General features: G+C 45.4%; 5 protein-coding genes across 5 annotated transcripts in view; 2 read left to right on the plus strand and 3 right to left on the minus strand.

Annotated features, from left to right (window-relative positions):
* Positions 1-5,132: 5,132 nt before the first annotated feature.
* LOC119455581 (haloacid dehalogenase-like hydrolase domain-containing protein 2) lies at positions 5,133-10,344 on the minus strand. Its single transcript, XM_037716983.2, is given in 8 exon segments — positions 5,133-5,345; positions 5,424-5,487; positions 7,563-7,779; positions 7,884-7,968; positions 9,820-9,922; positions 9,924-9,986; positions 9,988-10,030; positions 10,113-10,344. Coding segments are annotated over 8 exon segments (843 nt in total). The 5' UTR covers positions 10,277-10,344; the 3' UTR covers positions 5,133-5,241.
* Positions 10,345-13,857: 3,513 nt separating this feature from the next.
* Positions 13,858-38,110, minus strand: LOC119455582 (BUD13 homolog). Its single transcript, XM_037716984.2, has 6 exons — positions 37,939-38,110; positions 37,557-37,729; positions 36,180-37,408; positions 27,448-27,560; positions 24,328-24,512; positions 13,858-14,095 (listed from the first exon to the last, which is right to left on the minus strand). The coding sequence occupies exons 1-6, from the start codon at positions 38,061-38,063 to the stop codon at positions 13,920-13,922; spliced, it is 2,001 nt and encodes a 666-aa protein (XP_037572912.1). The 5' UTR covers positions 38,064-38,110; the 3' UTR covers positions 13,858-13,919.
* A 281-nt stretch (positions 38,111-38,391) lies between these two features.
* Positions 38,392-49,802, plus strand: LOC119455583 (zinc finger protein 830-like). The gene is made up of 9 exons (XM_037716985.2): positions 38,392-38,540; positions 38,652-38,751; positions 38,888-38,984; positions 39,076-39,106; positions 39,550-39,668; positions 43,661-43,812; positions 45,254-45,331; positions 46,168-46,244; positions 48,270-49,802. Exons 1-9 carry the CDS (start codon positions 38,422-38,424, stop codon positions 48,430-48,432), a joined length of 936 nt encoding a protein of 311 aa, XP_037572913.1. The 5' UTR covers positions 38,392-38,421; the 3' UTR covers positions 48,433-49,802.
* Positions 49,803-66,208: 16,406 nt separating this feature from the next.
* Positions 66,209-67,322, plus strand: LOC119455061 (uncharacterized). Its single transcript, XM_037716562.2, has 2 exons — positions 66,209-66,342; positions 66,718-67,322. Exons 1-2 carry the CDS (start codon positions 66,282-66,284, stop codon positions 67,248-67,250), a joined length of 594 nt encoding a protein of 197 aa, XP_037572490.1. The 5' UTR covers positions 66,209-66,281; the 3' UTR covers positions 67,251-67,322.
* Positions 67,323-69,590: 2,268 nt separating this feature from the next.
* LOC125946259 (uncharacterized) overlaps positions 69,591-71,226 on the minus strand; it is a 3,664-nt gene continuing 2,028 nt past the window's right edge. The window contains exon 1 of the mRNA XM_049668875.1: positions 69,591-71,226. This exon is cut by the window's right edge and continues 2,028 nt beyond it. Coding sequence (XP_049524832.1) covers positions 70,340-71,226 — 887 coding nt within the window. The 3' untranslated portion in view covers positions 69,591-70,339.

Below are 71,226 nucleotides of genomic sequence, written 5' to 3' on the forward strand. Positions count from 1 at the left end.
TTTGCGGCAAATACGGGCATCTATCGCTGAAAGTGCAGCGCCGGCGTCGACAAGGGCTAGCGACAATATTCCTTCTATTGCGATTTCAATAACGTTTTTCGGTGAACTATGAGGCCTTATACATTTTGCTGACACCGCCGTTCTTGCCTCCTGAACTGCGATATTTAGTTTTCCTGGCGCAAAGGGCTCCGCCGACGGTGCATGGGTGACACGGAGCGCCGGCGAGGAGATGGTGAACGGCGAGCGGAGAAGGCGGTCTCAGCGGCAGGAGGAGCCTGCTTGCACGTTCGGTGCAAGCAGGCTACAGTGACGTGCCACGTGTCCAGCACGGCCACAATAAAAACAAATCGGACGGTTGTCATCCGTGCACCAATGGTCTTGAGGTCGTGTACGCTGTACCACTGGTCGAGCGGGAGGGGATACAGGCGGGCGCAAAGGTGGGCAAAGTGGACCGTAGGTCTGCAGTCCAGGTCTCGCAGTGACTTCGGCGTACGTCAAGGAAGCGGCAGTCGGAGCCTGATGGAACGAAGGCGGGACGTGGTCGGCTACCTGCGCCTTGATGACATATTGCAGAGCGGGCGCCAATGGAGAACTCGACGGGCCGTGTGCAAGCGGCATCAGCGAAAGCTGACGGGCAACTTCTCCACGGACGAACTCCTTGATCTGTGCTAGTTAACAGCGAAGTGTTATCCGGGGCAACAGCCAAGCTCGAGATTGAAGTGGCCTGTGGAAGAGATTGGCGGGTGGCTACGCGTTGTTTGCGTAGTTCATCGAAGCTTTGGCAGAGACTGACGAGTTCTGACACTGTTGCCGGGTTTTTCCCCAGCAGCATCTGGAAGGCATCGTCTTCAATGCCCTTTAAGATGTGCCTGATCTTCTCGGCATCAGCCATTGCGGCGTCAACGCGGTTACAGAGGTCGACAACATCTTCTATATAACTGGTAAATGTCTCCCCGCTCTGTTGTGCACGACCACGCAAACGTTGCTCGGCGCGAAGCTTGCGAACGGCGGGGCGCCCGAATACCTCCGTTACGCTAGCGGTGAAGGCTACCCACGTCGTGAGATCACGTTCGTGGTTTCGGTGCCACACGCTGGCGACACCGCTCAAGTAAAACAACACGTAATTCCGCTTTTGAGTGTCGTCCCAGTGGTTGTGGGTGCTCACCCGGTCGTATTCAACGAGCCAGTTTTCTACGCCATGATCTTCTGTACCACTGAAGATGGGTGGGTCGCGTTGACGTAACGGGCCAGGGCAGACCAAAGTAGTCACCGAGGCAGTGGGTTGTGGCTGTGGTGGTCTTTCTTCCGGCATGATGAAGACAAGCTGTAGTGTCCGGTTGCGAAGTTCCAGATTTCCGGTCGTACCCAGCACCTCCACCAGTTGTAAAGAGGGGTTTATTTGGGTCGTAGAGCGGCAGCGAGAAACGCAGCACCAGATAGGTAGCCTTACCATCGTTACGATGGTAACGGGGCTGTTCAGCGTGCCGATCTTCTTCCTCGCACCGTATGTATTCTATACGGTACTGAAGTTCTATCACTAAATTGCTCATACCTTGTCTTACATTATTTACAAAGTTATTCCTCATAATTTTGAGAATGACAGCCCACAAACAAATGTAATGAAACAAAACAGCGAGAAGGCATGACTTTTATGCTAAATCTTCTCAGACTGAAATATTAGAAGTGCGAAATAATAAAGGAAAATCGGCCCACGCAAGAGGCCGCGTTTATACCAGAAAGATCGCCTTCGTGCATAGCATTTCCCGGTGAACATTACGGTTGCACGGGCCAGGACACTCGAACGCATGTTCGGTAGAAATAAGGAGGTTTACTACACGGACGCGTGCAAACAGGATGGCAGAACTTTCCCTGTGGTGGCCACAAACTACTATTTCCGCAACAGTCAGGACAGAGTCAGTGGCCGCAGCAGAAGCAACCGCGGTGGCTCTGGCTATACGTGACGCTGAAAATAGAGCATGTTGTGCTTTAATACTAACCGACTCGAAGTCAGCATGTCGCCTTTTCATGACAGGCACCCTGCCCAAACTCGCAATGAAAATCCTAGGAAGAAATCTCATGGAACACCGCGATATTACGTGGTGTCCGGCGCAAGCCGGAGTGACGGGCAACGAGAGGGCGGACTGCCTCGCTCGAGCATCCGAGCGATGGAACGCACTCTTGTAGAATATCCGATCACAATAAAAGATATCTTGGAGGCACAGAGACGAGGAAGGCAGCGGTATAGTTTTCGAGACCCATCCTTGGACTTAGTGCAAATGCGGGACTGGCGCCGACTACAAGCCCGTCCACATCTACTCCTACTACACCCCATACACCCCACCCGGTACCCTAACACTTATCCTTGGTGCGGGGGGCAGCCATATCTTCACCATATCACATGGTCGTGCTAGAGTCGGCCACAAGAAATCCAATCACCCCTTTGGGGCAAAACTCCAACAGTAGGCAGTGGGAGGTGTGGCTAGCCGGTGCGGGATTCTCGACCAAGCCCGGCGTTCCGCGATCGCCAGTGGGGCCCTGGACCCACCCACTGGACCTGGATGTAATTTTTAATAAAAGTTTGTACTACTACTACTACTTACGGCTACATAAGCTGCAGTTGCCGAGAAGCGAGAGAAGCAGTCGGGGATCGTTGAATGCCATTGCATTCCACTCTTAAAGGTGAAGCTTAAGCGTCCTCCAATTTTATAACTTCCTAAATTTTTTTAGCATAAAAAATATGTTTCTTGTCCCAGGCAAACTGCACCTTTGCAAAATAAGTTTTTTAAATGCGTGGTGCGCGAGACTAGCATTAGGGCCCCACATATGCAACATCAATGCATGTTTTTATTACTGCGAAGCTGTTAAGGGCTCACCTTTCGATCGTCGCGTCCGGTAATAGGAAAAAACTCTCATTGGGTGTACGCTGTGTCTGCGAGTGAAAGCGCGCGAAGGCGCGCGAAGGCGAGGGACGCGCGCTTTCACGGGGAGAAAACGCATGGCGGAGAGCAAACGCGACTTCCCAGTGGAAGGGGAACGGTGGGCGAGGAGGGCATCGAGGCACCCTAGACTGTGCGTGTGCGTTCCCGCTCTCCCACTGCGCGCATGCGCGCAGCCCTGCCGGCCTCTGCCGCCGACGCTCTCTGGGCATGGAGGAAGAAAAATGTAGGAGGGAGCATTACGTCCCATACCCAGCCTTGGCAACAGAACGCTTCGTGTAACCAGCAGTGGTGGCCCAACACGTGACCTCTTGCGTCAAGATCACGAAGAATCGAGATTTGCCGAGACGTGTAGTTGCCGGTAGTTTTTTATTCCGTGCGCGCTCGGCCGGCAGCTGCTCACATGCAGGAAGAAAAAAGATTTTTACTTGCTTTGTTTTTCCTTGTTGTATTGCGATAGCAATTATATGGACACTCAAAGCGGATTTCTGCCGTCGGCGTCGCCGTGAGGTTCCGTATGACATCAACGGCGACGAGATCGTAGCCGCGCGCCGTATGCTGTATGTGCGAGTGAAAGCGCGTCCGTCGCACGCTTTCACTCGCAGTGTCGACAACGGCGTGTAGCCGTTCGTCACGTAGCCAGCGTTTTGACAGCGGTTGTGTGCGGTCACACAAACGCACACAACTGTTGTAGACGGCGGTGGCGTCTTTCTCGGTACCCCCTTGCACGCTTTTATTGCGATAGCAATTATATGGACACTCAAAAGCAGATTTCTGCCGTCGGCGTCGCCGTGAGGTTCCGTATGACGTCAATGGAGATGAAATCGTCGCCGCGCGCCGCCGAACGCTGTATGTGCGAGTGAAAGGGCGCGAGGGACGCGCGCTTTCACGGGGAGTGAACGCACGGCGGAGAACAAACGCGCGTTCTGCGCTGTGCTCCCTTAAGGGCTGCAGAAGTAGGCGTCTCTTTCCTCCTCTACAATCACCATATATGTAGAGTAAACGTACCTTCTTCCGACGCGCGAAAGGCTGTGGGGGAGGGGGGGACGGGCAGGGAAGGGAGGCGACGTTTAGCTGCGGCACCAAGTGCCTATTTATATCAGAGGCTCCGGCAACAGTCACCAACGCCGGACGCATTTTGAGCGAACGCGGGCAAAACGCCGGCGGCGTCGACAACAGTTCTGCGTGTTGCCGGTGCTGCTGCATGTCCAAGTTTATACAGCTGATAAAGCTGCTATCATTACTCCGTATAGCTCTCTTCAAATTTGCTATCGCAATTGATGCTTCGCCTTTCAGGTGAAACTGCGACAACTTTTTTCTTATTTTATACAGCATACGGCGCGCGGCAGCGATCTAGTCGCACTTTGACTTTCTACGGAACCTCACGCCAACGGCAGAAATTGTCCTGAAGTGTCTATATAATAGCTGTCACAATAAAAAAAGTACAAGAAAAACACATTTTAAGTGCTAAAAATTAAAATAGCCATATATAGGCTCTAAATAGAGAAATGGGCATTTATAGGCACTACGGCTATGCCATTAAATCCTCCTGCGTTTTTGCGCGGTGGCTTCTGTCTACTCGATCGGTATAATTCCATGAGTATCTTTGTGCATATACGACGGTTATGTGTATTCTTCTTCTTAAGGATGTTCTTAAGTGTATAGCTTCTTCTTAAGGATGCCCTAGAGGTAAAGCAGTTTGTCTTATTTTTCAGGCACTGATTCAGCATGTGCAGACCTCTTACAGTACAAACTATAATACTAGTATAATACTACTTCAAGGCACTACAGTGTGCTTGGGATATGGCAACACTGTTGTCTAAATGGTGGCCCAAATTACACAGAACTAAATCATTTCCTGTGAAAATCTGTGCTGCTTCTGCAGATATGCGTTATGAACCAATTGATGAACGAAGGACACAAACATGAGTTTCACTCTAGCACTTCCATTGTTGAAAAAGAAGGGTCATAATATATGCACACCAAACATATTCGTAATACTGCAATTTAGAAACAGTGGAATCTCGTTGATACGATCTCACGGCAACTTGAAAATAAAATGTATCATCTGAAAATCGTATTATCCGAACATAGTCGTATATGAGGAAAAGACGTATTATCCCGAAAAATGGATTATGCAGAATCGTATCAATGAGATTCCACTATATGAGGCATTGACATAAGCAGGAAAGAAACGTGTTCCCTTTTGCACATATATATAGCAAACTTGTGTAAAAGGTGTAAAAGGACTTTATTACATAGCCAGTTTCCCTGGTATAAAGGTCTCGTAATATACAGAGCACTCCTAGATCTTTGGGTTTAGTATAATGTCCACGGCATCAACGAATGACGGGACCAAGGCCCAAGGACGGTTTTCTATCTTGAACTCATCACCAACCATGTATTTCCCTGCAATGTATCAAAATGTTAAGCACGAAAAAGACCACTGAACAGATGGCTGCAACAAACTATGAACTGAACAATTACCTGTCTGCACTAGAATACCTCGGATGCCGACTTGTTGTGCTCCATCAATGTCATCCCGAACATCCTTGAAAGCAAAGAAAAAAGCATGAGCAAAAAAATGCAGCAGACCATGATATGCAAGTACACAAATAATTTGCCAAATTTGTAAGGCAGCTAGCAAATATGTTCATTTTTTTTTTTTCATGGCAGCATGGCCTGACAATTTGTACCTGTTGCAGCAATATTGCATTATAGCATTACACCCAAAGTTGTATATGAAGAAGGCCATACCAAGCACTGACTCAATCATACATACCAGTTTTTCAGTACAACTCTGCCCACACACTTTTCTAGTAAATCATTGTGCACGCATTAACTTTGACACAATGCTAGAAAACAATGGAATACCCTCTGCAGCTTTCATAAGCTGTAAAAGTATTTTAAGAATTAATGCAATGCATGGGTGGACAGGGATTTTGCCTGATTTGTGCTGTGTGTACACAAGACATGGGAACATGTCTTGCGTACTGAAATTCACAGCACAAATCAGGCAGAATGCAATTACAATAAAAACCATCTTAGCTGAATTCCTGATCAAATTACTCTGAATTAAAAATAATAAATTAAAGAGCTCTAGTGCACACGGTAAACTTTCGCAAAGGTCAGATAGCAAGCTTTAGCTTAGAGTTCCCGCTGCCTACCCAAAGTGCAAGTTACAGCATGTGTACGATAATAACCCTCCTCTACTAAAAGTGTGTTTCAGTGTGACATATTCTCTTTATAAGAATGCCATAAACAATACATTGTTTAACCAAGTACTGGTGCAGAGGTCTATAAGAGCCTTAAGATTCACAAAAAAATATATCAGGCATGTTTGTTTCCCATAGTGTTCATGGCTTTGAGGCATAATATTGGTGTGTCAGTTGGCAACACAACAAAAAAGGAGAAAATCTTGGAATTAGAAATGTTTTCATCATCATGCTGACTGTGCTCTACTTCAAAAAAGCGGCCCATATAACATGAGTCAACAAATCATGGAGTGATGTTGCCCAAGAAATTAAATGTACAGATTCGTAGAGACAACACAGCTTACCACAGCTGCAGTAAACACCTTGAATTGGATGAGTTGGTTCTCTAAGCAAGCATACTGAATTTTTTGTTGTTTCATTTCTTTAGGGCATGTTTGTTTGCGAGAGGGTGACAGCCATGGCAGGGTGCTGGGACAACAGATCGCAACTCACCCCCCCGGGCCCCCCTCCAAGTTCGTGGTGCTGCGTGTGTTCCTGCATGTGTGTATGTGCGTGCATGTGTAGCCAAGAGCGCTGAATAATATGCCTGAAATACAACCAAGTGACTGGCCAAGAGACAGTGTGTGTGACGGTGAGAGAACTGTGTAAAAATGTTGCGTGCCCTTCCATTCTTTGTCTTGTACAGAGTAAATCAGCTATTTGCATAATTAAATGTAATCTGCATTTGCATCACCAGAGAGCAACTATGCATTAATTTTGGCTATCTTTAAAAGTTCATATTTGGTTAAAATGCAGCGCAACTGGGCTGAATACTAGAGACACAAGAACACGCTTGTCCTGTGTTTGTGACACAACATATTGGTCAGCACTTTTCCCGTGTTTTTGTTTCTCTTGTCTTCGTCTCCGTCAAACTGCATTTTTACCAAGTGTGTAATAGCCTTCAGTAGAGCATACATATGTTTGAAGTGAATCCTATACATTGTTATTTAGTAGCATCAACATAGATAAACCATGTGTTCATAAAGTATTACACATACCATGTGTGCACAGCAAAGACCAAGTTATTACAAAATCATGTCCTTTCTATGCACCATTGTATAGGCCTAATCTTATCTGATCTAATGGCACAAATTTTTAGAAATCCTAGAATTCTAACAAGTTTTTTTTTTTTTTTTTTTTTTTTTTTTTTGCAAAGGGTCAATAACTATGGCTGCATGGCCAGCTCCACAGGAAAGTTTTCACTTCAACTCCAGGAGAGATAAGGGATGAAGTGCTTTTATATCAAATGTCTTTGAGTGTGGAGACATCAAAGTTCCTTACACCAGCTCATGTGGCTGTCTAATAGGAATCAGCACAATTCACAGAACATATCTTTCAATTCACAGAAACATATCGTAAAAATCGAACATACATCACCAATCATAACAGTGTCTTCTGGTCGGGCTTGAAGTTGTCTGAGAGCAGTCAGGAAGAAAGTCTTCTCAGGTTTGCCCACAATCTGGGCTGTTTTGTCAGTGGCAAACTCTAGCGCCTTCACAAATGGTCCTGGTCCCAAGGCCAGATAATCGTTAGTGCGGTAGTAGCGTGCTTTATGGATTGCAACAAGCATGGCTCCACTTAGTACTAGCCTGAAAACAATAATCAAACATTTCAAAAGTTTACACTTTCTCTTAAGTATTTCTTATACTGCCACCGATTGCAAAATGAACAACATGAAAATGCACATAATTACCTAAATGCTTCATTCATTGGACCATAGTCGAATTTTTCTGGTGCCAATCCAATAAGTACAGCATTGGGCTCTTTCGTATCCAAACCTAGAAGAGAGAGAGACCTATGATTACTTTGTTTCATAATGTACAGTGAAAGTCCAGTCGCTAGCTTTTGAATGTGATTGTGCAAGTAACAGCAAAATTTGTATGTAGCACCCCCACAAGGTATCATGGGAATGACAATATGCCATCGTGTCTCTCTCACTGTTCCATGATGCTCATTCAGCACAACTGTTTGTTTCTTTTTCTAGTGCTATCACAGTTTTGCACAGCCCTGAACATGACTGTCAAGTTCAAAGATAGAAGAAAAAGAGCAGCCTTCCATGTTTAACTATACATAAGTGCATCCTAAACCCGTCGACATATGCGCAAAAGCATGTTTCATTCTCGCTTTTTTTTTTTTTTCACTTGGCAAGTTACAGCCTGAATTTGAACGCAAAACTCTAACGATAATTTGAGTTGCAATTAAATAAGTTGCCAGAGTAAGCTGTAGTTGAAGTCTTTGTAAATCATTCATGATTTGTAGAGAAAAGTTACGTAAATAATGCAGCTGTTGTGTAGCAAATGGTTATGTAGAGATTATATGATGTAGCGTTTATATTCATAATAAGACAGAATGTTTCTAATGGGAAGATTTAAGAATGAAAGCAAAATTAAACTGAGTGGCACACACCCATTGCCCGGTCACCCCAGAGGCACATATCCCAGCTGCCCCTGTCGAACATAATTTTAGACTCCACTATCACCACGATCAGCCCACCAAAATGATGAGCTACCCCGCTCTGGGGGTGAGGTATCATCGTCCCCCAAAGAAGCGGCAGCACTCACAGAAGAATGCTTCACATTAAAAAAACATACAGGCGTGAACCTTCGGTAATAGCAGCTCATACATCAATCAACAGCTGTGCAGTCCATCGATGTAACCTGGTCGTCTATTTCTCTTGATATCTTTACTGTTTGAGCATGCTACAGCTTGTTGTGCAGCCATCATATGCTTTTCCTCATCCTCCTTTCACAATCACCTGGACCCAACATCTGTGCTTCAAGCTTCCTTGCATTCCTTGCCTATTTTGCACTCGCAACCCCCATCAGCTAGCTGCGCACCATCTTCACAAAAGTTCTCTGCACAGTGCAACCTCCCATAATTCTTCATCGTCTGCATGATGTCCCCTCGCACGACTGCTTACGAACAATGGTTCTTCAGTGGGCATTGCGGATAGCAATGTGAACATGTGTATATCGCAATGGTTTCTCCTTGCTGAACTCTGCGGCATGTGAAATGTCAAAAGAAAGGACAATGCATTCAAGTATGTAATTGCAGCTTATTATATAACCTTCAGGCACTTTCAAATATAGCGTCGTTTCTTCGCGCTTTCGTAGCACTTATCAGCTGCCTGGCTCTACTGAGCCGAATAATTACTACTACTACTACTACTACTACTACTACTACTACTACTACTACTACTACTACTACTACTACTACCAGTGGTCTACCTCGCTTCTATATAGCAATAACGTTACGTGGTGACGACGCACACACGCTATATACAATGCTCTACTACGCATATACATTTGTCGCTGTAAAAATCCGGAGACTGTACACATGAGATTCAAATCGACGAGCAGCAATTAACGCGAGCAACGAATACCGGCACGTCGTGTTGCGAACGATAACCGCAGATCAAGTACTTCTTGGTTGGCATCAGCTGCTTACCACTCAGACAACTGGCTCAGCTCACGCTGGACGCCCACGCGTATCAAGCAATACCGAATCACCCGCTTCCAAATCAGCGATCACATTGCAAAACTGCGCGCCAGACCGGCAAGAGAACAAACACTTAACGCATTCTCGATGCACCATCTGAATAAATAAGAAATCCGGAACACTTCTCGTACCTTGAAACTCTTCCATAGCCGCCTCAGACACCATTAGGTGAGGTCTGAGGCTTCGGATCTCTACGAAGGCCCTGGCAGCAGTCAAGGACGAGAAAATCTCGTCCTAAAGAAATCTTGAAACCTAAACTAAGCAACCGCTCGTGCAGTAGCCGACGCGATTCCTTAGTCGGTGTTTGTCACAAATTTGATCTGTATTCCGGCAGCACGTAACCTGGGGAAGAAAATGAGAGTGGGTCGAAGGTATACACTCCAAACAACTTTACAGCAAACTGTGAAGCCACCGATCGACTCACCTTTCGAGAGCTTCAACAGCCCCTGGAATGATATTATCCTCAACGTGTAACGTGCCACTCAAATCGATGAGGGCCGCCTTAACGTGTTTCCCTGAACTCATTACTGAATATAATCGATGTAGCAACGAGAAACGCGGGCAAACTTTGCTGTAAAAGTGTCTCATAAAAAAAATCGAATCAGGCTATCGGGCAGCATGGAACGCAGCCATGCCAGTGGTTTCATTTTCGTATCCGCGTGGCGGACTTACAGCGCACTACCGACTAAAACAAATACTAATATTTTTTAATAAATTGTTTAAGCGTTTGTAAGCGAAATATAAGTTTGCCAAAACTTAATTTTTAACGAGTTATTTATTTTATATAAATTAAACAAAGCACAGCACGAAGTAAGCTTTTTGTCACGGTGCTTTTAGTTTCGCTCTTACCCGCTTTTCCTCTCTTCCTTTTTTTTTTTTTTTTTTTTTTTTTTTTTTTGCGCGCGCGTTTTTTACATTTTATTTCAGATCTCCTTCTTGGTTTCAGGAGAATAATTATACTGATGCCGCTCTGTCGATCGCTATTCGATTTAAAATTATTATTTCAATTAATAAACATTCACAGAGACGTGCGCAGCTCTCAAAATCGCGTGACTTCAGCTCGTCGCTGACGCGTCTCCAGTTTACGACGGCCTCGTTACAGTGTACTAGTACACTGTAACTAGTACACTCTAGCCTCGTACACGCGGGCGCGAGTACATCACAAACCTCACAAGGCGAGCGAGTTTCGAGGCGCAGACAGAGAGCAAACCGAGTCGGAGATGGGTGCATGGAGGAAATCAGCTTTTCTTTCCTCCACGTTTCCAAATGCGGCAAGGACGGCGGCAGGGCCTAGCCGTTAAACAAGAAAAGGCGCCAATTCTTTGCACTGGTACCTAGGATGCTTTGTCAATGCTGACCGACGTCGCAAAATTTAGGGCAAGGACAGAAAATTGCATGCATGCACACAGAGTATAGACTTACTCATATATATATATATATATATATATATATATATATACACACTCTCTTGCAAATGATGGATATGTTTCATGCAACAATTAAAGAGGAAGTTTGGCTTTTGCAGCTGGGTTGAACATGGTGTTGTCTATGTTTAGCCATTATATTAGCAAAATGTTATATTACATTATACAAACAAAAATATTACACATAAAACTCTCGCATCAAATAGCTACAGATTACATCATTCATATGTATCATATCGCCCTCCTGAAGATACGCCATGGCAAAAAAAAAAAAAAATGATATACGTGGCAATCTTCCAACGGTCGCTGACCGTTCTCGCACTCTTTTTTTTTTTTTTTTCTTTAAAGCAAGCCGAGGTGTGGCATGCATATTGCCCTCAGCACATCTCCATAAAGCGCTACATATGAATAGGTGTGGAAGAAGGCAAGCGGCAGCTGGGACATGCAAATGATACTCGTCAGTAGTCCGACCATGAACTGCAATAGGACTAAGCGCTTGGCAATTAAGTTGGTACCAACTCATGAATAAACTGCAGAGCACACAAGAACGACAAAAACAGGCAATCTGTGTATGTCATTTCTCATTGCCTGTGTCTCCTTTTAGTGTGTGCTGTAGAATGGCCATAAATAGTGTGACCATCTATGGCGCAGGGCGATGTTCCATAGTTTGTTCAAAAATTGCCCCAAACAAGGATAAACATTTTGCCTAAAGAATGCATTCAAAAGTCTGTCTCGGTTAATTTTCAAAATACGCTTTGAAGAATCAACATCTTTCGGAAGATGGCTGACATTGACTACAACAATGACAAGTGGCCGAAAGCCATGGAGCTGACTACACTGATTACCATGCCACGTTTTGCTAACCAAATGAAGTAATGACTTTTGGGTTGCACCGACTATGGTTACTGGTCCAAATGAGTGCTCCAGTCCAGTGTTCTGAACATGGAATGAAACATGCCACATTTTCATAGCATTAGAACACTGCTATGCATTAACTATGCCAGAAAAGTCTGCCTTCATTGTTTGCAGGCTTAATGGCTATGATTAGACCACAGCGTTTGCATTGAGTAAGAATAAGTACACTATAGTTGTGATCAAACACACAATTACAAATTCGAAATGAATTCAAAGAAGTATTAAAATTTCAGTGGGCCCTCTGACTGAACTTACTCCGACATCACTTAATCCATGCAAGTATTTCAATTATAATTTATTAAGTGCCCCCAAAACTACACAAGGATTGAACAGGCTGTGTATTTGATATTCATGATGCTGTGTATCTTGCAAAATAATACTATCAACCTAGTCGCTCTTGAGTTGTGTATTTCTTTGCATGACTGTGCTCGTCATATTTCAGTTCAGACACCATGTTGTGTGTATACCTGTCCTCATAATAACCAAATGATTAAGAGATACACTGCATAGAAATGCACTGGTTCAATTATGATCAACCAGGAATTTTTAACAAGCCCTTACACCTAACACATTTTTGCATTCCATCTCCATTAGGACGTGGCGGTTGTGGCAGGAACTGAACCCATGACCTTGTGATTAGCAGCACAAAGTCAGAGCTAGCAAACCACCACGGTGGTTGATCAAAATTTAATTGTGAGGTTTGACGTCCCAGAGCAACATTGGAGTTATTTATTTATTTGAACATATTAACATTACAAGCTATACAACAATAAACACAACAAGAACAATTCATGACCCTTAGTGCATCAGCTTGTGGCACTTAGTAAAGTACTACAGTAAAAGCTCGTTAATTTGACCCACGTTAATTAGGAAAATCGGTTAATTCGGGCACGTCCTTTCGTCCCGGCAGGCATATGCATTATTTATTGCAATGAAATTCTCGTTAGTTCGGACGTATTTGGCCGCACATCAGTTAATTCTGACCACTCTCAGAGCTCGGCGAGCGCCGCAAATGTGCGACACAAACGAGCCATAACGGCGTTAGCGTCCACCGAAACGAAGCGACGGAGTTCGCATCGCCATAGCCCCATCAGTGGAAATCATACAGGAATGACAACAATGCCAGAACGCTTTGTGCCTATTTGAGCCTTTAAAGCCTTTATTCTTGCGTTAGCCGGCGCGCATAGCACCGCGTTGGCCGCTTGCCTTCATAACTATGTACGTAGTCGCTATCCGTGATCGCGTTGATAGCGGCCGCAGTTTCGTCCGTAGCGGTTGCGCCAAAAAGTAGTTTCGTTTTGACTCGGTACGCGCGTCGGCCGCGTGCCTTCCGAATTAACGAGCTTTTACCGTATAAGGTAACAAAAACTGAAATCACTCGCCACTAAGAAGAATATTGTTGAACGTGGGTCCAAAACTGCTTGCAATCAGTCTCTCCGGAAGTTTATTCCATTCTCTCGCAGTTTGCAAAAAGAAAGAATATTCAAAACCATCTTTAAAATAAGAGACGTCGCACTGGAGGATTAATTTTGACTACCTGGTTTTTTTTATTGTGCACGCAAAGCACAGTACACGAGTGTCTTCGTATTCCACCCTCATCAGAATGCAAGCTGCCGCAGCAACGTGGTAGACTGCATGTTGTAAACCACAATTCAGTTTGGGATCATATTTAGCACTAAATAATTAAATTTGTAATAATTTAGGCTTAACTCTGCAGTCTTCAAAAGTGTGAATATGCAAGCTGACTAATCATTAGTGAAGAAAAAGAAACTTCAGTGGATACATGAGCTGTGTTCGTGGCTTGATACATGCAGGAAGCAGGAGGCAAGAGAGGACACAAAGGTTCTTTATTTAAATAACATTTTATGTAAAAACAGATGTAAAAAGGACAGCTACAAGTCCTCTACGCTCCATTTGTACGCAATTTCCTCTGTTGCCTTCTTATTATTTTTTGTATCAATCAGTTTCTTCTCAAAGCCGTTTGACCTGTCCACTCCATCCCAACGGTAGCCAGGACGAATGCCAAAGCGATTTGGCGGAGGCTCCGGCCCACTGTATGCGGGACGACCTGCACAAAGCACAAACATGAGCACTGTTTAAAAGGACGATCACAGAATAGTTTGTTTTGTGCCCCGAGTACTTAGTGTAAAGTGCAACAAGTTAGCCACATTATTTTGCACTGTCTATGGCAAGGTGAGTGCAGGTGTCATCACTTTTAACTTTTATTCGCTTTCACTCGTTAAAAGGGCAATCGAATTATCAGGTTTAACATCCCAGAGAGATAGGAGAGAGGGAAGGCAGGGAGGTTAACCATTTGCTGCCCTGCACATGGAAGGGGACAAAGAGGCAAAAAGAATGAAAAAGGAAGAGACAGCACATATAGTTGCCCACACACGTGAATGTGCGCAGCAAGTCTATAAACAGTTGCAGGTACCTGCTGACGCAAGATACTGCAGTAATGCAGTTGTTGCTTTCTGCGCCATAGACACAAAGAAATGTCCAAAAGCAACACACGAACCACGAGGGATACAGTAGTGGGATCTCTGGATGAATTTTGACTACCAGGAGTTCTTTTAACACGCACCTAAATCTAGAAGCACACAACTATTTTCGCATTTCGCCTCTGTCGAAATGCAGCCACCACAGACAGCAATAGAACTGGCAATCTCATGTACAGCAACAGAATGCCATAGCCACTTAGCCACCATAAATGGCATTAAAGGGACAATAAAAGCAAATAATAAGTGAAGCAAAGAGATATACTGAAGCTCCAAAATGCTCAAAACATTCTTTTTAAAGAAGGCAAAGCTTTTATAAAGAAAGACAATGTGCTCAACCAGGGTGTCGAACCGAACCCGAACCGAAAACCATACCCTAACTGGAATTCCAGTCAGGACTGAACCCGAACCTATAGTTTTAGAATGTGCTTGAACCCGAACCGAACCTGAACCAAAAAAAAAAAAATAACGGTTACCGGTTAGGCACGAAACGGTTCAAGCATATAGGATGCAAGTGCGTAATCAATACATGAGCGATTACAGTAGAAGCTTGAGATCAGCAAATAGAGATTTTTGAGACCGAATGGAATACGAATCGAATAGTGCCAAAAGCAAATAGAATACTTTTTGAATAGTTTTTGAATAGTTTTTGAATAATGAACAGCCGTTATCACAATTAATATAAACCGATGTTCACATTCCAACATTTTTAAAAGGGACACTAAAGGCAAATAAAAAGTCAAGCTAAAGTGATAGAGCAATGCTCTAGAACGCCTAAGGTGCCAATATAATCGCGAACAGAGCTTTAGTAATCGAGAAATTGAGGTAAATGCAGGACACGATAAGAGACTCCCCAGGGACATTCTGGTGCTTGCCCGGTGACGAAGGCACTCCTCAAAAAAAATATGTCACTAGTACTCAACCACTCGTATTGAAAAGATTATTTCGTTGGATTATAAGACGGAAGGAAATGCTACTTGTCTATTTCTATTTGATTCTTAGAAAAAATAACTTTTTGGCATTACACTTGATAACGACGCCGGCGGTCAAAAGGTTTCGTTTTCGCTCGACTCTGCGCCGCGCTCACTTTCGAGTTTCAGAAGTTTCGTATTCGCGGAGTACTGCGGTGGTGTTGCTGGCTCGCTTGAGAGTCGCGACGGCACATCCAGATGGTGACCAGCTTCGTCGCCCAACGTCCTCGCTGCTTTCGCGCTCGGAAGAGCCGGTGCCGAGGCCGCCGTCATAGTAGGCAACGACGCCGGCAGTGCGAGCCCTCAGCAGCATGTCACACTCGTCGGAGCTTAAATCGCTAAAATCGAGCCCAGCTTCGCGAGCCAATGTGTCGTTGTCAGGGTCGTCAACTAGTTGGTCCATTGCGACGAGCGTAGACGATCACCGTGTTCACAATTCAGCGCGCGCTTTACCTTCCGCTTTCGCACTGCCGTCGGCTCTGTCTTGGCTCTATTTCTGGCCGCGCGTTTGCGTTTTCCGCAAAAAAAGCCATAGCGCCATCTCCGGGTGCCGTTTTACTCACCGGCGGCACAACGTCACTATATGGCCATGACATCACCGCTCCTTTGAATTGCGCTAGAGGTACGCGGACGCTTCAGACACAATTTTCTCTTAAAATACAGTAAAACCTCGATAATTCGAAGGTCGCCAGACCGCGAAAATTCTTCGAATTAAGCGGATTTTCGAATTAACCGAAATGAATAATAAAAAAAAAGAAAACAAGCAAGAACTTGCCACAAAAAGAAATGACCTTTATTTTCCATGTCCGAGAAAAATTACTCCATGTAATCACCGATGCGGGATTACTTAGCGCGCTGGTTCGCCGCTCCTAGTGCCATGCTCTCCAGCTGGCTCAAAAAACGTAGCATACAAATATCACCCGCACTGCACTCAACAAGGTTGCGGACGATGCTCACGGAATCGATAACTGCCGCGAAAGCGGGCATGGTGGTGCTTAGCTCCAAAAATTTGGACTTGCTGGATATTCCGGACTTCAAAAATGCACCGTCAGGGTTCCCATTGAGTTCATGCATTTTCGCAATTTTTCGGACGAATTGAGATCCCAAAGTTCGATTTTGCGGACTAAATCGCTCTTTCCGAGCCGCGCTACCCAATCTTAGAGGCCGCCATGTTGGATTTTGCACTGGCTTGGATTCTAGTGGCTCGCTGTATAGCCTCCAAGATTCGAACGCGCGCTATCAATACAGAGCTCACGCAATCCTCCAGTCTCGGAGGCCATGCCCGCTCTTCCTTGGCTGACAAAACGCTCCAGAGTACTGCTCTTTTTCTTTTTTCTTAGTATATGCGCTCAGCACTATCGTTGTAACCATTTATTGTGGGATGTTTTTTCATTGCGACCGCAATTATATGGACGCTTCAAGCGGATTTTCGCCGTCGGCGTCGCCGCCCTGAGGTTCCATACAAAGTCCAAGGGCGATAAAATCATCGCCGCGCGCCCGCCGTATGTGCGAGTGACAGCGCGCGGGGGATGCGCGCTTTCATGGAGAGCGAACGCACGGCGGAGCGTAAACGCGACTTCCTCGTGCGAAAGGCCGTGGGGGTATGGGGGGGGGGGACTTCTACTCTTCTAACAACTGCGTACTTAGCGCCGGAGCGGTTTCTCGCGCGCACCGTATCTTGAAAGCGATCTCCAGACGGCTCTGACCTTTTGTATGCGCTGTGCTCTCGCCGCTCAGTTTCCTTTGAAGCGATAGACCGCACGAACCTTCGCTCGCTGAGGCGGCCGCGCTCGTTCGTGCGCGCTGACACCACGCTTGTTAATTCAGTGAGCCTTTTTTTTTTTTTCTCAAGTTTCGGTTGCTATTTTGAACGTGGCGTGTACACTGAGCAGGTGTCTCGGAGACCCATGTCTCAGTGATCGGCGCTACTTCCTGTACCTTCGCGAGAGCTAAGCGGTGCGAAGCTCGTTTCTTGGATCTCCATGGCGAACTCCGTTGGCGGAGAGCGCCAACGCGGTGACGTTCGTGTCGACTGTACACGGAGACGACGTCATTGCTGCGCAAATCCAAGCAAGTCGATCCCCTCCAAGCGTAGTATGAGGCAGGGCATTATTAGAGATTTTTTTAAGCCGCACTAATAACTTTTTTTTTTTCGGCCGAACGAGTTTTCCGGACTATTTTTCAGTCCCCACGAGCTCGGAAAATCGGTTGGCGACTGTACGGAGCGCCCTAACCTAACCGCCGCACGTTGCTACTAGCCGGAAACTTCGAATTATCCGAATAGAGCCGCGCGGGCCATTCAAATTATCCGGCAGAATTTGCATTGAGAATGACAGGACCGCTCAAATTCTTCGAATTAACCGAAATTTCGAATTAACCGAGTTCGAATTATCGAGGTTTTACTGTAAATCTTTTCTTGGCACGAAACAAGCGTTTCGAGGTTTCTGGTATGCTATTTTAACAGTCAACGTTGAAATAATATTTGCCTTTAGTGTCCCTTCAAGTTTCTTAAAGTTAGCAAGTTTCTGTCAATACATAGTACCTTATGAAGCGTTAATTATTAAAAGCACAAATGAAGCATTAGGAGCAAACAAGTAGCTTTTTTTTAATGCATAGAACTCTTCAGAGAGGGCGAATGATCATTGTACAGTCAGTAAAGCATGGCTACCTAAGTGACGTAGCCTACTCCCCTGCGCAAGTTCTCATGTTTTAGTCCTATACTATGCCCTCCTGGGGTGGAAATATAGTATTTTACTCCAATTTTATGTTGATTTGGGCACAGTTAACATTCTGATATATGAAAAAAGTATTAGAAAAATATTCACATCTACAAACAGTGACTATTCGATTCGTTATTCGAAAGTTTTGAATATTCGCACACCCCTAGTGAAACCGCATTGATATGTTCCTCGCTGTTCCATTTTCCCGGCTGCTACGTCGTGTTTTCGTGGAACCGACCTGAATTCTATTGACTCCCATGTATTACGTTCCCATTTGATACAGCGCCATTCTGTTATGCACCAGCATCTTACGATGCATTTGAATATGGCCGCCACGTAAATTTAGCTGTGCAGGGGGAAATTGGCTCTTGCATGTTGCAATAAGCGACCTATCCATTGAAACAGGCGACCAATTCGTTGAAACAAGTGACCGAAGTTTGCAATATACGACCGATGTTGCACAAGCCTGGCACTGCACAAACATTGGGAGAAAGCGTGCACAGAGCAGTTGGCGAAGCATCTGAAAAAGTGAGCATCAATTAAAACCTACCAGGGATCACGCACAACGGGCCAATTCTGCCAAGTACAGGGCTACATTCACTTTGGGGCCTGCAAGGGTCTCATTTGTGTTTCGCAATTGCCGGTTCTCTTTAGTCAGCTTTGGCACAGTAGAACCGTGTTATGCGGCAAAGCGTACACAGAAATGCGATAGGGCCACTGCCACGGAACAGCGTATGTGCCCCTTAATTATACGTGCGTGCAAGTGCCATTCCTGGTCACAGTACGAGCACTAAAACATCTAACAACTGTACTGGCCCCCACTCAGACTGTTTCTGCCATTGTACTGTGGCAATTTGTGCACTCCCTCACAGTTAGGTTTTCCCGGCTGGTACGTCTTTTTGCCGCGGTCCCTTTAATAATGTAACAAGTTCTACTGTATAGTGAATACTTAAGAGGGCAGTCCACAAATACCAAATGCAAGGAAGAAGGAGACGACACAAATGCTGCAGTTGCAACTAATATCTACTTTGAAAAACATAGTCTTAAATATTGCTTGAAGTCCTTGCGCATGTGCTATACTAGTATATTAAATTTAATAATGTTTCTTTTTTGTTCATGTGTGTTCACAACACAGTTCTTTCACTAAATTGCAATTTGAAATTTACACAGAAAAAGAACCTACGATAATTTAATCATGACCGTGTGCTTATGCACCTCGGAAGACTAATATTCTTGGTTAGGTGTGTGCGAATATTCAAAATTTCTAATACGAATGGAATAGCCTTTGCTATACTAATTGCACTCTATTCGAGAATTCACTACTCAAAGTCGTCTACTATTCATTTCGTTCAAATCCTTTAAGGGACAACAACAGCTCGTGCAGTCTACAGGTAACGAAGAATTATGCAAACTAAGACGCGGCTCAATGATTCTTGTTTAGCAGGCCACAGTTGTGCAACCGATCGAGTTCAAGAAAAAAAATCATCGGGAGAGGTCACTTATGCACTATAGTTAGTAGCCGTCGAATAAGCATGTCTCGTCTTAGGCAGCTTATGAATTCTTTGTTTCAATTTAAACATACAGTCGAATCTCGTTAATTCGAACATGCTTAATTCAAACTGCCACTTTATTCGAACCGACGCTGTGGTGCCGTCAAAGTTATGTGTATTTCAATGGGCGAAAACGCTCGGTAATTCGAACGCGAAAGCATTTGCGACGGTTAATTCAAACATACCACGGACCGGCAATGCTCTCAGCAGCGCGCCAAATAACGCGGCGGCGCCTCCGACCGGCATTGCTCCGACACTGCCATAGAGCAAAAGCTTTGGAGAGAGCGGCGGAGGCCCAGTCCTGCAAACGCTCGCTTCCCGATAACGGCAGAAAACGAAACTTCAGGGAGCGGGCTATGCGGACGCCGGCACGGCGAAGGGCGCATGCGGAGACCGTCGAAGGTGAGGGAACTGCGAGGGAGTTGGGAGAGAGGGCGAGGGGAGCCACCAAAGCCACTGCCACAGAAGCGGCGGAGTTGCCGAGGCCAAATCCGCTTCCCCACCGCCCTCACATTCCACGGTCCCCGCATGCGCGCGCCCGTCGCCATGCTGGCACCATCCGCTCTCTGAAGTGTCGTTTTCTGCCATTATCAGGAACCGAGCGTTGGCCGGCGTGGGCAGTTACGCTCTTTATGTGCTTGCGCGCCGCGATATTTCACCACTCACACCGTTCGTGCATCGTGCTATGGTGCTCGAATACTTCAAAAATACGTCCTTGCTTTCGAACTTCTTTTAATTCGAATAAATTTTCAGGTCCCTTCAAGTTCGAATTATCGAGATTCGACTGTATAAATATATTATTTGATCAATGTAATCATGTTTGGATTCCTTCAAAATGATACCTTGGTGTGTGCCCTATTGTACTACGCCTGTCTGTTAAGTGTCAATTTTTTTCATTTATTTTACAGTAGTGCTGTTACCGCTCCGAAATTTTTCTATGAGACTCTGACCTAGTCAAGCTGTTCTGACAAACAGCTTTTTGTCACAGTCCTTCTTTCTGTATCTTTGACAGAATGAAATAAATTTGATTGATGATGTGTGGCTCTACAGTATTGCCCTTTGCTCTTTCGAGGAGCACTACACTGAACTACATGTATTTGGGACGCCCTGTTGCTCTTTTCATTTTTTAAGTGATTTCAATGCCAGCATGCACCAGATGTGACCACAGTATTTTACGGTCTGCATATATCAAATAATATAAACAAGCATTTTGTTGCCGGAGAGGCTCTGTAAAATGTTTCATTTCACTTTTTTATCAAGTGCCAATATTCTATATTCTATTCAATATTGGACAGTCGTGTTACTCGAATACTCGTACAATTCGATTAGCAAATTTTGCTATTCGAACACCCCTATAATATGCTACTGTTTTTCTCGTACTCAGTACAGACGACAATAAAATGAAACACGGAAAAAAGGGAGGGCACATCAAGCCACCGAACCACGAAACCACACACTCTTGCGACGACACTGCTTACGATCATCGTCATTATGTGCATGACTGCTGTAGCTTACAACACTAAAATTCACTGATATTCATGCAAGAAACATCGATTTCTGTCTCCCATGTGCCAGGGAGTCCATTTCTTCCACCTGCTGGCAAAGCCTGGGCATGCTCCATGCAGACAAGTCTATAGCACTGTGCAGCATGTCACCATAGGACAGGATGAAGTTTACTGTGTGGAAACAGTTCACGAACCGTTACAAATATTTCTCCAGAACAAGATCGGAGCATGCTGAAACAGAACCAAACTGGTATTTTTTTCCAGTTCGACACTCTGATCTCAACGTAAGGATAAGGTTAATGCCTGCACTATAAAAATATGTAACGAGGTCCCAATTGCTCTATGTCTTATGTCCCATTCGCAATATTCAGTCAATCACAATAATTTTGAACATGAGAGAAAATGAAGTTTGACTAATTATTATTATGCCCTGCCATAGAATAACTCACTGGTAGTGCCTGATTCTCTGTTGTCACTATTTCTGCAAATGTGGCACTGTTCATTATGCGAGTATATATGGTACAGTATAGACCACTTATAATGTAACCGTTTATAGTGCAGAACTGGCTACAACGCGGCCTTTCCCGACTCCCGTTTACCCTCCCATAGAACTCCACGCATATGCATACCGCTTACAGTGCAGCCGCACGAGACAAAATAGCGGTTATAATGCAGCTTCCGCGGGAAAATCTCACTGACAAGGGTGGCAGCGAGCATGCTTCTCAACAAGGTGCGTGCTCCCGGCCGGCATATGCATTATTAAATGCAATCAAACTCTAGTTAATTCGGACTTATTTGGCCGTACATCGGTTAAATTCGGACTACTTTCGGAGCTCAATGAGCGAGGAGCGCCGCAAATGTGCGACGCAAAAGAGCAAGAACGGCACTAGCGTCCAACCGAAATGAAGCAGAGTCCGCATCGCCACAGCAATCAGTTGAAATCGTACGTGAACGACAGCAACGCCAGAATGATTCGAGCCTATTTGTGTCTTTAAAGCCTGTATTCTTGCGTTTAACGACGCGCATAACACCGCGTTGGCCACAGGCTTTCGTAACTGCGTAGTTGTCATCCACGATCGCGTCGATAGCGGCCGTGGTTTTCTCCGCAGCGATTGCGGCGAACAGTAGTTTCGTTTTTACTCGGTACGCGTGTCAGCCGCGTGCCTAAAGAACTGCGTAGTCGCCATCGATGATCGCATAGATAGCGACCCCGATTTCGACTGCAGGTGTTGCAGAGAATGGTAGTTAATTCATCCAGACTCGGTGCGTGCGTCGGGCTCGTGCCTTCAGCACCGCAAAGTCGCCGTTCATAATCGCGTCGATAGCGGACACGGTTTTTTCCACAATGGTTGCGGCAAACAGTTGTTTCGTTTTGACTCGGTGCAAAGCTGTTGAGCTTGAAGAGCACCGGCTACAGCGCAATTATGTTTTCGCCAGCTCACGGGCGAAAACGTAATCACGATGTGCGCGCGATAGTACAAGCATGTCTACATTCTTGGTCTGCATGTTTTGCTTATGTGCAGGGCTTGAAAATCGTTGTTTTGGTTATAGTGTGGGTACTTATAGTGCAGATATTCGCGACTCTGGCGACATACGTTATAAGCGGTCTACACTGTATATGGCACTAGTGACAAGTGTGAACTTAGCCTACAATAACTCTTTATTTAAGTGTAGACCGTGGAATATTGCTCGGGAAAATGGCATCACTACTAAAAGGCCATTCCATTTGCCACTACAAATAAACTCCATCCTTTAGCCTAATTTTTAAAGTGTTTGTTTATAAATCCAAATACTATTAGCTTTAAAAAGAGTGATAAGAGTACCCTTCTTAAAGGGTACTCTTAAAGGGACAACGAACATTTATGGTGCTTTTTCAGAAACAACTTTTTTTCATAAAACATGGAACAACATTTGTAACATTGTGGAATGAGCCCAAATTTGTCAACAATACGAAAAATTATGAAAAGTTGGCAAGTATACATTTAGTGCATCTGGAAACTGTACTTTCATCTGTCTGTAGAAACAGCCATGACAATGGTCAAAATACACTGGCCAGGTCGTATGCAAGCAGGCATGCAAGGCATTGACCAGCTTTTCTGGTTGCTTATAAGATAGACGCATTTATTATTGCGATAGCAATTATATGGGCACTCCAAAGCGGATTTCTGCCGTCGGGGTCGCCGTGAGGTTCCGTATGACATCAACAACGGCGATGAAATTGTCGCCGTGCTCCGGACGCTGTATGTGCGAGTGAAAAGGCACGAGGGACGCGCGCTTTCATGGGGAGCAAACACACGTCAGGGAGCAAACGCGCGTTCTGCACTGTGCTCCCTAAAGGGCTGCAGAATTAAGCGTCTCTTTCCTCCTTTACAATCACCATATATAGAGAGCAAATGCGACTTCTTCCGTCGCACGAAAGGCCGTGGGGGGATGGGAGGGAGGGAGGGGAGGCGACGTTTAGCTGCAGCACCAAGTGCGTATTCATATAAAAACGTTGCGAGGCGAGAAGGTGGGTAAGATTTCCGACGCTGCTCCACGAGTTTCCCATTCTGATCTCGTCGACAACCTCCGAGCCACCCCCAGAGGCACCGGCAACAGTCACCAACGCCGCGCGCGTTCGGTGCGAACGCGGGCAAAATGCCGACGGCGTCGACAACAGTTCTGCGCATTGCTGGTGCTGCTGCGTGTCCAAGTTTATACAGCTGATAAAACTACTATCCTTACTCCGTATAGCTCTCTACTAATTTGCCATCGCAATTGATGCTTCACCTTTCAGGTGAAACTGCAACAAATTTTTTCAGACGCCGTTTATTTAGGCACTCAGGTACTCCTCACAGATTCCAAATTATCGGTCAACAACTGTATCGCCCGCGTTACCACGTACGTTATCGAGCCCTATATTCAATAGAGCTCTGTCTTGTTCAAACTCCTCCTTTTTTTTAATGACCTTCCAGTCACTATGGAGTCCGAATTTACGAGGTTGCACTGTACAAATCTAAACCGACAATAAGCCAAAAAACAAATCTAAAATGTTATCAGTCAGTGAGGCCACATACCAGCAGCATCATTTCCCTTTTGCTTCTTTTTCTTTCGAATGTAGTTTAGCATCGGGTCTCCTTCTCTCTCCTGGTCCTTCAGATGTTTCTCCAGGTCTTCGTCATCCTCGTAACGACTGAAGGGCTTTGACATCTCGTGAAGGTGTTCTGCCAGCTTTTGGTCCTGCTGTTCTTGCTGCATAAGACTGAAAATGTGAACAGAAATTAATATTCAGGTGTGGGATAGTATTCTTAAATGCAACCTGACAGCATTGCACAGTACATTAGGGCACATGTCATTCTCAAGCTTGCTTCTACGCTTTGCCAACTCTGAAACACAGTCAGTTGGCACTGGCATAAGAAACTTATCCTCAAGCACTTCTTTGTGGAACAATAAGGGCATGTTAACAAGTCTTGTAGTATTACAGGTTGTAGGGATTAGGGAAATGCCAACAGCGTTCTGCCTCGGCACACTGCACACCGCGGTTGGCGTACGCCTGCCCATCAACCGCGGTCTGGTACAAGCTCAAGGAAACAATGAACAACAACCACGTTGTGGGGTCTCACACATGCTCTTAGGACAAAGGAATGACAACACAGTAGTGTAAACAAGCAAAGGGGCATTTATTGCGCCTTTCATACACCAATGCACTGTAGCCGAATTACAACCAATAGAACATTCACATGGGCGCGCGACAAATCAAGGAAGTCCGATTCACCGCGACCCGACAGCGAGCGAATATGTTCGCCCCATGCTGTGACACCATCGCCTAGTCGTTCACGTGTACAGTCACGTGAACGGTGGCGCGCTCGAACAATCCGTGTTCGTCCATACCGGTGTCCTGCTCTTAACCTCACGCGACGGTCGCGCGAAGCGGGCCGGCGCACGCGCGAAGCGTTCGTGCGTGTTCGCCGCCGATCCCTAAACCCAAGAGAGAGCGCCTTCGACCTTTTTCTCCCAAGTCACCCTGCCGTTCGGCAGCGTTAGCATCTCCCGCAATGCGCCGCAACCACCACGACCGCCGCCGGGCTTAGCCACGCGGAGAAGCCGGACTACAGGAGACATGCGGAGAAAACAACATCAGGAGACGCGTGAGAGTCGCGCATCCCCACATCCCCCCAACCTTAAATCACTACACATACTCCGGCGAAAAATGTCCACGCGCTTTCCATAACATGCGAGCCGACATCGTCTTCGGGGTTCACCGCTGGCGTCCGTTGGTCACAGCACCACCTCTGCAGATTCGATGACACGACTCCAGCCCAGGACTCCAGAAACGGCAACACAGAAGTCGGCACGAGCAAGTGTCGCTCGCGCCGACGCGCCATGCCGGCGAGAGCCGCTGGTGACTGCCGGCTCTCTTCCCAGCCGCCGAGGGTAGCGAGCCGGACACAGGCGGCCGCCGAAATCGCTGCGCCGAACTGGCCACAGGCATCTGCATCGCCTGGGATAGCTCGATTGTAGTCCGGGGCAGCAGCGCTGACGGTGTGCAGGTGACAGCAAACCAGGGGTGCCTCCGCTCACAATTGACAAACACTAAAGTAGTACAAGGGAGAGGAATTCGGCATACACATCGCCCATGTGGTACGATGTTCAATTCGGCTAGCAAAATTTCGGGTGGCATTTCAGATGCTAAGTTCACGTGAACAAAGCTTACTTTCTTGAGTCGAACGAGTAATTTCAATTTGTGCGAGGCGGACTAATGAGGGAAGCAATGTGCGACACCTCAACACCACGGTCCACCAGGTTGTGTCCCTCAACGTGCAACAGGCGGCTTTGTAAAGCCTTAGGCCTAATGCGTCGCTACTTTGACAACAACTGGCATCAAAAAAAAAAAAAAACATCACCCAAAATGGGCACAACAGGCAACCGCGAGGAGACGTTAGCCCTGTGAGGTGGTCCTACCCCGCTCGGTGCACACAGCATCCGAGTTGACGGCGCCCACCGTCCCAGACGGTGTCGGAGCGCCCGGTGCCAGGCCGCAATACCAGTCAGCCCGTAGTGGCACCCGTGGCCCGCGGCCACCCGGCTCCCTGAGCCGCGATTTCAGAAGTCAAAGATATAGAAGAAGCTATTTACTTAAGAAATTCGGACCACCCACGAGGCTTCCGTACTCACTCGCTTCAGGCTTGCCAATGCTCCGCGGGCGCTAGGCCTCGCTCTCCCAACATTCACATGGGCCCGCGACCCGACAGCGAGCGAATATGTTCGCCCCATGCTGTGACACCATCGCTTAGTCGTTCACGCGTACAATCACGCGAACGGTGGCGCGCTCGAACGATCCGTGTTCGTACATACCGGTGTCCTGCTCTTAGCCTTGCGCGACGGTCGCGCGAAGCGTTCGTGCGTGTGCCAATGGCCGCCAATCCCCAAGCCCAAAAGAGAGCGCCTTCGACCTTTTTCTCCCAATTCACCTCGCGGCGTTAGCATCGCGACACTCGCGCCATCTCCCGCAATGCGCCGCAACCACCACGACCGCCGCCTGGCTTAGCCACGGGGAGAAGCCGAACTACAGGAGACACGTGGAGAAAACAACATCAGGGGACGCGTGAGAGTCACGCATCCAAACAACGTGTACACTTGGAAAGCATTTATTACGACTGCAACTAACACTTCGAACAGGCCAGCTAGCTATAGTTGACATCTCTGAGGGTTCCCTCGAAAACAATAATAGGCTAGGGGCTTCCGACTTACTAGCTGGGGATATGGGCAGCCGCAGCGATTGCCATGGAAAAAATGCGGTTGACTAACCACGTGCGGGAAAATGGGAGCAGCGTCAGAGACTTCCACACTCGCCACTTGCTGGTGACCAAAGAGAATCAGGCGAAGTCAGAGGGATCTCACGTGACCAACCCGGTGGGGCTAATAGCACTTGCGATTCCAGTGTGCTGCCCACGAAAGGAAGGTTTTCCCTCTCCCCAACCTGCCTGGTGTGCGTGCGTGCACCTGACGCGGTGTTCGCTGTGCGTGTAACAATCATGGGACCCAAGGATTCCCACAAGGTATAACCAGAAGTCGGACGCATGCAATACATTATCAGTGTTTCCATTAGTACTTGAGATTTTAATGTGTTCACTTGGCATAACATGGCATGCATACAATGGATGATTAACAAACAAGGGGGCAGCATGACTTCTTACCCTTTTCCCCACTTGCTGTATATAGTCGCCATTTCCGCTTCTTTGGCAGCTTTCTCCTTGGCTTTGTCCGCTTTAGTGGTATCTCGAAGCTTCACAACTTCTTGCACTTTTTCCTAATAAAAAAGAAGCATAAATGACGCTCAAGAAATAAACATTGGCAGCACACAGGAGTTACCGCAAGCATGCTTGACACATTAACAAGTTTCCAACGTGGGAAGGAAAAGCAAAAATTTTCCTCATTCTCTTAAGGCATCAATGTGCTGATAAGAAACACAAGACGATGCTACAATAGAAATTTCACACCACAGCAAATAGAACAAAAAAATGTTGGCTCATTCAAAATAATAATAACAACATAACATAATAACAACATAATAGCCTTAATAATAAGAAAAAGCGTTTATATCGTAAAACCAACAAAGACAGCGTCTCAGATTCCTGGCATCGTTATAAGACCTGCGATAAGCAATATCAGTCACTGCTAAAATCATCTAAACGACATTTCTTTACCCATGACCTGTATTCTATGCTCACTAACAATCCTCAATGTTTTTGGCGCGTAATAAACCCGAAGAGCTATCCCGATATAACACTCGTTAATGAGCACGGTGATATGGTCCACCACTCGGAGTGTGCCGATTTATTGAATAGCACATTTTCATCTGTATTCACACAGGAAGACACCACATTATCACCATCCCTTGACAATCTCACTAACATATCAATGCCAGAAATAATTGTTAGCGAAGCAGGTATTTCTTCTTTACTAAATAAACTTAAAGTTTCTTCGGCATCTGATCACACTGGCATTAATAATAAAGTGTTAAAACATTTGTCACCTAGTTTATCACCTGTATTGTGTGCACTCTTCTCGCAGTCTTTATCAACCAACACTATTCCATACGACTGGAAGGTAGCAAAAGTCATACCCATATTTAAGACTGGAGACCGAACTCATCCATTGAATTACCGCCCCATCTCCTTAACTAGTACTATTTGCAAATTACTCGAACACATCTTGTATACTGAAATTATTAACTACTTAGAAGACCACAAAATTATCGTTGATTACCAACATGGCTTTCGTCGGGGTTATTCATGCGACACACAGTTAGCCGGCTTTTTACATGACTTACATTCATACCTAGACCTCGGGTTTCAAGTTGATGCTATCTTCCTGGATTTCTCAAAAGCTTTCGATCGCGTTCCTCACCATAGACTAGTACTGAAGCTAATGAACCTTAACATACACCCAACCGTTATTGGATGGATTAAGGATTTCCTCTCATCCAGAGTACAATACACATCTGTTAACAACAGCAATTCCCCTTCTACCAAAGTAACCTCCGGTGTTCCGCAGGGCAGCGTTCTTGGCCCTTTACTCTTCTTAATATATATTAATGACTTGCCTAACAGTCTTCCCACATCAGACTTTTCGCCGATGACTGCGTAATATATTGATTAATTTCATGTGACAATGACAAACATGTTCTTCAAACCGATCTTAACGCTATTAACACATGGTGTTCAACATGGTTGATGACTCTTAATACAGCTAAAACGAAGTTATTATCATTTACTAGGCGCAGTCACCGCATTCTAACATCGTACGTAATAAATAACAACATAATTGAACTTACAACTTCATATAAGTATCTTGGGGTTCACTTACAGTCTGATCTAACGTGGCATCATCACATCCGCCTGACGTTGGCATCAGCTAACCGCTCATTAGGCCTCCTCAAACGCAACCTTAAGCATGCTCCAGCTAAACTACGCAGACTAGCATACATCACATTAATACGCCCAAAAATCGAGTATCCATCAGCCCTCTGGGATCCTTGTCAAACCTATATCACCCATGAAATCGAATCACTGCAAAACCGCGCGGTCCGTTTCATTTTTTCTGATTATTCACCCTATACTAGCATTTCAGCACTAAAAGCTCGCGCTCAGCTTGACGACTTATCCTATCGCCGCAGAATTGCCCGCCTTTCGCTGCTGCACAAACTTTATCATCATCCGCACCTTCACCATATCTTCGAACCAGCGACAGCCTTCTTTCCACGCACAGACCATATCTTCAAGATAAAACGCATAAGTTGTCGCTCAGCTCACTATGCTAACTCCTTCGTTCCACGAACAATAGTTGCATGGAATAACCTACCATCACACATTGCTACTCAAACCGATTTCGCAACCTTTCAGGAACTTTTACGCAACGGTTACGCGTAAATATCCATCATGTACTATTTTAGCGTTTCTTCATACGTTGTTCAGTGTATACATTGTTTTGATCATTTGTTTTACCGTTCTGCGTGTACATTGTATAAGTGTATTCATGTCTTATTAATTTGTTAAGATGACAACTGACACAGTTTCCAGCAAGACCTCGTATTGCTTCTTGTACACTGTATCTATTTATGCCCTTAATTTGTTTTAAGTTGTTACTCGACTAATCAATTTCGTATACTGTTTTATTTGTGTATGTTGCTAGTCGTCGTACTTATGTATAATTCTTTTTTTTTTCTTTTTTTTCGGTAACGCGCAAAGCTCGCATTTTTTCATGTATCCGTACCCCCTTGTAATACCCCTTCGGGGGCCTTTAGGGGTATTATGAAATAAATAAATAAAAACACACTACTGGACATGAGAGTGCTTTGAAAGATGCACACAGACATGAAATAAGCCAGTAAGCACAATTAAATCCTCAAAGTAACAAAGCTTTCAATATCGCAAGAGCTTGCACTCCACTAGAATGTTTTTCTCAGAGAAACGCAAAGATCAGTCCAGACAATTAATTTTGTGCTTCAGTCTCAATTTAACGAAGTCTTTGCATATTGCGTGCATATTGGGAGAACCCCTGCAAGAAGCACTGACACAGAAACTACGAGCAAAACTAATCACTCCGCCATTTTCCCGTTTCGCATGCTGTCAATGCCTGTTCTGAAGATGTGCTCTTTATCCTCTAGGACATGCTAATGGAACAGGTGTTAGCTTCAGCAAGCTTATACTGAAAGCCAGTCTATCATCATCAACATCAGCCTATATTTATGCCCACTGCAGGACGAAGGCATCTCCCTGCGATCTTCAATTGCCCCTGTCTTGTGCTATCTGATTCCAACTTGCGCCTGCAAATTTCCGAACTTCATCACCCCACCTAGTTTCCTGCAGTCCTCAACTGCACTTCCCTTCTCTTGGTACCCATTCTGTAACTCTAATGGACCACCAGTTATCCATCCTACCATCACATGGCGTGCCCAGCTCCATTTTTTTCCTTTTCATGTCCATTAGAATATTAGTCAGTCTATACTCTGCCTCAAAAACAACTTTCAGTGCAGCGAAAGCTCTGAGGCGTGCTAAGGCATGACCAAATGTTTCATTTTCTCTGTGCTGTACACAACAGATAATAGTTCCTACTTTAGCATCGGTTATATTGTAGATACATACAGGGTGTTTTTTTTTTTAGACAATAGATTTTTATAAAAAAGCTATGCATGCAGCGAACGTGGCATATTTGCAGATGAGTTTCTAAGCGAGGCGGCCTCAAGGGCAGTTGTATAAATGGCAAATTTGAAGGCAGTCACATTTTAATGCACCCTCATTTTTAAGAAATCTTGAGAGTCACACCTAATTTGAAATATTTACCATCGAATTTCAACGGTAAATCCGGGCGATAACGAACAGAGCACTGTGGCAGTGCAGAAAAGGCGGACCCACTATCATATCAGACCAAAACGCCCTGTGATGACAAGCAACTTGGAACTTGGAAACCGAATGTATCGGATAGTCGCGGCAGCTACTCATATGCCATGCTTTGCCTGGCAAGCATGTACAGCTGTGTGTTGAGTCAGTATCTGCCGCGGCACGCCATCATTCAAACTTTGCCCCACACTTCTTTACGGGGCATTCCCATCTGACGGCAACTTTACGGGGCATTGCCTCAATAGTGCCTCGATTGAGCTCTGAAATTTGATGATGAACATCTCAAATTAGGTGCAATTTTCAAGATCCTTAAAAGATTGGTGTCCAATTATGCCATTCAGACAACTGTCCCCAAGGCACTAATAAAAAAGTTAATTAATTAATGTTAATTAGTCTTCTGACACTTACATTATTAGCGGCAAAGTATGACTGCCTCACCTAAGAACTCATCTGCAAAAGCGCTATGTTCACTACGCTCATTACGGTTTTATTTTTAAAAAAACACTGTATTGTCTAAAAAAAAAAAAGAAACACCCTGTATAATGAAATGCTACATAACTACATAAATGTTTGTCGATTTTTTTGCCACCCTAAATAAGTGCCTCTAAAGATGTTCCTTTTTTGTGACTAAAGACTGCGACATAGCACAGGCACGGATTTATACGTCATGGACTGAGACCGTCTGCATGTTGGCTTCTGCGACTGATTGGCTCATGTGACCTCTGGCTTTGGCTGCAGATATTGAGGGATGAAGTATGGTAGTTTCTGTGTGCTCTACTGGCATTTTAGCCGACACTACAATGGCTAAATGAGCAGGTCTTCCTACCAGCGTAGTTAACCACTTCTCCTTATCTCGACATAAAAATAGTGCTGTGCTCGGCAAAACGGCGCGAGTTCCATCGTCTGCGATGCATGGCAGATGCCTCGGAACATATAAAGCGCGCAAAGTGAAATAGTTGTGTGTCAGCTGTAAGTATCAATTCGTGCAGAGAGGAGCCACAGGTCTCTGTTGTTGAGTGTTTGGAAGTTTTCAGAAGACGTTTAAGCTTTCATAACGAAAAAATGAGTGGCAAGATTAGTCGATGCTCAGCTGTGAGACCTGAATCACTAAAGGTATGACCAATTAGTAGCAGTGGTATTTCTTCGCCAAAAAAGATCAACATGTACAGTTATTGTTTCGCTCCAAATCTCAAGTCGGGTTTTCAATCTGCAATAAAGGAGCCTAAGCAGCATTGTTTTTTAGCGCCACAAGACCCTGACCTTTTTGAGAAAGAAGAATCTGCTCTAAATCGAGCTTGCAAGAAGGTGGCATCAGTTGTGTGCGAATGACACTATTAAGAAACATTCCTTCAGCACAATTTCACCCATGTGGCATACTAAAGCCATGCTATCAATTCTGGATCAGTGGAGATGCACTGAAGGGGTGGCCACAAAGCTGAAGTGAAAATTCAAAGGCCCTTTGATCTGGTGTTATTTTATAAGCTATTTCAGGAAGCGCCACACCTTGGTATCAATTTTATGGGTGTAGCACTGTGATGTCTCGGGTCTCCACTAAGTGAGAAGCACAGATTGAGATCAGGAGGCTGTGGTGTCAACAGGCTCCTTGTTATAGCTCAAGGCCGCTGGATAAAAGCACAGGTACATTTTCATCCAGCGGCCATGTTGTAGCCTTAGAGCACAATCTTGGAGCTTTTCCACAGCCCTTGTGCACCATTCTCACCACCCCCACATGTGGTACAGAGCAACAGCTGATTCGCTAGCATGATCACTTAATAGTAGGGGTGTGCAAATATTCTACTAGTAGGTTTTTTTTTTTAATGTTAACAGAATTTTAAAAAATTGCCTGTGACATATAGCGCATATCTACTCATGGACCTGGTTTACTCAAAGAGGCGGACATTACTTACGCTAAAAATCAAAATGCATAACTAACAAAATTTCACTAATAAACTTTTTAACTAATTGCTTTAGCACACACATTGCAATATGTAAATTTAAGCTAGTGCATTGCATAAGGCACATCCACTTGAGACTGATTCTTAAACTAGCACCAGTATTGAGATAAGCGCTGTCAAACTTGCGGTAAGAATGCACTGTTGCTCCACTTACTTTTCAAACAAAACACCTTATTATGCATTGAAGCTCAAAAATCACTGGACAACCAATAAATTTCGTCACAAACTTTGCAAATGGATATCTTGAAACTGGTATCATCCTCAGAATATTGTTACGGAAGGATAGGAGGAAAGAGAAGAAGAAGAAGATCGAGAGACATTGGCTGCTGCGTGTTGTTGCTGGTCAGCCATCTTGACCACGCTAACCCTACTTGTGTATATATTGTGAATACATCCAGTCTATACTCCCAACATCCCCGTAACATATGTTCCAAGTGGCTGTGACTTTCAAAGTCATTGGTTACAATTCACAAATTGCAATATGTGCCATAATCAATATTTCAGCTAAATAGACTATCGTCGGTTCTGAAACATGTGCCATCACTTCTTATAAGTACTTAAGTGTTAACTTGTCCAGTAACCTCGGTTGGTCTTCCCACATTTGCAGCATTAGCAACGATGCGAATCGTGTTCCGTACTACCTGTGCGTAATCTAAGTCTTGTTCCCCCTTGGGTAAAACTACTAGCATACTTAACACTTTTCCGACCCAAAGTGGAATACGCATGCTCAGTGTGGAACTCATACCAATCTAACCTGGCAACAGCAAGCCCTGGAATCCATACAGAATCGCGCAGCAAGGTTTATTGACTCCAACTACTCTTACCACAGTAGCCTCACAACTTGTCATCTCTGAACCTTCCAACCCTCGAGCACCGCCGCAAAACAGCAAGGCTTTGTCTCTTTTACAAGTTTGATCACTCGCTGCTTCACCAGACCGACATCATACCTGCGCATCGCACTTCATCCCGTAATAACCATTCAAAGGCTGTTTATCCCCCTCCAGCTTGCAAAGCTGCTCATCTTAACTTTTTCTTCGATCAAACAGTGAAACACTGGAATCATCTACCTGCCGAAGCAGTGCACCACTCCAGTCATTCATCATTCAAGGCATTCATTGAAAATATAACCTACTAGGTATGCCCACCCCTCACGTAAAACCTCGAAAGGGGTATTTGAGGTATAAATAAATAAATAAATAAATAAATAAATAAATAAATAAATAAATAAATAAATAAATAAATAAATAAATAAAGTAGTTTAAGTCAATTGGCAAATCATTCTGAATTAAGCAAATATTCATTTCTCATGCAAAATGTCCTCCCCTGAGAGTAACCTAGCTGAAGAAGTCAAATTGTGCCACATGCCACAGGTGGTTTTTAAAAGCTCTGTTAATAATAATAAAAAAAGAAAAAGAAAAGCATGTAAAATTTGACTGCAAATCGAATATTCTTTGCTATTCGATTCATGTTCAAGAATGAACTTTTCAGTATTGTTGCATATTCATATCTGTTCATGAAGAAGAGATAACATCACTTGTTGAAATCTCAGGGGAGAAAGACTCGAGTGGAGACTGTTCCCCAATGATTCTGCTGCGCGAAAGCCGCAGCTGCTGGTGAGAGGCATCAGTTCCTCAGGGAATGCACGGAGCAGCCAACTTCTGCACAATAGCTTCCAGTCAATAAATAAAAGCGCATGTCATCTCGACTGCATCTCTTACATCAACGTGTAGTACTGTGGTATTTCAGTTGGTTCCTTCAACAAACAACCCTCTACATGCATTTGGTTACGTGCTGCTCTGTCATTTCATAAATGCCATCATTATCATGGGCTAGATAAGTGAAAGAACTTGTTTATCACATACAAGCTCCTCAGTTGACCAGACATCGTGAATGGCATTAAATGCGTCGGATTGTGTAAACGAGCCTTTTTTTTTTTTTTCACTTTAGGAGTTCATGAAAGCTTTATATTTCACTTCGTTTAAAAATGTATAAATATTCTATACTCGATTTGAAGGTAATCTTCCTTGAATATTCGTGCTCAATTCAGAAATTTCAGTATTCGAACACCGCTACTTACAAGTAATGCCCTCCAATACTTTCAATGCATGATTCTAAATACGGAAGGTCTCCTGTACATGAGTGAAAAGTTTCAGGCGGAAACGTTAGACCATTTGTTTACAACAGGAATTCTAAAAGTTTGTTCACTGTTTCGAGAAGCATTTCAAAGGCTCTGACAGCACTTTGGAGATTTCCTATGGTGCATCCAAAGCATTTACAGCTTCGAAATTATTCAGAATGCTCCTGCCAAGACACACTTTATTCCTACCCATTTTGGCCTGATTTTCCCTAGTGCTCTGAAACGACACACTGTTGAATACCACATAGAGCTTCCAATTAACAGGAGGACCTGGCGGGCTAGTTGGCTGGACAATCTTGATTGAACGGCAGCGCCACATAACGAGACATATACAAACAAAGCACACACACCCAGCACTAATGTGCGTGTCTTAATGTTTGCCTATGTCTCGTCAAGTGCACTGCCATTCAATAAAAAACAACAAAACTTGCCCGCAAGTTGCCCTTTAAATGCCCAACATCGCTTCTAAATTTTATTGTGCTGGCTCTAATGGTTCTCTCATTTTTAAATGTTTAGCAGACATTCTTCACATCTAGTCGAAGTAACACAGTTGCTGTCAAAGCAGACCAAATCCTAGAAACAAACGCACCTATCGTAAGCAAGCACAGTGACAAGTTACGAGTTTTAGAACTTGTCGCATCCCATGTACAACTTACAAGCAAAAAAAAGTAAGTGCAATTTTCAATGTGCAATGTCATGTTATCAATTGTCCAAGAGCTATTCTATTAACACAAAGCAGATGTCTGGCACCTCACAACACATGACAGCCGAAACATGAACATGCTCCTAGAACAACATTCAATTATTTGGGTAATATATACATAAATGTTGTTCTAAAAGTAGATTGACACTTTTAAAAATTATTTTCCAACAATTCTACAATGCCTTAGACTAGTAAGAATCTGAAACACATGGTAATATGCAAACAGCCTCACCGGTTCCTTGCCCTTTGCCTTTGTACTCTCCCTTTCATCCTTCCCGTGTTTTTCTGAATTTCGCTTTGATACTGAGGGTGAGCTCTTTCTAGTTATCTTTCTACTTTTGTGGGGCCTCTGCTTCGACCGCACTCGGAACTTCTCCCGCAATTCATCGGGTTCGACAAGGTAGTGGCCTGAGCCATCGGAGCACGGAACCTTCACAGGGTCGGAGCCGCGGAGTTCGAACGGCACTGGGCTCTCACTCATAAAGCGAGGTTCACGCACTGGTGTCATATCACTGTCTGAACCATTGCGTCTGCCTGGTGCCTTGCCTGGACGTGGTGGTGACAAGTCACTGTCCGAGCCGTGTCTACCTTTACCGGCCACACCGTCAGCTGTTCTTCGAGGACGTTCAGGCGAAAGGTCGCTGTCAGTGTTTCCAGCAGCACCGGAAGTCCTCACTGGTGACAAGTCGCTGTCAGAGTCGTGTCTCACTCGTGGCACCCTCTCAACATCACGGTCATCGCTCGGAGAGGGTGGTTCCACCTTTACGCACACTTCCTTGTGGTTGGGTGAATGATGTCTTTTGTCATGGTTGCGAGTCCTGTTTTTGAATGAGCTGTGTTCAGAATCAGTATGGCCTCTTCTTGATTTTGGAGGCGAGTCAGGTGAGTCATTCGATGCATGTCTTCTGCTGTGCTTGCCATCACTTTTGTTTCTGCTGTTCTCTCTTTCTGTCGTTTCATCAGTCGGTTCCACTTTAACTTTAACTCTGGCATCTTTGGCCCCAGAAAGGTCTGGTGACGAACTTCGGTATGTGCTCGTCTGCTCTCTCCTATGCTTGTGCATACCCGAGGAAGCTTCTTTGCTTTGACTGTGTTTCGATGATGACGATGAATGATGCTTTTGATGGGACTCTTCTATCTCTCTCTTAGATTTCGTTGGTGACACGGGCCTTCGCTGCGGAGATAACTCACTGCCTGAACGCTGTCTAGCCTTCTGGGGGGATGGCTTGCGACGGGAACTTTTCGATTCCACAGGCGGTGTTCCTCTGCTCCGGTGGCTCCTTGCCAATTCTTCGCGCTTGCCCGTTGATTCTGCGTTTGTACTTGGCCGTTCCGGGGAGAGGTCACTGTCGGAATCGTGCCTGCTTCTGTAGCAAGCCAGCCGCTTCCGCGGAGGTGACGCATCACTGTCGTCGGATCTTCTTTTCTCAGCAGATGCACCAATTTCTTCCTTGTCTGCATCTGAATCAGATATACAAAATTAGAACGCGCACGGCATGCACTCTAACGCAGTGGGTGACTTCATAATTTACCACGAGCGGCGGCAAAACTTTCAAAGCACTCGCGCTAAGGATACGCCGAGCTTCACGGCGCTAAAGTGAACGCTAACCTTTGCCAATCTTTTTCCACTGGGCAGGCGTATACTGCTCCGCTACACGGGCTTGCAGAGGTCTGTCGTCGATAACAGACGCAACTAGAGGTTCGTCGTCTTCGGGTGTTGCTTCGCGACTGTGTGCCGAGGGGATGTGCTTCAAGTCGACGTCGTCGTCCAGTATTCGCAACCTGTCGGACGAAAATGCACAGGTCGCCAACTGAACAACTTGTAATAGCCCTGTTTTATCTTGCAAGCGTCAACATCAACGTAAGAATAACGCGTCCAAACGCAGCAATACGGCCAGACCCGCTTATGCTTTCGCGATCGCTGCCTACACGCACAGCAAGGCCCGTGGCCACAGTACACATGATGCAAAGCGGATTAAATAAACACTTACCTTTGTGTTACCGAAGGCTTTGCTCGTTTTTTCTTTTTCTTTTCCTTCCCGGACATGTACTTCTCTAGATATTTGAGCTTATCGACAGTCTTTACCGGGGCAACAACATCCCCAGACGACGCCATGACGGCCGTTTATCCTTGCTCCCGCTTGAACTCTTCACCGCATTTACCGTGTTTACATGTCTCCTAGATTTAAAGTTGCACTTCTCGGAGGCCACAGTGTTTACATCTAGGTCACATCTAGGTTCACAAAACTTATTAGAGATGTCACTACCAATACCCATAACAATGTATTTTTTGTGCTTTGTGTTTCTTTAGTCTAGTTATTTCAATGTTTTATATTATAATAAAGAGTTATTTTTATTATTTGTTAGCTTGAGTTTCTTTTACAGCTATATTTGAACCACGATTTAAACTTTGCAAGATCGTGGCTATGACGCAGGTTTTCGCTAGCAATCCAATCCAGTTCTATCCAATTAACATGGCGGCGCCCGGAGCGCGAAAGAAGGTTATCCAAAAAGATGACTTAAAACGTTTAATGAGAGAGCGGAAAGAGGCCTTAAGTCAGTCAACAAAGAAGATAACATCTCCGTACGCAAAATATCCTTTGGTTTTGCTGCGATGTCATGCGCAAGGTGTTGTATTTATTTCTAATTTGTGTTCCACCTTGTGTTGTAGCAATGTTGTGTTGCTTTCCTTAATTTGGCGCACATACAACAGTTTAGGTCAGCTGACTTGTTCGATATGTGTGGTCCACGTGAAAAGCGAGACCTTGTGGACAGCTCACGTTCTTGGGAAAGCGCACAAGCAAGTAAGTAACGCCTGTAGTACTTGGCTTGTAAAGCCGATAAACGGCTGTCGGCGTTACGTTATCGTTCATGGACAGATGACAAGTTCACCGTATATCGTGTATGTGTGCATGTATTTGCATATTTTTGACATGGCAGAACGTGGAGGACCTGAAAGAAAGCGCGGCCAATCATGTACAGAGTGACAGCATACTCACCAAGCGCCGAAATGATGCATCTGGGGATAACCAAGACGGTACGTCCTTCTACGATGTTTAACAAAACTTGGTTTTGTAGGCAGCATGTGCTCTTTAATTGTCAAAACGTTTTCACTGCTTGAATTTCAGGTAAAAACCGGAGCCTACCGGGAAGTGCCAGGTTAGTGGCCCTTTACATACAACAATGTCACGATCATTTGGGTAGTTTAGTTTCCAGACGACTTTTTAGATGCATCATAAGATCGTAATACGTTCCGACCAGAAGTTGCCGTTACTTCAAGAAGTGTAGGTAACGTCAAGTGATGACTGATGCGTTCTGTCAAAACACCTCTCGTTATGCGCCAAGAAAAAATCGAGTAGTACCTGCGAGGTAGATGCGCTAGACTAAGCACATTGGCAGACATTGATCAATATGTTAAAGCATTTTACAAACAGTCAAAATTGAAAAATTCGCTGTGGGAAAATCGGAAGGTTTTTGAAATCTAGCTCATGTTATCAGAAATATGATTTATAGACGCTGGAAGTGTTGAATAGATGTGGAGGAAAGGCGCACAGCTGTGTGTGTGAGTACTTGCCTCAGTCATCAGTATTTCTTTGTTGCAGCCCACCTCACAAGAAGGCAAAGGGGCCTCTCCTTATGGCTGATTACTCGTCAGATGAGGACATGGATGTTAGTGCGTCCACACCGAATTCAAGTTCCACAGAATCTGCACTCCCAAAAGGCAAGTTCTTTCTTTCTTTCAAGCGATTTATGCTAATATCACTGTGTGAATATGAAGGAGTATATCTGCTGTAGTATTCTGTTGCTCAATGAGGCAGACAGTCAAACTGTGGAGCCAGGCTGTGTGTGGCACTGCTGTGCTTGAAGGGAAAGAAGCTTGAAATGGAAAGAAGAAAAGAACAAGCAGCAGGAAGAGTGAGTAGGATATCTGTTCACAGTGCAGCACAGTAATGTGGCTTTGCAAACACAGGAATGACACAGTGCAGTATAAATGGCACTTTAAAATCTACATGACATCATCTTCACCAGACTGTTGAACTGGATTCGAACCTAGGGCCGTATTCTGAAACGTTCCACTTGGTAAATTTCTTTTTTCGCTTTCAGGCGCGCGCTGATTGGCTGGTTGACCAAAACCAGAAAAGAAGTCGCGCCACCTAGCAGTTCCGGTGTACGTCACTTTGACGTCACGGTGTCAGTGGGTGCTCCCGACATGTATTGAATAAACGAACACGCCTGTGTCGTTCTGCGGCCGATACATTCGAAAACAACACACCCGAGCCGCTCTGCACTCGCACGGTGCGCCCTCACGTGTGTTTTGCGGGTTTGAGTGTGCATGTTGGCAGTGCATGCTGACGTCACGGGTGAGCAGCCGGTAGACTTATTGAACGCGACTTTCGCCTAGGCAAAATTTCTCCGAAGTGGAACGTTTCAGAACACTGCCCCTAATCACAAGTAAAAAAAAAATACTTTTGTGCAAACTTCAGCGTAACCAGAATGTTGCGGTTCTTTTTACTCTGGAACAAACTGAAAAGAAAAATAACGGTTTTCAGTTTAGGGTTGCCCACCTTACCTTCTCTGGAGTTTTTCATCCATCCATTTTCTGCACTTGTGGCTCAAACATGTCACCCCATTTGTAAATGCACTCAAGCTTGCTGTTATTTTAGAAGTGGCAGCACTGCTAATATACTTTTTTCATCTGTCGGGGAAGGTAGGTATGTTAGTAATACACGAGTGCTTGAAATTGGTGACTGTCATATAGTTCTGTGGTGGTGGGAGACATATTGCTGGAGTGAAGATTCGATTCCTAGTTGGGCAGTTGCTTTTAATCACGCCAGCAGGTAAACTGAAGTAGGTGCGGTACAAATTGGCAGTCGCCGGGAAGACGAAGCATAGAAAGAAGGGGTGTGCGAATATCAACATTTTCGAATAAAGATCGAATACGAATACTTCGCTTCAAATAATGATATGCACATGCATTTCTTAGCAAGTTGGGTTAATTTTTATGTTGGAACATTGCAATTACATTGCTAATGTTAAAAAAGACTAGTAAGCCATTATACTAAAACATTGTATATTTGGCTCATGTTAATGTGGAAAATTCAGTAATTCCCAGTAGCTGTCCCGCCAGCCTGTTGCTTATTATACCGCATCAAATGCCCGTAAACTCGGTGGCATTTCACCCTGTGCCAGTCGCCCCTCATTGCACTTGCTGTTAAGCAATAAGCTCAGAATTGGGGTGGCGCTGCAAAAATAAATAAATAAAAATAAAAAGTGCACCCTTGCTGTCCGCAAACCCGCGTGCCCCTTGCTACTGAGGCTGGCTTTCCCGCAACGTTTAGTCGTTTAGTGGCTGAGTGGGCTTTACAGGCAAAATGTCGTTAGCAGCAAGAGATCATCACAAAATTCACCACAATATCGTCCCAATATTCTTAGATTAGATAAAAACAAATGCTAACAACCGTGTTTGCTCCCGCACAGCCAACAATATATTCGATTTGATTCGAATATTCGTATCCAACCTAATATTTGAACATTTTCGAATATCAATTTTTTGAATTGAATATGATTATTAAAAATATAATATTCGAATATTTGCATAATAAGGTTTAGCATTGGTGCTGGAGCTCCTCGATGGGCACTAAGTTTGAGGGGGCCACATGTTGGCACGACACAGCAGGCGAGGCAACTGCTGCTATGCAGCAGCTACCAGGCGTTTCACAACACTGTCACAATGAGGAGCGCTGCCACCGGCGTTGAAGGCGTCGCACCTCGATGGCGCTCGAGACGAGGGCGACGGAAAACCATCAGCGTTTGTCAATGTCTGGTGAAAGGATAAGATAGTATTAGCTTGACATTAGCTGTCTGTTCCGCTCAGACCAGTGTATGCACTACATTGTGGCATGCACATAGCTGATGAGCAAGAATGCTAGTTTGTTTGTGCACAAATTGCTCATACCAGCAGCGAAAGGCAGAATGCTGCCCTGTCTCCCCTGCAGAGCCAATTGGTGGAAAGGGATGTTGGGTTTACTTGGCCAGGTCACTTTTGCAGCCAAACACACGGCGAGTCACTTGCATCTCTGGACACCTTCTAACCCTCTGTGTGCGGGCCATATATGCATCGTTGATACCATGACAACAGAACAGCAGCGATAATGGCAAAAATGTGCTTCAAATGTGCATATATTTGCTATCACAAAAAAAAAAAAATGATGCCCTACTTACGACGCATTGCTTCTGACGTGTGCTTCCAGAATGCTAGTTTTCTTTTTTTCTGACTGCCTGTGGTGTGGAAAACAGTGCTCATGCTGGAAACAGTGCTTTCTATGCAGCTCAATAGCGCCCTCAAGCTTTTGTACATAATAAATTTGTGTTATTTTCCTGTAACTATCCTTAGACTATGCAAACAAACGTAGACTGCTTCACACCATTCTGTACCGTTATTTTTTCACTATGGAGTTGAGTCATTTTCGTTGCACCATAACAAAAAAAAAGTTATGATTCAATACTCTGAACTCGATTGTGCTTGACAGCAGCGACTTGATCCGCTAGACATGTGTGTCCCTCTTCCATTGCACAAGGGACTAGGTGGATGAAGTGTATAGACCCGTGAGCTCATGGTAGCACAAAAAGAACTAGCCTACTGAGGGCAGAAATTGGTTGCTTGAACGCTCTGAACAGATCTAGATCACGGTGTAAAAAAGGAAGGTGATCCGACGGCGGCGCGATGCGCAGCCACTTAGTGTGACTCTACGCACGCCGCTGCTGCAAGGGGCAGCACCTGTTCTGGGGGCCACTTTTTCGCTCACTTTGCTGGCACTTTTATGGGCACGCGCGGCAGAAGTGCTTTATTTCGATGAATATATGTCGTTCGCCTGCTTAAAACGACTCTACTTGGTTGGAGGAACGTCCCTTTATATTTCTGCCGACATTCCGATTGACTCCGACGCGGCGAGCAGCAGTAAGCGCAGCGCGCCGTCTGCTCGAGCAGACGACGCGTCTCTCTCGTGTTCGAAATGACGGTATTTTGACTGTAAGTGGCATGAAACCTTCTACCTGCTCAGGATTTGGCGTCTAAATAACGAAAAATTGCATAGATTTGGGTATGGGTGTTTAAATGCCGACGGAGGTCGTAAATTATCTACTGTTGTGCCGCTTCTCCAAGGCCTCCTGAACACGTGCTGCCCCTAGCGGCTGCGCTCACTTTCGGTCACACGAAGTGGCCGCTCTCTCGCCCCAGCGCGGGCGCGCCGTCGGAACACCTATCTTCTTACACCGTGATCTAGATACTGACTGGATCAGATGTCGTTTTACCTCAAAATGTCTAAACACACAAGGCAGGAAAATGAAAGCCACCACAAGTATCCCGAAGATGAGAAATGTCAGAGGTGTGCAAGCATTGCAAATTTTGGGTTTGTTTCAACGCCATGGGCACCACTCTAGGCTACACCACCTGCCAAAGGGGCTTAGTGGCTGTAGAGTTATGCTGCCAAGCACAAGGTCGTGGGTTCGAGTCTCAGCTGCATTTTGATGGAGGAAAATGCAAAAAAATATTGGATTTAGGTGCACATTAAAGAATCCCTGGAAGTCAGTATTAGCCTGGAGCCCTTCACCATCAGTTACCAGTTCAGGGCCCTTCATGAGCTCTTTGAATTGATGAATGTGTAAAATGAATCTCCAGAAAAATTGTCAACACGACACTTTCTATTTTTCCAGATTTTTTTGATAAAGCCTCTGCAAGTCAGCCAAAAGAAACTACAGCAAGTGAACCTCTGCAGCCAAAACCACAGACATCAACTAAAAATAAAAAGGCCCCTGTAGAAGCTTTGCCAGAGGGCTTCTTTGATGATCCTGTCTTGGATGCAAAGGTATACATAGATAAGAAAGAAAGAATAATGATGATATTGTTGCTGAAATTTTAATTGGATTTGTGGCATTTGCGTAAAGATCACATTGGATAAGAGAAAATTTCTCAAAGCCTGTTATTATTTGCGTTGTCAATGACTGTTATGACATATTGTAGCTCATGGTTCTAAAATAGACATTTTTCTGCATTTTGGCAAACTATCACAATTCTGCTCGAAATCTTCCGAAGCACGGCTAATGTTCACAATGAATGCACAACTGCCATGATGGTTCAGTGGCTGTGAAAATCTGCTGCCGGGTGAGAAGGCAAGGGTTTGACTGCCAGCCACAACAACTGCATTTCAGTGGGCAGAATTTTTTAAATGTGCGCATACCTGTACTTTGGACGCACAGCTAATAATCTCTGGTAAACCCACCGCGGTGGCCCAGCGGCTATGGTGTTCCACTGCGGAGCTCAAAGTCGCTGCTTCAGTCCCTGCTGCAGCAGCCGCATTCCGATGGGAACAACAGAATGCAAAAACACTTCTGTGCCCTGCATTGTGTGCACGTTAAGGAACACCAGGTGGTCAAAATTGAACTGGGGGCCCCCCACTATGACACACGTCATAATCATTATTTTGGCATGTAAAACCCCCAGAATTTAATTTCATCTTTGTTAATCAAATGTGGTTAATTCAGAGCCTTCTATTATGGCATTTTTCATAGCTCCTGTGTTGCTTCGAGGCAATAAACCCCATCAATCATCATCAATGAATTCGTATTATGGAACAGTAGAGTTAAAATTCTGCTGTTCTAAAGGATTTTGTGACCAAATATTCTGCAGTCTCATTGCAAGTGTGATGTTACAGGCAAACAGCAAGCCAGTTTGCCATGGCCTTTTTTCTTTTAATGCTTGATTTCGGTTTAATATTTGATTTAATGTTCATAATAACATGAACTATTAGATAAAACGAAAAATTGACATCCACCCAAAAGCGGCACCAAGCAACCCTTTGTCTGCTACTGTTGGGTGGGTGTCAGTTTTTTCATTTCATTTAATAGGTTATGTCATTGTGAGCAATAAATGAAACATTCAACCGAAAGCAAACATTAAAAGAAAAAAGGCTATGGCAAACTGGCATATTTACACCTTATGGATTCCTGTAGAACTGATTGCCGTCTGGTATTAGCTGGGTGAATCTATATCCTACATTTTAAGCTCTTTGCACCATACTTTAAAGTTGGCTTATCATTCCTCCTGTCACTTGTCAAAGCACTTAAGAAAAAAAAATTTTGTTTGCTGTCTGTCTCTGTAAGATTTTATCTCCTCTGACTATTTTCAACGTGTATATTCTGTGAACAGTGTAGGCACAACCCTGTCGTTGTTTGTATGGCTTTTTTTCGAGTGAAAGTAATTAATGTTTTCCGGAAGCTAATAACATGTTTTTCTCACTGTGTACTTAGGCAAGGAACGTGGAATACAAAGACCCAATTGAAGAGGAGTGGGAGAAATTTAAAAAGGAAATTGCAGAAGAAACAACAGTAAGATAACGTTTTGCTGGACACTGTCATAATATACTTGTACATTTTCTTTTTTCTTCTAGCCTGCTATTTTACAGTGATAGTAGTCTCAGTCTGTAGCATTGTTACTACACTGGTATTTTGCTATTGATATCAGTGCACTGTTTTGTACACTGGGCATACATGAATTTTTTTGTGCTGTGGCGTAGATAAATTTTATTCTGGTTGGGGTTTGGTAAAAAAAAGCATGCTCCTCATTATATTTTGCGAAGGAATTACCTTCAAATACCAAGCAAGCAAGCACCCCCTTTTCTTCCACATCTCAGACAACAATATCTATACCATATCAAGATTGATAATGGAGGTTAGATGCATATGTGCGATGTGCAAAGGCTTATGATGCATGGGTGATTTTCCATCTCCCTGGCGACAACCGACTCCGTCAGTACTAGGAGCTGCCATTCTGTACGTGCAACAAAGTTGCACAAGTAATTTTGAAATTTAAAAACATGTGCTTGGTGTATCACAGCATAATTTTATTTTAATATTTGTCTGTTTTTTGTGCAGTATCGTGTCGTATAAAACTTGCCATTTTATTTTTCTGGTCAAAAGTGACCATGCTAATGATGCCTTGAGATTGGATGATGGCTTGAGACATTACAATAATTATGTCTACTCATTGTTTCCGTGGCAACATTTTCAGCTATGGACAGCAGCAAAAAGCGAGCTTTCCACCTTGACTAAAGCCCCTGTAAAGGGTTATCACTGGTAAAAGTGTGATGAATTGTGCACAAAAATACTGCAACTTGTCCACTTGTGAACTTGGAACTAGTGGTTTACAAGCATATTTCTTCCAGGTGTCGGAAGCTATTATGGCTGAAGATATTGAGGAAAGCAAAGTGGAGCGTGACATCGAGGAAATTGACGAGCAGATGTAAATATGCCATGCATGCGGTTTTCTCATGTCTCATCTTTGTGCTATTTATTTGTAGTTGTGCACACAGCTTGCATGTACGCAACACGCACTATTGCCGCAAAAACGTACGCTAGCAGATAGCATCGGTGCCTCGACACACTTTGCCCCTGTTTGTACCTGCAAGTTTAATAGTCATTGTATGCTTATGATTAGTGCTGGTACAAAGTATTGTATCAATATAATGGTTTGGGTTACAATATCAACAATCAACATTAATTTGCATGGCTCAACTGGTTGAGAAACAGAGAGCATAGTCCTTCTTTCATTGAAGCCACATTGTGGATTCAAGGAGTACTGAAATCTACTTTTGAAGCTATAAGGACTACACGCTTGTCGTGCATAGTAGTATGACACTGGGCAATTGTAAATGTTCGGATGCACTTATAACACTTATTAGATATATTTTAGTTTGATACTAAAGTTTGTCTCTATATGCTCAACCTGCTGTCATTGAAATTGCCACGGTGTCATGATGTGGAGCTAAATTTTCTGACTTCATGTAGCAATAAAGCTACTTATGATGACCGTGCTCATAAATACAGCAAGCAAAAGTGCTGTGAGCATTTTGGGGGGGGGGGCACTCCGCAATGAACGCAAAACCAAGAGTGAGCCAGCGTAACACAACATCATGGCACATCCAACTCCTGACCAAAACCACATCACCACCTGGTTACCCAAACTGAAACTGGTTTGCAGAAACTAGCATTTACGTGAATTATTTCGAGCATTCTGACACTTGCTGCTATATTTTCTAGGTTGTACAGTGTTTGGACCTTTAGTATTCGGACAAAAAAAAAAGAATAGTTGAAAAAGTTATGTCAGTACTACTTGTAGATCTTGTAAATAAGCAACTTGACTGCATATTTCCTCTACACACATCTATTTGGCTGCTCAGCTTAAATGAAGGTTTTCAGATTTGTTATTTCATTTGTTTAACAATACACAGTACTGCAGGAAGTTTTGCTGCACAACCAGTGAGTTCTTATAAATCCATAATTTCATAATGTTACATCTTAAGGCACAATCAATGAACACTGTGTGCAGATGGTTCCACATCTGTGACATAAAAAAAAAAGGTTTTGTAGTTTTGAACGTGAGCCCATTTGAAGAACGTGAGCCCACTGCATTTGTAAGTTATACAGTATAGCTTTATTGTTAGGGGTGCCTTGTGAACTAGGCACCCGTATTGGGCACCGAAACGTCAATCTGTTTTGTGTTTTTCAGTTGGCAAGTGAGCGTTTATTCAGCCAAGCTTTGTTGTTACAAGAACCAAGTCTTTTATTTACACAAGTATAACAGAATTTTTGACAGCTCATGTAGAACAAAAGGGATGAAACACGCACTGTTCTTTCCATAGTTGGTCTAAATTTGGGCTGTTTCCTAGTAACATTGTTCTGCCTGTGTACTGATTGTATTCTGCCTAGGGCATTGAAAGGTTGGCTTGCGAGCAGAGCACTGTGAAATTTCAAATTAACGAGATAAATATATTGTGTTATATTTCAAAGACAGTTTCAAATATTTAAGGTTATGTGCTTTGCCAAGCTGGTATCTATGCAAGAAAAAGCTGACATTACATATGTGCAAAAGTGGCGTATATATTGTGCTGGAAGCATGTTTTACTGTTGTAAAGCTGAAAAAAAGAACTTGAGCCATGCTATATATAGAGAAACATGGATTTATGCCAGTTAGACTTACTCTAGTATGTCAGAAACTGATGAAGTAGACTTTCAACCTGTTTAAACAGATTTTGCTGCAGGTCAGTATCTTCAATATAACAGCAGTCCCATAGAGTAGCCATGTGCTAGAGGAACCAGTAAATCAAGATGCACTTGATTGTTTGATTCATCACAATGCAGTTTTGTCTATGAAAGTTCTTTTTTTTTTCCGCAAGCTAGTCAAATCACTTTAGAGTTAACTATTTAACTGCGTCAGTTGCCTCATACTGCAATACAAGATCACACAGTATGCATATCTTGGTTTCAGCCACAACTGGCAACGGGTTGATCAGCTTCAGCAGAGGAAAGAGGAGCTTATGAAGAAAGAAGTTGCCGCTAGCGAAGGCAGTCAAGACAACAACAGTGATTTGGAAGATGAGGAGTATGAGGAGTTCCTCAGCTGGCGAGCGAAAGGAGTATGGAAAGAATGACTGCCTACCGCCTTGCCCGCTTATAGCGTGACTGATGGATATCTTGCTGTGCTGGTTTCTCCTTGTCAGAAGTTTCTACACATGACATCCACTAATGCATTGCATGCTCATCGTGAAACTTTCGGGTGCTTCAGCTAGGCTTCAGCACTGTGCAGAGAAAACTGGCACAGTTTTGTCCCCACGTGCAAATTATGCTGGGTGTCTGAAAAAGAAGTTCCACCAGCGATGTTCTCAAGTTTATTACATGTTGTGTCATTACGCTGCTGCAACATCATCGACACATTGTTCATTGTCATCGTCACACTTTTTGGCTAACATTAAAGATGTATAAAGTGTACAGTTTCGACAACATAGTTCACTGTGTATTTACTTTTTAGAAGGTGTTAAAGACCGTTAGCCATGTTTAGTTATAACTTCGTTATTAATGTTCTAAGGTAAGTGGTTTTCTACAATAATTTCTGAGAAGAATAACACATTTTTTCTCATGTAGTTAGTTATGGTCCCTCTTCACTGGCTTACCTTGTTTTTAATGTTCATTCTCCTCATATTATGCATTATGCAATTAGATTTTGTTTCACAAAGTTCAACTTATCTCTGGCAAATTCCATAGATGAGGTACTCAGGTCAACTTTTACCACCAAAGGCTTTTTAACATGTATTACAAGTCCTTATGCACTAGCTTTTCATTGCACTCTACCACCGTCAGTGACTTCAACCGGAAATCGAACCCAAGACCGCTCGCACAGCATTTGGCAATTTACATCACAAGAGCTGTTCTAATTTAGCCCATATAAATGGCACAAGTGAGTAACAACACTTTTACTAATAAATGAGGAATTACCGTAGTATTCATTTGTGTTTTGCATAACTAGGAGAAAATTTCATGTTGTAGCTTTTTCTTATTCGAAGTCTTTTAGAGTGGGCCACTTCCCTGATGTTGGTCACTGTTTAAGGGCCACGGTTAGAGTTACGATGACTTTCATTGCACGCTACTTCTGGAGCTGTTTGTAGTGAAGTGATTGCAACCAATGGCAAAAGTTGTCCATGCTCTAATAAGAAAATATATTGTGCATAGTAAAATGGCACTGCCACTGTGGACGCCTGGCTTCTATGGAATGTTTGACAATTACCTCCTACAGGGAAAGGCATTACAGTGTAGACCGCTTATAACGTAAGTCGCCGGAGTCGCGAATATCCGCACTATAAGCGGTACCGCACTATAACCAAAGCAACAATTTTCAAGGCCCGCACATATGCAAAACGTGCACCGAGCCGCCACGCAGATGCGACAGTCAAGGAATGCGGCTAGAACGTTTGCATTCAATTTACAGTCGAATCTCGTTAATTCGAACCAAATCACGCGGCGGCACCTCCGACCAGCATTGCTCCGGTACCGCCATAGAGTAAAAGCTTAGGAGAGACTCCTCAATGTCGCGCGAACAAAACAAAAACAAAAAAAGAAAGAAAACACGGCGGAAATTCTCAAATGGCAAGGTCGCCGATTCTGCGTTGCGCCGGAACATGCGTGTTCGTGCCGACGTCTCAGCCACGCTACGGTAGCCACGCGTAGAAAATGGCAGTGAACCCTTCTTTCTCCTTTACGCTTCCTCTACTTTCTAGTCACGTGTTGACCTTGCACGCTGCGGCTACGGCGCAGAGGGAAGCAGCGGCGCTGTCCCAGGCCGGCCAACGAAGCTGCCCATGCCGGCAAACGCCCACTTCCCGATAACGGCAGAAAACGAAACTTCGGGGAGCTGGCGCCGGGCCGGCTGCATGGCGGCGGGCGCGCACGGCGACAGTCGAAAGTGAGGGAGCTACGAGGGAGGGCGAGGGGAGCCACCGAAGCAGCGGAGTTGCCGAGGCGAAATCCGCTTCCCTGCCGCCCTCCCCCCTCACATTCCACGGTCTCCGCATGCGCCCTTCGCCGTGCCGTGCCGGCGCCGCCCGCTCCCCAAAATTTCGTTTACTACCGTTATCGTGAAGCGGGCGTTGGCCGACGTTGGCAGTTTCGTGGCCCTCGCTCGCTATGCGCGCCGTGATATTTCACGACTCGCACTCAAGATTCTGGTTTCAGCCTCACTGGCTGTTCGTTCGCAGCAGGTGCCCTTCTCCTTCACTTCGTCTCTCTTTCTTCCTCGAGCACTCCTTGGGGCGCCCGTTTGAGGGGAGCGTTCGCCGTCTCCGCTGACTTCCGTACTCCCAGGCAGCCGCACTGTAACCGGTATTTCGTTTCCCGCAACTGCACTATAAGCGATACGTGTATACATGAAGTGCAATGGGAAAATTAGTAGCCACCTTATTGAAATGTAGTACATTATTTAGGTTGTGCTGAAATGTCCACCCGATACAAAAATTGGTGCAGAAACCACAAAAGGCGATTTTCAGTAAGCAAATAGCTATTGCAGTCCGCAGAAATAAAAATAGACACACTGGCAATTCTTTCGAAGTACCTATATACTGCTGACCTCGGTGGCAGTGTTTCATGATGATGCCACAAATTATCGTCGATATATTTTGGTAGGCAGCGTAAAGACGGCGGCACGATGACTACGGCAGCATGATTTAGGCGAATGTAATCACGACAGCGTGACAACGATGGCATAACTGCGGTTGCATACCTGCGCTTCTTCGCTCGTTTGCTCCAACAGAGGCAAGATATTCCTTGTACAATACGGTTTTAAAAAATGCCGCAGCTTCGCTTGAAAGGCGAAGCATTGATTGCAATAGCAAATTAGTAGACATCTACACGAACTAAGGATAGCTTTATCGGCCATATAAACTTGTAGACATTTGCTTACTAACTAAATTAACAAACACGGTGTAACGCGTGCACAGGTAAACATTCCCCAGAAATCCGTGCTGTGTCTCACAAAAGAAAGCTTGATTCCTTTCTACAGACACTTCTTCACATTTAACGTCTTACTCTACATATATATATACACAACCTCTCTTACGGAATGGGGGTGAATTGAGATTAATTTGGCATAGCACGACATGGACAAAAGCGGTGAAACTTCTTTTTCTAGTGACAGATTTGCCCACCTCATAAAATTATCACTTAAACAAAATACAGTTGGGACCCCCCTAAGTCTGTCCTTATATCTGAACACACTCTGAAGAAAAAGACGGCGTACATGGTGGTTCAAATGATTCGATTATTCAATGTTGATCACATCTCTCCGTCTCTTTCATGTTCATTATTCACTCACTTCGTATCTTATTCGCATCGTATTTAACGCGCAATTACGTCGACCATGCCTTGTTTAGCATTGAAACTGGGTTGATTTTCTTTTTTTTTTGTCAGTTTTTGACACTCAGGAATGCGCCCCTCGCCTCAATTTTTTGGTTGCTCTTTCACGTTACCGCAAGTGTTTACGGTCTCTTCAAAACACGTCAAATGCTCGGGCGACGCACTCAGGTGTCCGGCGACTCTCTGCTGTCCCTGCTTCTCCAGCCCAGCTCTCCTCAGTACCAAACAGTGCATGCCATATGGTCGAAGTGGGGCACTTCGTGTCAAGGGCGCAGCATATAGGTTAGACGGCACTTGGTGGCGCGACGTGAATGAGGGCGACAGCGACACAACCACTTACATTCCACCCCACTTATGACGTGTTCACGGCTAATTATATCCTTTTTTGAGTATATCCTTAGTTGCTGACTATTGCTTCTTGTTCTCGGCCTGGTGAGATATACCATTTTCATGTTCATATGACATCTACAAGTCGCATAACGGGCCATTTTTTTCAGAAGGTGTTACAAGATAGCCAGATCCCAGGTACGCTAACCCCATCTGAAGTCAGCTATTGTCTTCAAAACAGATATTGCAGGTCTGTAATGGATCTCTAAAGCGGAGAAATTTGACAAATTAATTTACAGCTTACATTATATTGCCACAATGTTTACGAGGGCTTTGATGGTATATTTCATTACAAATAAATGGTATATTTAAGAGTGGTGTATAATGCGTCAGTTTTGCCAGCTTTAGATATATTATTAGGTGCAGTTTACAGAATTGCGATATTGTTTTTTATTTATTTATTTTTTTGTTACTCAGAGCTTTTGTTGCAGCAAAGCTGCACATGGCTAGGGTTCCACGTATTTTTCCAAATACCTGGCTGACCCACGGTGGAGGTGAAGCAGGCTTCAAGCACTCCGCCCCTAATAGTAAAATAATAAAGGAAATAAGTAAGGATGCATTGTTGCAAGTCGATGGGTATATATGCTGGAATCGTTTCTGAACAGCACCTGAACTCACGAGCAGGAGGCATTGCCATATACGCAAAGGACAAAATGTTTGTGCGACAATACGTCCTTGACTCGCAAGAGGACAATGCCACCGACTGTGGGGATATCTGTGCCGTACAAACAAAAGATAGAATTGTGATATCTACTGTGTATATATCTGCAGGCACACCCAAGTGTGATATCAAGAAGTTCGATACCACATAGTTTCCATGAGTTAGCCGTAATGACACTACCCCTGTGATCATCGTCGGAGACTTCAATGCGGATATTTTAAAACCAGACAAGGAATGGTTCACTCAGTTTGTGCTAGAAGAGTTTGGTTTGAAGTGCCACACCAATCCAAGTCACTCAACAACGGTCGTGTACAGATTAACTTTGGCCAAGAATCTGTCTAAGGTTGTGACCAAACCAATCAGTGTATATCACAGTATTCACAAAGCTATCGTCACTACCATTACCAAATGGTGAAAATAAAGGCATGTACCCTGGTATAACCCTGCATGATGTGTTACACCTTCACTGGTCATCCACCTTCATAGACTGGAATGGCTCTTCAATTTTTCTTTTTTTTTTTTTTTTGCATATTTCAAAAATTTTTGCACCTGAAGATTTGAGTCATAAATTCGCTTTCTACGGTCACTAGGTTTTATATTATTGTTTTAAATGCAATAAACCTCATCTCGTTCGGAGCAGGGGTTGTCGGGGAAAAAACATTCTTTTTTCGCATGTGTTCAAATAGGAGCCCGTGAGCTACAGCTTCCTTTTAAGACTTCTGCTAAGCAGACATCGCTACCACTCGGCTTCAGATTGAATGTGTGGCCTAGCTAAGCAAATAAGTAAATGTTAATTAATGAACCTCATAATTAAAAAAAAATTAAATTATGGGGTTTTACGTGCCAAAACCAGTTCTGATTATGAGGCACGCCGTAGTGGGGGACTCCGGAAATTTGGACTACCTGGGGTTCTTTAACGTGCACCTAAATCTAAGTACACGGGTGTTTTCGCATTTCGCCCCCATCGAAATGCGGCCGCCGTGGCCGGGATTCGATCCCGCGACCTCGTGCTCAGCAGCCCAACACCATAGCCACTGAGCAACCACGGCGGGTATAAACCTCATAATTAGCCACCTGGACATTGCGATTTGTCTTGCAACGTCCGTCTCTTAAGCTAATCCACGTGAACTGGCCAAACTTATGCTCCATGTATTTTTATTTTTTTTAATTCTTAAAAAAAACAGCATAGGTGCTACAACTTGTTCGTGCATGCTGCGATTTGTCGTGCAAGTAATGTCTGCCTCTCAAGCAATCTATCTCAACAGACTGAATTTAAGCTTCATGTGATTTTTATTTTAAATTTGTTAGAAAAAGTATACGTGCAGTTTAGCTCCAACTCGTGCGGTTCGTGTGTGCTAGTTCAATAGTGATATCAAATTTAGTCTGCTTCTCTAAAATGAAGTGAACGTAAGCATAATTCCAGAGTTGACATAACATGATTTTCAGGTGAAGCGTAACGGGCAAAACCAGTTGTTCTTGAGTGCTGTTTGCCACGCCTCCACCATGCTACTGGGTGTTGCAAACATTACTGGCATTGAGTTTTTGGTGTATACGTACATGCATTTTGCACTGCAAGCCATTGTTACTAGAACTCTGCAGACTATGCAATGAGGCATTATAGACGCTCAAAGTGCATGCATGTAACCTAAAAAATTAAATTATGGGGTTTTATGTGCCAAAACCAGTTCTGATTATGAGGCACGGCGTAGTGAGGGACTCCGGAAATTTGGACCACCTGGGGTTCTTTAACGTGCACCTAAATCTAAGTACACGGGTGTTTTCGCATTTCGCCCCCATCGAAATGCGGCCGCCGTGGCCGGGATTCGCTCCCGCGACCTCGTGCTCGGCAGCCCAACACCATAGCCACTGCGCAACCACGGCGGGTCGCATGTAACCTGATGGTGCAACACCAGTCTCGAAATTGAGATGGCCAATGTTCAATAGCAGCTGACGTGCTTACTGTATGTTCACAGACACCATTGCAGTTGTGACAGTTAGTTAATGACAATAAATCCAAGGACACGTATGCGCTTCTTATGAGTTGTAAATGCGAAATCATTAGCCGCTGAACGGTCCTTTGAGCTATGAACTCCTTGCAGGCAAGCGAGCGCGTTGAGACGCTTGGGCAACTGGCAGCATTGAAAAAGTTTTAATATGTTGTGCCAGTAAAAATTTTGCTGACACGTTTCATCTTTTGTGTTTTGTTGGTGTTTTTTTGCTTTGTTGGGGTACAATGTCAAAGTCGGCAATAAAGAAAAAATGTGGTTGATCCCTCTTATATAGGAATCGGTATAGAACACGAAAGTGAAACGTGTCTTCACAGAAGTAGTGTAATGTTTATTGCACATTGATATATAATGTCTATTGGTGTTTTGTGGCTAAAGCGCCCTTAGGCGTTGATGCACCCACGCTGACGCCTGGTGGCACGTCTCCTCCATCACGACTACCAACGTCGATGACCATGAGCAACCGTCGTGCATATGGAAGCTGCACTACGCTGCACACGCTAGCACAACGCGAAAGACGAAGCACGTAACTGACACACTAATACAACGCGCAAGACAAAGCACGTAACTGAATCGTCACCGAGTCAAATCAGCGCGTACAGCGCGTCGTAATTGCAGCCTCCGCGATCAACTTCAGAAACATTTTCAGAGCTAATTGCGGAGGCCACGCTCCGCTGTGCTGAGTACGGTGAACGCCACCTAGGTGGCGTTGGTAGTGCTTCTTGATGCCGGTTGCCGGTTGCCTTGATGCCGAGCCGGTTGCCTAAGGACAAAAACATATCGGAACAAATATTCGGAACTGGATGAGACATGTGTATGCTGCAGTAAAGATCCAGAGACCACTCAGCACATCCTAATGGAATGCGACGGGATCCACCCAGCGAGAACCGTAGGTAACGTGCAACTCCCAGAAGCGCTTGGGTTTAAAGTGGAAGGAAACATAAACAGATCAGCCGTAGAGATCAGCAAGAGACGATTGGAGTACTGGTGGAAAAAAAGCAGGGAAAAGATGGATACGACCTGATCTCTTGAAATCATAGGCGGCGGTACAAGCTAAATTTTTGAAAAAGGTATACAAAAATGCTAGATAAAGAACATGTGTAGTATACCTGATTAAATCAAGCAGGCTAGGTGACTATTTGTCGCCACCCCGTTTCAAAGGGGATGCCAATAAATCATCATCATCATCGATGCCAGCGTCCCTTCGAATGCTGGCATCGAGGCGTCGTAGTGCTGAGACCACCGAAGCGTTCACTGTCGGTGCGCGTTAGTGTCATAATGCAGTACTTCTCTTTTCTGCTCGTAGGCGGCGGCACCGCCCCGAGCAAGAGCGCAGGTACACGGAGGAGTGTTAGATATATAAGGCGCGTCTGTGTAGCTCTCTGCAAATGCGTTTGCGGCGCAATGGGTTAAACGCTCGGCGATCTATCGTCGCGGACCGAGAGGTCGTGGGTTCGATTTCCAAATTTTGCATGTTTGTGGAACTTTTTCTTCTGGTTTCTTTCTTTGTATTATGTTCTATGACGTATTTCCGTGACGGAAATACGTCAGTGAAGTCTTGGTGGACCCCGGCATAAAACACTTTCGTGTTAAAAAAAAAAAGAAGACGCTTGGCCGACTGGTTTAGCCCAGTGGGTAAGACACTCGTCTTCTGAGCGTGGGGTCGTAGGTTCGAAACTCACTACCGCCAACGTTCTTTCCTTTCAAATTTATTCTTTCTTTTATACATAATTTCTCCATTGGGGGCCAGCTCCACCACTGGAAAAGGTGGCGTCGGCGTGACGTGTTATGGGGGATCACGTGGACACAACGGCCGCGTCGTCTGCTTCGGAAGTGCCGAAGCGAGCTGATAACGAAAGTTTAGTCCCACCTGTGCTACGGTTCTGATAAGTGGGGATGTTTTCCCGCTTCGGGTGTCTGCTTGACAAAACTTGAAAGCACTATAACACGTAGTGGATGCCTTTGAAGGCGTCCGACATGGCTTGGTCCCGCAGTGTCGGACGCGCACGCAACGGAGCCCGGTGTCAGCCTTCACACGTACCCGCACGCCAAGAAGCTGCATGTAGCTTGGATTGCACTCGGGTATGTAGCAAGAACGAAAACTTCCGCGAAGAAGATTTCTGCTACGGCGTTGGGGCTGCGATGTTCGGTGAGTAGTCGAAAGCGCGCGCACTGCATGAGAAGCTCGCCCGCGTGCGCTGCTCGGGTAAGGTCATGAAGATTTGGTCTATGAACTTGTTGAGGCTAGATACTGGCAAGTTCACCAGAATGGAAAGGGAACGGTAAGAAGCACATTAAAAAAAGGCATGACATATGCTCACGTTTGTGTTAGCACCAAACAATGAATTTACTGGATTAACAAAAAGAAGCTGCGGGAAATTCCTCGCTGAGAAGTCCGATACACATACAGTGCTACGCAACTTGAGAAATAACGATATTGAAATGTCCAAGAATTTAGAAGAAAAGAAAAAAAATTATTGAATCGTCGCGATGGCACGTATATCACGAGTCACCGTATGGCGTCGAAGTCCCTATAGCTATATCGAAATTATTTTTGAACAGCTCTGATAGCATCCACGCAACAATGGTTGCTTGTGTACTGTCAAATGTTCATAATATGCTGTGGCCTAAACCCACGGCACGGTGCGAAAACGCGCTGGCATGCAGACGCGTAGTCGGTCGCTGCGAACCCGTGCGTTCGCTGCATGAGGCTTCATTCTATTATGATTCTATTATGCTCCATTTGGTTATACAGACAACACACTATTGACCCTTTTCGCCGAACAGTTTGTTCTCGGGAAACGATCGAGATGGCGCTTTCGGCGGCGCGCCATATGTTGCCTCAGCGAAAGAGCACGAATACGAAACCATTACCGCTTCTGCTCTGTTTCTGTGCGATAAGCTGTAGGAAATGCAACTGGGTTTTCGATCACGCACTGTGCTCAATTCATGCTGAAAATGTGGGGCAGTGGATTGAAGACGTGTGCAGCAGTTAGCTGCAAAAATATATGGACTGGCATATTAATTAAGAAATGGAATGAGTATATGTGACCAAGTTCACGGACCGTTGCTACATACGGGCAGCCTCTAGCTGTTGCCGGCCCTTCTCGATGTACGACTTTCCTCGTGGACAAAAAAAAAAAAAAAATCACATATCCGCCAGCCTTGTATCGCTAACATCCAGAGAAAAGACTTCAACCCCGGAACGTCGGTAAGAGTGAGTATACCGCTCGTTAAACAATGACAAAGAGAGGAGTGCCGTTTCCTGGCATAAGTTTCGCACACGTTATCTACACACATCGACCCCAACTCGCACGCAAGCTAACTCACATTCTATTGTCAACGTATTAAGAATATGTGAATGGGCGCACACTTGAATCAGTGCGCCAAAGCATGGGTGACAGGCTGACAGCGACTACATTGACAGCACACGAATGGTCGAAGCTGAATGTTTCGTGACGGCCTACAGGAGTAAGCGAGTTACTAGCGATAATACATCTTTGCTACAAGCTATTACTAAGTACAGAACAATTACGTTCCAAGCCTTGTGTGCAGCAAGACTAAATCTATCGCAACTGAGCACACCTGCGAGCGATTAGGCAGGAAATATTCAAGTAGAGCTGCAAGTCGGGCTAGTTGCATGGTTTACATGCATAGTATACTTTAGCTGCGCTAATCCACACGGACAAAAACGAGGCAGACAAGACGTGCGCAAATTTTCAGGTAGTGATCGCACCGACGAACTTCACTGAGTCAGAAACGCGACAAACAACTGCTTCAAAGTATTTGCCAAATAAAGAACGAAGGGCAAAACGCACTGATCCTGATTCAATTCATAAGCGGAAAGCTTTGATAGCTTGGAATACATTTTTAGCCTCGTTTTAAGAACAAGCACCATATACGCTGCTCGCGCTGTTTGGACAAAACTTAATGAGCTTCGAAATTAAGCGCTTTTACATGTCCTCTGAAGCTGTCGCCAAAGCTTCGTGTCGACCACCCAGTCAGCATCGACGACATCTCCCGAAACAGGGGTTTCCTGAGCCGCGCCAGGCGTCATGTATACCCATTGTAAACACGGAGGCAACAGAGGCAGTTGAGGCAAGCAATGGACGCGTCACCACGTGATCAAACATGGTAGCGCCCATGGGATCGCCGCGAAAAGGGTCACATACTTCACATAGTCTGCTCTAAGCGATTGCCTATACCTTTCACGCAAGAAGCTGGTTCGGGGGACTCCATCGCGGCGACCGCGCGCCATGGGCGTTCACGGTACGTATTCGGTAAAGAGATAGTGCCTGTAAACTATTCTGCGCTTTCTGTTTGCCCAAGATTATTATATTGGCAGTGAGAAACTTCCCTCGTTTGGAGAGTACTTACAGAAATGGTCAGGAGGGCTCACGCGTGGTGCTTTTATTGATCGCCGACAGGCTACAGCCAAACTTAGGAGGAGCGCGCCGCGTTTATCCCTCATACTACGCAAGCGAGGCGCTTCCGACAGATTTGCGACTCCGTAACTCATCGACCGAGGTATAGGGTGGCTAACCGAGGCGAAGTTAGAACGCCGGCAAAAGCTTGCGCGGCCAAAGTACGCGTGGATAACACAGGCTTCCGAGAGTGAAGGTGACCAACACCTTTTACATAGCATACGCCTGGTGTACTTCTATCCGTGACGTCATGCTACCTTGTCCGACTGCCACAGAATCTTATGGAGACGCTCCCGAGTAAGCCGCGGTGATTTTGACGTCAACGCTTTCGTCACGCCGGGCTTGGCAATGGAAATTTCGGTCCAGTAGCATGATGTTTCGGGTGCTCGAATTGTACACCCTCGAGCTACCCTGTCCACCTCATCATTCCTCGCTATTCCTGCATGTCTCGGCACCCACATGATCTTGTGTCGGATCGGCTTTGGTTGTGTTGTGTCTACGTGCGTGGTGCTCACACAAAAATGTGGGCCGATCCCGGAGATAGTGCAAAGAAGCGGGAAGCGGGCAGTGTCATGTTTCCCCCAAGAGGCATCACATGATGTCAACAGGTGATATCATCAGTTGACGAAGACGTCACGTTAGACGTGATGACGTCATCACTTACGTCACCAGGCAATATCGTCACGTGACGCTGCCGTTAATCTCGTATATTCGAATTATAACTCTAAGCTATCATGTCTGCAGCTTTTGTGTAACTCATACCTTACAAATTTTCTGAGGCAATTTACTTTGTGAAATTCAATTAGTTCGAAAACACATTTGAGCTTGGCGGAGAGCCTAGGAGAATGAAGATGTATGCTGCACTTCCGCACACGTGCGTGCACTCGTGACGTACGTGTGTACACAGTGTAGCTATCCTTGATGCGTAGGCGCTCTGGCCACTGCATCTGTCGCAGAGCGTGTGATGCGACCATAAGCGATACTATGGCAAACACTGTCCAAAGACCGTACCTCTACTTAGCGGCCGTGGTAACTAATACCATAGGTCGGCGCACTCACTCACACTCACTCGCACTCATTTCAAAGGCGTGAGTGCGAGTGAGTGCCAGTGAGTGTGAGTGCAGGTGAGTGCGAGTGAGTGCCAGTGAGTGTGAGTGGAGGTGAGTGCGAGTGGAAGTGAGTGCCAGTGACTGTGAGTGGAAATGAGTGCGAGTGCGCGTGAGTGCCAGTGAGTGTGAGTGGAAGTGAGCGCCAGTGAGTGTGAGTGGAAGTGAGTGACTGTGAGTGCGCGTGAGTGCCAGTTAGTGTGAGTGGAAGTGAGTGCCAGTGAGAGTGAGTGCCAGTGAGAGTGAGTGCCAGTGAGTGTGAGTGCGAGTGAGTGCCGGTGAGTGTGAGGTGAGTGTGAGTGCCAGTGAGTGTGAGTGCAGGTGAGCGTGAGTGAGCACCAGTGAGTGAGTGCAGGTGAGTGCGAGTGCGAGTGAGTGCCTGTGAGTGTGAGTGCAAGTGAGTGTGAGGTGAGTGTGAGTGAGTGCCAGTGAGTGTGAGTGCACCAGGTGAGTGCGAGTATGAGTGAGCACCAGTGAGTGAGTGCAGGTGAGTGTGAGTGCAGGTGAGTGCGAGTGCGAGTGAGTGCGAGTGCGAGTGAGTGCCTGTGAGTGTGAGTGCAAGTGAGTGTGAGTGCAGGTTAGTGCGAGTGAGTGCCAGTGAGTGTGAGTGGAGGTGAGTGCGAGTGCGCGTGAGTGCCAGTGACTGTGAGTGGAAGTGAGTGCGAGTGCGCGTGAGTGCCAGTGAGTGTGAGTGCGAGTGAGTGCCGGTGAGTGTGAGTGGAGGTGAGTGTGAGTGCCAGTGAGTGTGAGTGCAGGTGAGTGTGAGTGAGTGCCGTGAGTGTGAGTGGAGGTGAGTGCCAGTGAGTGCGAGTGGAGGTGAGATCCAGTGAGTGTGAGTGGAAGTGAGTGTGAACGTGGTCAGTGCCTGTGAGTGTGAGTGGAGATGAGTGTGAACGTGACTGAGTGCTGTGAGTGTGAACGTGGTGAGTGCTTCTGGGTGTATAGAGGTGAGTGTGAACGTGAGTGTGAGTGCAGGTGAGTGTGAACATGAGTGAGTGCTTGTGAGTGGAAGTGAGTGTGAACGTGGTGAGTGCTTGAACGATAAGCAGAGGTGATATCGGTTCACCTTGCTTGCCGAAAAATGGAGGCACGTTGTGTGTACAAGCTCACTCGCGGTGATGACTTATCGCGCTAGTAGATGTGCACGCCAAGATAGAAACCACTCACTACATAAGGTCGTAATAATCCAAGGTTCAGGCATGAGTGAGACAATGTATAATGAAATGAGCGGATATATTATATCGCGATAGCAATTATATGGACACTCCAAGCGAACTTCTGCCGTGGTCGTGGACGTCGTTGTGAGGTTCCGTATTAAGTCCAAACACGGTAAAATCGTCGCCGCGTGCCGGCGGTACGCTGCGTGTGCGAGTGCAAGCTTGCGGGGTCAGCCGACACTTGCTGCTCAATCTCGCGCGCGCGAGGGAAAGGGCGGGGCGGAAGCGCGCTGCTTCTGTCGAGCGTCAGGCGCGGGGAGGGGGGAGGGTCGTCTTGCTCCGGCGGCGGCCGCGTGGGTGTCGTATATCGAAAGCGACCTGCGACGTGGAAAAAGTGCGCGCCCGCGCGGGCCTCCTCTTCAAAGCGATTTGCGACGTGAACAATGTTCAACTAGAGCCGGTAACTTCGTATGCGCTGTTTTTCGACGTTTAGTTCGCTTTGAAGCGAGAGGCGGCACGAAGGTCTATTCGCTCGCGGCTATACTTGCGCCTCCTTACTCTACCGTTCGGACAGCGAGTTTCCGCGGTCATCGAGCGAGATGCGTTCATGTTTACCTGCGCGCGCGTGACACCGTGTTTGTCTATTTATTTAGTAGGCGAATATTTACAAGTTTATACGGCCCATTAAACTACTATCCTTGCATCGTATAACTCTCTACTAATTTGCTATCGCAATCGAAGCTTCGCCTTTCGGGCGAAACTGCGACATTTTCTTTGATACGCCAGGGAATATGTATGGGCTGGAGCGCTGATGGCAGACATATCCAAATCATGACGGGCAAGTTTTGCCATGACTTCCACTGAGTGAAGGCGCTTAATACCGTGTGATTTGCTACACCTTCGCTGGTCATCTGCCTTCAGAGGGTGGAAGGGCTCCTCATTTTCTTCCTGCTTCCTTCTTAAACATACACGTACAGGCTCCTTATGTAAACAGGCAGAGCGGAAGAGGGACTAGCTAAGTTAGCACAGAGTAACAGACACGCACGCTCACATACATGGAGAAAAAGCGAAGATGCAATGATACATACCGCTTTGTTCTCCCTTTTGTGTTTGTTTCGGCGTTAAGTGGTTGACTAAGTATACAAACAGTCAATCTCTCCCTCTATTTCCCGCTCTCTTGGCTCAATCCGACCGAAAGGGAGCTTAGCGAGCATGGGCGGCAAACATGCACACGTCTAATGTCAATGACAGAGAGATGGACAGAGAGAGGCTGGGGCTGACGTCAATGTTTATGTCACCATGAATAAATTGAAAGGAAAACTTTAGTCGTGCTAGTTTTGCTCTACTTTGAAGTGTTAATAAACCAGCTCTCTTTAATAATTCAGTCAATGAATCCGTTAACTTGTATTTATTAAAACAGAACTTTATTGCCTTCCTCTACACCCCTTCCATTCATGCAATGAGTTCTTTTGTGTACGGAAACCAAACAATATTGGCGTGCTCCAGCACTGTTCGAACAAGCATTTTGTAGGCCAGCAAATTTTAGCTGGGGGCGCAAGATGAAGGTGTCGTCTCAGAAAGAAGAGTCGCTTTAGTGCTCAGCATGTACATTGATTTCCACTTGAGGTTATTTTGTTAGCATGGCTTTCCCATCGGAGAGCGTATGTTAAAGTGACACCTAAATATTTACGTTGCAATGCACTAATGAGAGGTGTGTTATAATTAATGTAAGTAAAATCAGATATCTGTTTCTTTCTACTTACTGTTAGCGTTACAGATTTTTGGGCATATAGAGTCATCTGCCACTCCTGACACCAAGAAAAGGCAGAATTTTGTATATGGTGACTATCACTGCGATTAATTTCGTGGTACGAAATACGATAGTTAGCGAATGGGCGGATGTTACCATGTAATCGGGAAGGCAAATCTTTTCTGTATATTAAAAACAAAACTGGGGCCAAATCGCTACCTTGGCGCACTCCCGATGCAACAGGTGCTAAATTGGAAGCTTCGTTATGAATATACACGAATTGTGAGTGGTATAGATCGGCACAGTGGCTCATGAGCGCACTCACTCATACTCGCACTCATTTCAAAGGGGTGAGTGCGAGTGAGTGCCAGTGAGTGTGAGTGGATGTGAGTGTGAGTGTGAGTGGATGTGAGTGCGAGTGAATGCCAATGAATGTGAGTGGAAGTGAGTGCGAGTGCGAGTGAGTGCCAATGAATGTGAATGGAAGTGAGTGCGAGTGCGAGTGAGTGCCAATGAATGTGAATGGAAGTGAGTGCGAGTGAGTGCCAATGAATGTGAATGGAAGTGAGTGCGAGTGCGAGTGCGAGTGAGTGCCAGTGATTGTGAGTGCAGGTGAGTGCGAGTGCAAGTGGAGATGAGTGCGAGTGCGAGTGAGTGTCTGTGAGTGTGAGTGGAGGTGAGTGCGAGTGAGCGCCAGTGAGTGTGAGTGGAAGTGAGTGCTGTGAGCGTGAGTGGAGGCGAGTGTGAACGTGAGTGAGTGCAGGGCCTGGAAATAATTATCGTGAGTGAGTGTGAGTATTCTCCCACACTGCCGACCTATGACTATAAGACATATACCTCAAACGGCAGCTGCAAAGGGGATTTGTCTTTGAGTTTCCGCGTAACAGAAACATTAAATTAAATTATGGGGTTTTACGTGCCAAAACCACGATATGATTATGAGGCACGCCGTAGTGGGGGACTCCGGCAATTTGGACCACTTGGGGTTCTTTAACGTGCACCTAAATCTAAGTACACGGGTGTTTTCGCATTTCGCCCCCATCGAGATGCGGCCGCCGTGGCCGGGATTCGATTCCGTGGCCTCGTGCTCAGCAGCCCAACACCATAGCCACTGAGCAACCACGGTGGGTGCGTAACAGAAATATTTTTTTTTCTCGTACATTCGAATTACAATCCGTAGCTATCATGTCTGAAACTTTTGTGTAAATCGTACTTTATGAATTCTCTGGCATAACTTACTCTGAAAAATTGAATTCGTTAAATAAGGCCCTTGCGCTTGGCGGAGGGCCTATGGAGGAATAAGCACATATGTTGCGCTTCCGCACGTGTTCGTGCGCACGTGAAGTACGTCGCTTGTGGTGGTGGTGCTTGTCTAACGTCGGCAACAGCTTTGCTGTACATCCACTTTCACAGGGTGGATGTACACGAATAGCGAGGAACGAAGAGGCGGATTTTTAAAAGATAGCAGGGAAACGTGGTATAAAACTGGTGGTGGAGAATAGTAATTAGGACCGCCGGAGCAGTGCAGTTATAGTACACCGAACCTATAGTGAAAGTACGTTGCGCATTGCCTTCACATTCGCTCATGCTGCTGGCTGAGCACGGCGGCATCCAAGTGGCACACTCGTGGCAGCATAGTTCATTGCAGATGATGAACTGACGACCAAATTCAGTTTAGCTACGGTGGAATAATCCGACGTCTTCTTAGATGACGCGATTTCCTACAGTACGGCTGGTACGGCGGTTCGCAGGAAAACGTGCGACCGCGGCGAGTGGCGTAAATGCAATGAAACCGCTCTCATGGTTGACTGCGCGTTTAGAGGGCACAGGAGACACCTGCCTTTCGAGCAGTGGTAACGCGAGCATATCGTGAGTGACCTGCTCCATTCAGCCACTTTCAGTAGAAAGCATATGCATGCTGCAGCACATATACAGTTTAGAACGAGACGATTTTGAATTTGCTTATCTTATAGTAAACAGGCAATCGAAGCAGTAGAATCGCGCAGCACGAAACGACGTCTATACAGGCGACACGTGTGAAGAGGCCATCAGTGGACACGCACAGAGCATGCGCGATTCAAGAATAAGTGGGAAGGTTCCGAAATTCTGGCAACGGAATGAAATCTATTTTTTTTAGTATATTTGGATCGAATATCCGATGATTCAGTCTGCTACCAATATCGTTAAAAGAAACGGGAATCTCTATCCTATATTTTTCAAATCACTCCGACTGATATTCAATGAGCATTCGTAAGCTGGTTCCTTTGTCACTAATGATCAGCGGGAACATATGCAGGGTGCATGTCCGGGTGCCAAAACGTCCTTTTGTTTGCGTTTGTGATCGGTGACAACTAACGAATTTCATGGTTGAGTGTGGAACGAGGCAACGCCTTTCAAAATTGAAATAACAGGGCTGATAATCCACCAGTGCTCGCCTTCCACAGCACCTTCACCCCCTGGTTACGTTCTCGCTTTGATACATCTTTGGGAGACTATCTTTTCGACGCGACTATACTCTCAGATAATCGTGAGCATGACACCCGTTTCACTTTATTTGCCCATTCTCTCTTGTATAATCTAGAGCTGATACAGCCACCACCCCCACTCCCAAGTCAATCCGTAGTAAGGAAAACAACCTTGGGGTAGAGTGACAGTAAATGTCAGTTCGCTGCGGTGCAGTGAAGAGTCCCTATATAGGAAAAGTACCGTCTTCCTTTGATCAACGCCGCTTCTCTCTCCTGTATCTGCGATTGGACTAGAATAGCGCACGCTTTCACTTCTTTATATTTTTTTCCCCGCCTCAGAGCCATGTTGAAAGTCACTCTGCGCAGCCGCAGTCGCCGGCGGCGGCCTCGGCGCGTGCCCGGCCTGAAAGCTTCAACGAGGACTTTCTAGGGGCGCCACCGTCGACTTGCTTTCGCAAGCAAAAAGTAAAGAAAAAAAGACAAGCGCTTTAGGAGAGGAGACGGTGGAGGAAAGAGTAGATGGCGGTACTTTTACTATATAGGGTTTTTAGTGAAAATGCTATATAAAGCGTTTCCGCAAAGCTTCTGTCGTCATTCTTACGCGCAACACTGTCGGCACGGTACGTTCCCGGTGATCACCAAGATGCACGTCCTTGCGCTGTCCTTCCTCGTCGTCCTGCTGCCCCGTCTGGCGCTTGTCAGCGGTAAGTATTCGTGCATTTTCATTTTTCACGCCTGAATTTGCATCTCTGTCGGATTGATAATGCAGCGTACCTTGCGGTTCCGTTGCTATGCCGGACCTTGGTATATATAGTAACTGTTTAGCTGTTGCCTTTCTTCATTGTCTCCTGGCGATATGTGCTTTGCCGTCATTTTGTTTCTAGCAATTTCTTTTTCATCACTGGAGGTGTGACCGTAGTGGACGCTGACGTTCTTACTGTATGTTCGTATGACCATCCCGCCATGCCTTTGCATGCGGGTGAACATTTTACTGTGAACGAGACAGGGCAACCCCCTTAATTTTTTTCGTTTATTGCACTTTTGCGATAGCTAAATTTAGTCTCTGTCCGCGTTTTCAGGTAGCAGCGTACAGTTCAACCTCTCTTCTGAGACGGACATCATCGAGGCCAGCCGCTCCATTTCCATGTCGGCCTTTCCCCTGGCGCTAGCACTCGCCGGTCCAGCCGTCGCCGTGGCCCTGGGCACGCTCAAGCCCGTCCTGCTGGCGCTGGGACTCCTCTACTTGGCGCTGTTTGGCCTCGCGCACGTTCCCGTGGTCGGCGAGCTCCTTCAGGCCAGCTTGCGCGCCTTTAGCTCTGTAGTCCTGGAAAGCATGTCTCCTGACCTGGGACGTGAGCTGCTTCGCGTGGTGGGTCTGGACACCGAAGCCTGCCGCACCCGGGCAGTGTGCGAGATCACCGAGGACGCCGTTCGAAAATACCCGACGGTCGCGGCCATGTTGCGATCCCTCACCGGAGCCGTCCAAGCCCACGGGAACAACGAGAGTCTGCTCAAGGGGCTACTGGGCGGACTGTCCGGCCTCGGCTGCGAGTCGCTCTACTCGACGTGTTCTCAATCGCCATTGGGCAGGTTTCTCAAGAACACGTCGTAAATATTGTACAGAAAAGAAAAGCTATAGGTTCTTCCAATTTAGACACTTTTAAATAAAAACGATTTTAGCTCCCTGGTAGTTGAACTGTTCAAGCGCTTCGGCGTTCAGTAGAACAAGCTTGCAGGCGCCAGTTTATTTGGCGTGCTCGTGATAAGCGATGGGAAATGTCACGGCAACCCCCCCTTCATCGCGTCCCCCTCATTTCGCTTCCACCACTCTGTGCTGGGTGTTTTAGCGCCGCTGTCACTCCGGAAAGCTTCAACGCATAGTCCCTGTTTAATCAAGCCTGAATAGTCCGAACATCAATGCTCGATGTTTGCGCCGAGAAATTTACAGTTCGAGACGTCATAACCAGGGCCGCTCGCAGCACTTTAGAAGCCGAGGCTGTCGACGTCTAATGTGTCATGTGGTCACGCTCAGAAAACAGAAGCGCAAAACAGGGCCCGAACATGCTAATACCAGCGCAAAACCGGGTAAAATTAAAGTACGTAGATTCAGAATAGTACAAAATACAGGAATCCTCATGAATTAATCGCATTAAAGAAATTCGTTAAAATCTCTTCTAACCAAGGTTTTGATTGCTTCTAACACGCCCGGCTGATACCGGCGCAGCGCAAGAGAGGGCGCCACCGGAGCGTGATGGTCGGAGGCGGAGAGTCGTCTTTTCGTCACCATTACAGCGAACTATTTCTAGTGCACTGTAGTCACCATCGCCGCAGCCAGCAGCACCTGTACTTTTTGAGCGCCTTTGAGTTTGATAATCATTATTATTTTTTTAGTGGCGCGGCCGTGGAGAGGGCCTTTTCGTGAAGAATAGTGGCGGCGCTGTAGTCGACCACTCTTGAAAGCGTCGTCCGACCTCGCAGGCGGCTGCTTGTCGGTGCGTTTGCAGAAACGGCGAGTTTCCACGAAAGGAACGTAGAAATTAATGTTTCATCGCAATTGAACTACATTACTGTCCCGGCTACAATTATTCTGCGCCAGGCGAGCACCTGGCATGATCGGAGAGGGTTTTTTTTATGACGCGCAAAATGGGGGGGGGGGGGGGGGGGGATTGTAAGATGATTGGTGAAGCGCGACAATAACCGTTGCTATAGAAAACCGTATTATTAATCTGTTGCTTCAAAATTGGCTCAAACGTCGCTATTGGGGCGATCAATGCCCGTCATTCATTTTATTGCCTGCTTAATTATAAATTTTCCTGTGCAAAACGCACTCTAATGAGCAAAGCGGAATGTGTGAGCAGTATAGCAATGACTGTATTGTCACGTGGTATTGACGGTCGAGAACACAGCAGCACAACTGTGAGTGGCAAAACTAACTCTTCAGTGGGCGAACCTGTGCCCAGAAAAACCGGCTACACTCAAAGCACAACATAGCGGCGAACGCAGTTGAAAATCTGATCAGCGGGTCGAGCGCGTCGGCTTTTACACTTGACTCTTTTTCTACGCGTGAGTCATCGAAGGTTCCAGAGTAATCGCTGGTGCCAGCGTGTCTTCTAGAAAGTACTACACAATTCGCGTCACGCATACTTGCAATCAGATTACGCAAGGTTCGGTGACAACAGACAGCGGATAGAGCCATCGATAACATTCGAGAAACTTCCGATACACGAGTCCTGCGCGGAGCGATAACATTCGTTAGACAGTGAAACGTAGTCACCCGAGAAAAATAAACGAGTAGACGTTTTAGTTTAATAATTTTTCATTTAATCACAATTCTGCCGAAGATATTGTCTGTAGATATTGTCTGTAATCGGAATCCTTATTCGAACTGTAAGAATTGCTTAGACCTACCTCCTATACCTAAATGCATGCGAAAAAAAAAGATAAATTTGCTCGGCATCCACTGCACCGTTCTTGATGGGCTAATTTGTCGCATTTCGAAAGAAAACTTTCAAATGATCAAAGGGTAGGAAGCAGAATCTTTATTAAAGCTGTCAATCTTTTTCATACAAATATTGTAAACATTAGAGAGTTTTAGAATAGGGGCCCCAAAGAGCTTTGCGGGTTAATTAGCGTTGGGGCATGAATAAGGCTTCGCATTTGCGAATAGCATCTTGCGCTTGCAGCGCCACTATGGTGTCGAAGGAACACTTTCATAAATATTAAAATAAACTATACCATTTTGTGATAGGAAGAGTTGTTTTGACTTTCGTGGTTTTGCGTTTAATTACAATTGAAAGGTTATTCTGTTACCAGCAAGCGATTTGTTGCGCCTAATTTTGAGTAACCAACTTGACGTGTCTTCACCAGCCAAGCACGTTAGGCCTACGAGCAATGAACTCGACAATTGAATTCGGAATCAGCGGCGTCTAATGAATCAATCTTCATTACCAGTGCCTCCTCTATACTTTCAGTGCCCGGCAGAAGAGCGGAGGACAATAGCCCGCCGCCGTCGGCGATAGTACAACGCATTGCCACCAGGCGCCTCCACCTAAACAGGGTAGCGGAGTTCGCTATGCGCCGCAGCCGGCGTGGGTCTGGCGCCGCGCTCAAAATCTCAAAACCTCGAACAGCGTCCGCGTGCTACGCCCACAGTGCCCACGCAGGATTAATATCGCGGGTGCAATCACTGAAAGATATTACCGAGTGTTTCAAAGCGTTAGCTGCCAGCTTTCACGCACTAACCGTAAGCGAAGAACACCACGCTAAATGAGTACTAAAAACATCGCGTACAATCACCTACCTTCATTAGCAGACAAACCGATAGGTTCACTCAATAAAAGCATGCGACCGCGCACCTCGCTGCATCAAAAACGCCAATTCGTCGTTATTTACAAGGACGTTGGACCAGCTTCAATATGCGACAAGTGAAGAAAGGCGATGTTTTTCTTTAACTACCTTAATAGCTTACCGCTAGCTCCAGCTTTTATCTGAAGAACCATCGACGTAGCTCCCTTTAGATGCCGCGTACGCACAGACCTACGCGTGGACATGATGGGCATGCATTCCCAACATTGACTTGCCATGCATGGTGGCTCTATATTCTGGAAAATTAACAATTTTGATGCGATACGAATACACACGTTTAATGAAAAAAAAAACATTTATTTGTAAGCACCTGTACTTTCAGTAGCCCTTAAGCACTTACAGCTTCACATATTTCCTGGACAGGGGCTTCTTTGCAAAGTATTTGAATGCATCATGCTTGTCACTGACGTTGAATGCATAGTTCACCAGCAGTGGCCGCAAAAACCGAACAGATATCAGCTCCATGAGCTTAACTCTGTGAATGGCATCACTCTCTTTGCACTTGAGCAGGTTTGAAGCACACAGGGCTGGCACAGCATACTTCACCAGTGTTGACAATGGCTTTAGCAGAGTAGGGTTGTCCTTCAGGGCACGATCAGCAAATGTCCTTAGCACGTCAACGGCAAACAGCAACTGGTCTGACGGGTAAAGCAGCCCACCTCGGTCCTGGCTGCGAGTGAACTGCAAGATGGGTTGATTGCTTGCAGGCTTCGTGCAGACTGAAGTGCAACTTTCACAACGCATGTGCTCGTTTATTACACGGGCAATATAGCCCCCAACGTAAGCAGTTGCCGAAATTTCTAGTGAAGGCAACTGCTGCGGCAAGACTGTCGTGTTGAGCCGTTGCAAAACACAAGCAGCTCTCTGTAGCTGAGGAAGCTGCTGTGCTGGCGAAGGAGAAGCTTCAGTGTGCAGGGTACCTGTCGACATTTGGGCACGTTCACTGTGAGCAACATTTGATGTCACACTGGATGCTGCAATTCCAGTTTTCAGAACCTTCTCCAGGCCCGACAAAACAGAGCGAACATTCAGCATGTCATTGCAGCCGGCGGACATTCGCAATGTGCCAAACAGCGACTCGATCGGGTCACTATTAAACTTGCGAGTGAGAACAAACAGGAACTTCTCCTCTGTGAGCAAGTACTTGATGCAGGCAACTGTGGAATACGTGGTCAGAAGCAATGCTTCGTACGTTTCTTTCGTGAAAAATTCCTTTTTATCTC

This window comes from Dermacentor silvarum, chromosome 6, assembly GCF_013339745.2.
Source record: "Dermacentor silvarum isolate Dsil-2018 chromosome 6, BIME_Dsil_1.4, whole genome shotgun sequence".
Lineage (NCBI taxonomy): Eukaryota > Metazoa > Arthropoda > Arachnida > Ixodida > Ixodidae > Dermacentor > Dermacentor silvarum.

Excerpts from the sequence above, each read along its gene's own strand:
- LOC119455582 (XM_037716984.2), bottom strand. The coding sequence starts at position 38,063 with ATGGCGTCGTCTGGGGATGTTGTTGCCCCGGTAAAGACTGTCGATAAG. Across the intron at positions 37,409-37,556 it reads GTGGAAAAAGATTGGCAAAG|ATGCAGACAAGGAAGAAATT; the intron begins GTTAGCGTTCAC and ends TATCTGATTCAG. Across the intron at positions 24,513-27,447 it reads TACAGCAAGTGGGGAAAAGG|TCTTATGCAGCAAGAACAGC; the intron begins GTAAGAAGTCAT and ends TCACATTTTCAG.
- LOC119455583 (XM_037716985.2), top strand. The coding sequence starts at position 38,422 with ATGGCGGCGCCCGGAGCGCGAAAGAAGGTTATCCAAAAAGATGACTTA. Across the intron at positions 39,669-43,660 it reads AGAATCTGCACTCCCAAAAG|ATTTTTTTGATAAAGCCTCT; the intron begins GCAAGTTCTTTC and ends CTATTTTTCCAG. Across the intron at positions 45,332-46,167 it reads AAATTGCAGAAGAAACAACA|GTGTCGGAAGCTATTATGGC; the intron begins GTAAGATAACGT and ends TATTTCTTCCAG.
- LOC119455061 (XM_037716562.2), top strand. The coding sequence starts at position 66,282 with ATGCACGTCCTTGCGCTGTCCTTCCTCGTCGTCCTGCTGCCCCGTCTG. Across the intron at positions 66,343-66,717 it reads CCGTCTGGCGCTTGTCAGCG|GTAGCAGCGTACAGTTCAAC; the intron begins GTAAGTATTCGT and ends CCGCGTTTTCAG.